Source organism: Gordionus sp. m RMFG-2023, chromosome 4 (genome assembly GCF_954871325.1).
Source record: "Gordionus sp. m RMFG-2023 chromosome 4, tfGorSpeb1-WG-v2, whole genome shotgun sequence".
Taxonomy (NCBI): domain Eukaryota; kingdom Metazoa; phylum Nematomorpha; class Gordioida; order Chordodea; family Parachordodidae; genus Gordionus; species Gordionus sp. m RMFG-2023.
In genome coordinates, this window is record NC_088778.1 from 15,007,413 (window position 1) to 15,079,501 (window position 72,089).

Genomic DNA, 72,089 nt, shown 5'->3' on the forward strand with positions numbered 1-72,089 from the left:
ACCACTCATCTATTTTAGATATCGGCAGAATGACAGAAATATGCGCCTTCTGCAATGCTAAAATGTGGAATGGTGAAAAATGATCGATATCTCAAATAAAAAAAATTCAATTTTCTACATGTTGCATGAATGGAAAGGTATTATCGAAATTTTACGTTTATTTACCAGGGAGCATTGTTTATCATCCTACTTTTTAACAAATATAATAGCATTTAATTCTGCACTATTATTCACTAAGAGTTAATATAAATAATACTTTATCCAAATCTCGCTCCTCTAATTATACCTTCAAATTAATGGACAGCTTCACCATCGCATTGGTTCCCTCTTACCAACATTAATAGGGGACACTCCTAAATTTGCCGAAATATATATAATAATAAAAATGAGATACAAAACAGGCATAATCAGGTTCCTTTTTTAGATCGTTTTCTTTTAATGGAATTGCAGGAAATTATTCACAACTATAACCCCTTTGCTTCTCAATTTATGAGAGTAGCTTCTATAATCGCTAATGACTCCTAACATATCTTTAAACCTAAAATCTACTTCAAGTTTTGACATATGCTATCGCAATAATCCTACCTAATCGGAAATAGCGCTATTATTACCTGGTGACGGCAGTGATCATATGGCCCATAGATACATTATCCTAAGAACTATAGCTGGTCTTTTAAGACGTATTAAAGAGCTCAACCTTTCATACGAGCCCTTGCAATATATTCTTTTTCCCTGAGGCGATATTGGATACCACCCATCTATTCAATATAGAAGCTCAAATTATAGATCCTGCAAAAGTAGGCTCAGCCCGTACCCTGCCCAAACCCGGCCCAGCCAAAACTAATATTTTTTAAGAAAATTCGGGCCTGGTAGGGTCGGGCCTTAGAAATTTTTTAAGATATATCTAAATTTACCAATTCTATGTTGAATTTTTTATGTAAAATAAAAATATGTGATTTTATTTATAGAAAGTAGACGCCAAATAAAATATATCGTTTATTTTGAGTAATTATAAAGTTAATTTCTATATTTAAATAATTCGGACTTCGGATTCGGGCCGGACCGGGCAAAACTTTATAAAAAAAATTTCATGCCGGGCTGTGCTGGGCTTGAAAAATTAGACCCGATTCACTAGCTCAAATAATAAAAATGTTACCTGTAGAGAGTATTTTGCTTATCGCTTTATGGTCAGGCAGGATGATGATAATATTATTTTAGGATCCAAACGTCTTTTGCACCAATATATCGTGGACAGTTATGCCAAACAGGAAACGCTTTGATTAAATTCTATACGTAATATTCAGTTCAAATGACATGCAGAACTCTATCAAAGCATTCAGGTTGCTATTTTAGAGGAGGATACTAATGCTGACATTTTTGGCAGAAGAATCAATTTGTCTTCTTCTACCCGTGGCCCAAGACATATGCCAAAATTTTAACAGATACACAAATTAATATTAATCCTCATCATTTTTTAAAAAAATTAGCCTAAATTTATAAGGATTAACATGAAAAACAAATTTTTTAAAAAATATATAAATAAATGCAATTATGTTTTATTAATATTGAAGGTCATATTTGTAATTTAAATAAAAAGCCATTTTTGTTTCTTAACAAATTTCTGAAAAACAACAATAAGCCAATGGAATAAACAACAATTTATTTTCTAGATATCTATATTATAATTTTCCGATGTCCTCACTACGTCATCGTGACGTCATGTCATCGCTACGTCATGTCATTGCTACGTCATGTCATCGGTACGTATTTATTTATATTTTTTTTATTTGTTGATTTTATTTATTTTTTTTTTCTATACAACCAGATGATCCTATAACTTAAGTTTTCTATGCAACTGTAGGATACCATATTAAAACCTTAAATATTCTTATATTTTATCATTACAAAATTTTACATTGGATGTCAAAGTAATACAATAAATATATCTATTTACAAAATATTACAAATTATTAATATTTTATATAGAAATTCAATTTAACTTCTACATCAGAGATTTTTTCTCCATAACAATTTTTGGAGTTATCTCCAATAATACGAGGTAATATTTGTTATTTCTTATAATAATATTAGGGCAGACCTGATTTTGTCATGATTCTTTGTGTATTTTCCATTTTATATTTTAACACTCTTTTTTTAGAATATTATATTTTCATGTAGGTTTTAATATTGTCGCAGAACAGTAATAACTCTTAATTGGTAAATTAAAGATTTCCCATTCATTATTTATAAATTTAATATCTCCAGGCTTGGGAAAATTTTTTCAAAATTATTAAGGGTTGGATGGGTTTAATTATAAATCTCCAGGCTTGGGAAAATTTTTTTAAAATTATTATGGGTTAGACTAGGCTTAAAAATTATTTCTCAAAATTAATATGCTTGGTTTTCAAAATTATTAGGGATTGAGGTGGGCTTGAGAAATTTTTTTTAAAATTATTAAGATCTTGGATGCTTGGAATTTTTTCCAATAGTACAAAAAATGTATAAAAATTATTAAGCATTATTACTCAAGAAGCTGCCATTAGTGAAAATAATTATAAATGTACACAATATTTTCATTATAACATTATATTACTACAATATTCATGAGTATTGGATATTAATACATTAAATATATCTTTTTTACAAAATATTACAAATTTTTTCATCATTAATATTTTATACATTTAATCAATAAAATACCAACAGTCTTAATCTATTTTTAAATAGTATTTATTTATAAAAGCATTTTATAAATTTATAAAATCAAAATATAATTATAACCTTGATCATAGTACAAAAAAAGTATAAAAATCATTAAGCATTATAAAAAATAAATTGTTAGAATTTACTTAGTATGATATTATTTTATAATTTAAACAAATTTATATTATTTAAGCATCCTATGTATTTTCAAAGCTATCCATTTTGTCGGGCCGCACAATATGCCCTTTTATCCCTGATGAATATTTTGTCTAACTATCTGAAAAATATACAATAACAATTTTTAAGGATCCTACTTTTTTAAAAGCTTATCATTTTGTCGGACCCACCATTGCTCTATCATCCTTGCTGATTATTTTGTATAACGCACAAAAAAATATATATAGTGTTGTAATTGTTGAAAAAAAGAAGAAATAAATTTAATATAATACATAAAACGTCAGTTACTTTCTGACAGGGTAATTAAGTTTTCCTTGGGGGAAGAAGAAGAGATGATGATCACGGTTATTTCATTGTTAGGAAAAACCCCTAGTTGGAGATTGGGAGATATTGGATTAATGGTAGAAGATGTCAGCTGTGGACCTTTGGGAGATGAAGAATTGGATAATTATGATTTATTATATTATATTTTTCTACATATTATATATTAGATTGTTGTTGTTTTTAAATGAATAAATTTAGGTCGTCTTATTATGATGTATGGTTTGTTATATATAGTACATTATTTTTATTATAAATAATTATATATATGTTTTTATATCTATTCCAAAAAATCGATTACTTTTTTATAATTTAATTAAATTTATATTATTTTAAGCATCCTACGTATTTTTAAGGCTATCCATTTTATCGGGCCGCACAATATGCCCTGTTATCTCTGATGAATATTTTGTCTAACTAACTGAAAATTATACAAAGTACATTATTAATATTTAACTAAATTAATATAACAATTTTTAAGGATCCTACTTTTTTAAAAGCTTATTATTTTGTCGGATCCACAATTGCCAAATTATCCCTGCTGATTATTTTGTATAACGCACAAAAAAATATACATAGTACATTATTTTTATTATAAATAATATTATATAACTATTCCAAAAATTCATTATTTGTTTATAATTTAAATAAATTTATATTATTTTAAGCATCCTACGTATTTTTAAGGCTATCCATTTTGTCTAGCCGCACAATATGCCCTTTTATTTCTGATGAATATTTTGTCTAATTTTTATACAAATTTTAATATTTAACTAAATTAATATAACAATTTTTAAGGATCATACTTTAAAAGCTTACCATTTTGTCGGATCCACTATTCCTCTATTATCCCTGCTGAATCGTTAGTATAATGCTCAAAAAAATATACATAGTACATTATTTTTATTAAAAATAATTTTATATAGGATTTTATATCTATTCCAAAAAATCAATATATATTACAATATTTATTTTTATTCAATTAAATTATATATTTATTCTTAAGGATCCTACCTTTTTAAACAATACTCCTTTTTATTCTTTCAATAAAAAATACTAAACGGAGTTTTCTATTTTTAGGATTTTATATTTATTCCAAAAAAATTACATATTACGGTATTTATATATTATTTAAATTATTCTATACCTATTCTCAAGGATCCTATTTTTTTTAAGTTTGCCAATTGATCTCTCCGAATGGTATTTTATTTTAATCCTACCTTATGAAATTAACTTGAGAATTTTTTTTTTACTTTAGAAAACTATCCCCATCTTATTTCCTCTTTATAATTGTTCAAATATTGATATATCAGCCATTAATAATACAAATGCAAAATAAACCAAAATTAAACGTATATTGGGATTTTTAATGTTAAATGTTAGTCTAATGTTATTATTTTTATAAAGTAATATATTTTACTCGTAGACTATTGGTAAATCAGAGATTTCCCCTTCATTAATTATAAATTTAATAACTCTGGGCTTGGTTTTAAAATTATTAGGGATTGAGGTGGGCTTGAGAAAATCTTTTTAAATATTAAGATCTTGGATATTTTTCCAGATATTGTAGGCTTGAACCTATATTGGGATTTTTTAATGTTAAATGTTAGTCTTATGTTAATATTTTTATAAAGATATATATTTTAACTCAAAGAATAGTTTTCAGTAACATACAAAATGTATACTGATTATGCTATGCCGACAACATATGTATCCCTACTAAAGATATCACTAACATTCATTATTTTAACAACAGTCTCAAATAATATGGGAAAAATCAAAATTTAAAAAATACTAAAATTCTCTTTTCCTTTTAATTTTTTTTATTATCTTCCCCTTTCTCATCATTTCCCTTTCCTATCTTCACTTTTTAATTTTCTTTATCTTTACCTTCCTTTACCTTTTAATTTCCATATTTTCTTTCCATTTTCTTTTCTCTTATTTCCCTACCTCAGGCTACACACTCCAGCCGAAAGCTGGGTTTATCAAAAAATAAATATCATTCAATTCTTAATTCAACCCGGTTTATACAAATAAGAATGAACATTACTTAGTATGATATTATTTTATAATTTAGACAATTTTATAGTATACCATTTTGTCTGATCCACCATTGCTTTATTATCCCTGCTGAACCCTGTTTTTTCACATGGACAGCTATATGTAGCTATGTCTCGAGTTTGTTCTCCTCATAAATTAAAGATTATAACCAATGATAAAACAAGAACTACAACCAATGTGGTATATCATGAGGTTATATCCGATTATTCCCGGTTTATACGAATAAGAATGAACATTACTTAGTATGATATTATTTTATAATTTAAACAATTTTATATTATTTAAGCATCCTTTTGTCGGGCCGCACAATATGCCCTTTTATATCTGATGAATATTTCTAATTGAAAATTATACAAAGTACATTTTTAAAATTTAACTAAATTAATATAACAATTTTTAAGGATCCTATTTTTTTAAAAGCTTACCATTTTGTCGGATCCACCATTGCTTGATTAGCCCTGCTGATTATTTTGTATAACGCACAAAAAATATACATAGTACATTATTTTTATTATAAATAATTTTATATATGATTTTATATGTATTCCAAAAAATCTTCGTTTTATTTCAATAATAATGTTTATTTATATTTTTGCCTGATTTCTTTATTTGTCTAGGCTAACCCAATTTTAATCCCTCACATTGCTACAAAACTTGATGAATCTATTAAAGATAAGCTAAGAAAATAATGACGAATAAACAAACGCCTTGCCAGTTCTAGAGTTACTGATAGCCAAAATAATAAAAAACTATGCTTGAAATTAACACCTCTGGAGGTTTATTTTTTTTATCTTATATTTTATATATATATAATTTGCATATAAGTTTCATTAGTGTTTAATGGCACTTTTATTTAAATAGATAGCATTTATTTTTTATTTAAAATAAAATATAGACAAATAATTTGAGAAATGCAAGACATACATTAAATTTATCCGAAAAGCTACAATAACCCTATATAATAAACAAAATTTATTTTTTTATAATTGATCATATTACCAAAAAGTATAAGAGTCGGTTATTTTTATTTTATTTGTCATGATTCTCTAATAAGTGGTTTGCCCAGGCCTTCCCAATTTCCCTTAATACGGAATTCACATGTTTTTTTTACATCTTAAACTTATTGGTAAATCATATAATTCCCCTTCATGTGATGATAAATCAATTAAAAATTTAACTATCTCCTAGGTGGGAAAAAATTTTCATAATTATATTGGATACGACTGGGCTTGAAACCTCAAAATTTATATTAGCTTGCACCTGACATGGAAATATCTTTAACAAATTATTAAGGGTTGAGCTGGGCTGGATAAACTTTTATAATTATATGCTTCCTAATATTGTGAGGGATCTGGCATGACATCTATCGTAAAAAAATGAATAAAAATTTCATTCCCCGTCATTTTTGACGGGCTTTCTACTAGTAATTTTAATTGACCATAGTATAAAATATATTGACTAATATTAAATAGGACTAAAAATCAACATCAATTTTTTTACAGGATAAAATATTACATATTATTGCAAACATTAATCATTCAGCATTATAAAAAATCAATTTTATCTGTAGAATTGTTGCAGTGGACGCAATTTCAATCCATATTTTTCTTCATGACTTAATTTTTTTGAGTTATCTCCAATAAAATGAGATAAGATTTGTTATAAAATATTAGGACAGACCTGATTTTGTCATGATTTTCTATTAAGAGGGGGTGTCCAGGGGTTTTCCAGTTTCCCTTATTATGTATTCACGTGTTGTTTTGTATGTATACTAGAAACTAACCCGTAGAATGGTGAATCAGAGATTTCCCCTTCATTTTTAAATTAATTAGAAATCCGGGAAAAATTTTCAAAATTATTATGAGTTAGGCTGGGTTTGGAAAATATTCATCAAAAATAATATGGGTTTGGACCTGGCTTGGGAAAATCTTTTACAAATTATTATTGGACCAAGGTTGAGAAAAAATTTACAAAACTATTTTGGGCTGGGGTGAAAAATATTTTTCATAATTATTAAGATCTTGGAGCTTGGAAATATTTTAATATATAATATGGGCTAGACTTTAAAATTTTATTTTAATTCTGAACTACCAAAATTATTATGTTCTTGGACCGGGCTTGAATAAATTTTTTCAAAATATTGTAGGCTTGGACCTGGCTTGTTAATATTAAATATTAGCCATAGGTAATAAATAATATTTTAACAAAGAATTTTAATATGGGTCTCAAGTAAAAGCTAATGTAAATATATTTTGACTCAAAATATCATTCTTAATCTTAAATGTTGGACTTGGCTTGAAGGGGGGAGGGGTAAAAAGAATAAAAATAGGATATAGTTTTTATAAAAAAGGTAACATCTATCGTTAAAGAACACAGATTCTCATTTCCCGTCTACCAGTTAAAATTATTTTATAACCTTAATTAAATAACTAAAATCATTTATTAGTTGAAAATTAACAAATTTTAATTAGCCGAGTTCGAAATTACTAATCCATTTTAAATATAATTACTATGCCTTTTTAAAAATATTTAAAAGGTCCAAACAAATATAAAAAAATTCTTTATAAAATATAGACATATAGCTGATAATCTATTATATGGAATTGGTTACAAAATATTAAGTAAAATGCCACTTTTACAGACAGTGATAAAATATATTACAGTTAATATTTTAATAAACTTTACTAATCAATGTTTTTGATAATAAGTATAAGTAACATTTTGCATTTAAATCTTTAACGCCATCTATTTATTTTAAATAGAAATATAAAATTAAAAAATTAACATCTTATTATTCATCCCACAATGTCGTGTTGTTAAACGGCACGTTTTGAGCCGATTTGTCAAAACGGCTAACTTAATATTTTAGCCAGAAAAATATTGCCTAAATCTTGAAATTTCCATAATATATGTCTAACTTCTATAAGCAAAATCTTCAGGCTTGCGTAATATTTCTCTGGATGAAATATTAAGCTAGCCATTTTTAAAAGCGGTTCAAAACGAACCATTTAACAACACTACCACAGTGGATATAATCCTTATTAGATGCCATTTTTTCCTTTAATTTTTAACGTGTTTTTAGGATAGCTATTTTATCTTTTGAAAAACAGTTTTGAGTCAAATTTTTAATAGGTTAATATTTTGATATTATTATAAACTACTATTATTTTAAGACATAATATACCATGGTGCGACAATAATATATAAAATCTTAATCTTTTTCATCATATCCCTCTGATCCTTATTTTCTAGATACTAAATAATTCATTTCTAATATGGCATCCTTATCGTGTTAATAATTCAAGGCTTCAATATATTTACATAATTATTTCTTCTAAAGATTTTTAGTGTTTTTGGTTTAACAATTTATCTAAGTAATAAATTCTGATATGAGTTTAAATCGTGAGTGTCATGTATGACTGTAAATTAACCAGCATCTATTATTTGTGTGGGTAGTATAATTTAAGATTATTACTCCTGCTACTAAGAGCATTTAATTGCATACTTTGGATGAGCAATAATGGTCAACTGTCTAGTCGTTTATATATCATTAAAAATAGAAGATAATATTTAAAAAAATTAATATCTAACAATAATTTTATCGATTACTTATCTAGATTCCATAATTACATCTAAGAAGACGCCATAGGTGTAGCCAGAATTTTCCTAAGGGGGGAGGGGGAATTAAAAAATTTATAGGGGCTTCGCCCCTAGACCCCATTTGGGGCGGGTTTTCGGCCCGCTTTTGCCCGGCCTTCGTTAGTCTATATATTGTCATAAAATATTCTTACAGGATAGTAGGTTAATTTTAATAAAAAAAATAATCCTGGAACAAATATGAAACATATTTTTATTAGTTTATATAAAATATAATAAATTAATTGTATATACTTTAATATAAAAGCATGGTAATAATTTATTCCAAACAAATATAAGAAATTTACTTATAAAAAGTAAGTAGACATATAGTTGATATTCCTCTATTATATAGAATTGGTTACAAAATACTAGGTAAAATTCCACTTTTACAGACATATTTGACAGTTAGAGAATATTACAGCTAATATTTAACATTAATCTTCATATTTTTCATCCCATAATGTCTTTAAAAGATATTTTCTGATGTCCATATCAACATTTTATAGTTTTTTGTAAAATATATAAAACGCTATATTGGTAAAAATAACTTGATTGTCATATGATATTTGGTAAAAATTACTTGATTATCATATGATAATTGATAAAATTAGATATATTATAAATCTACGACCAGAGTTGTTAAAAGATCGAATCAAAAGATCGACGATCCTGGATTCGATAGCAAATTTGTCAATTTTACGAGATTTATGATTCTGACTTAAATTGAGGATCGAGATCATTTTGTTTAAAATTCGATCCCGATCTTTTTAAAAATTAATTTTTTACTTAAAAAGCAATAAATAAAATAAAAATTTTGAAAATTAAATTAAAATATTATTTTTAAAAAAAATATCTATCTTCATATTTTATCAACTTCCATTACCATTTATTTTATAGATATATTTATTCATTTCCTAAATTTTACGAGATTTAGAGCTCTTACAAGTTATTTAATATAAATTTATAATAATAAATTAATATTTATTTTAATAGGTAAATGTAAATGTCCATTATAGATTTAGAAGATTCTATTGAGAAGATATTTAATAGCTCCCAACAAGACAAGATGGAATTCTTATTACCAATCCATGAAATTAATAGATAAGATGCTTTCTGAAAAGTTTTCAGAAGTAGAACAAGTATGTGATCAAATTGGATTTGCAATGTTTAGGCAAGAGGAATGTTTTTTTGTTAAAGAGTATGCAACAGTAATACAATGATATTCTCTAAATAAATTTAAATTTTATAGGTTATAGGTTATGGAACCTTTGGCGATCTTGTTAAAAATCTTGGAACGGGAGGATAATATGGAGCAGGGATATCTAACTTCCGTTCTATCGATATTGATAGCTAAATTAACGAAATTTAGCTGCCTGCGGTATTGTCAGCCCCTTGTAGATAGTGTTCTTAGAGGTATTGATAACAGGTAATATTTTTTTATGCAATTATTTTATATTAACAGATATCTGCAAAATATATTAAAAAATTGCAAAGATCTGGCAAATTTAGTAAAATATTTTTAACAGGCCAGTTCTACTAAACCTCTGATATCTAGTAAAATTTTAATGGGCCTTTGAAGACATTAAAAATTTATTAGATTATTTGAATTTTAAGCTAATATTTTGATTAATATTCTTTGTAAATAAATTACAATGTTAATTTCTTTGTATATTAAGTATTAAGTTTACATTTAATCAATATTTATGATATTACCCAAATATAAATAAATACCATACAGATGATGTGCCAGACTTGACTGTAAAATTTAAAAGGGTTAAGTTTTGCAGATACTTGATTTGATTTATATGAATAAAATGAACACTTATTTAATAATAAACTAATTATCTTTTCATAATATAGATTTCCTTCACTGTATGAAGACAGTAACATTTTAGCAGCCATGATTCACCCTAAATTTAAACTTAATTGGCCTTATATTAATCTGCCACAAAATATGATGGTAAAAGAAAGATTAGTTGCCCATTTGGAAAATATGCAGGAACAACCATATGCGGATATCTCAAATGAATGTATGGATGACATTGATGCTTTTTTTGGGAAAAATACTGTACAAAATGCTTGTTCAGTTAATGATGATTCCATGAATATTTTTTATACTTATATTAATTTAAAAAAAATATTTATTGAATATTGTTTAGTAAAGCTAAACATGTTCTAAATGAAAGACGCGGATGTTTAAATGATGATAATTTAGAAAAAATTTTATTATTAAAATCTAATTTTAATTATAAATAAATATATTATAATTGTTATAATTATTATTCAATTACAATAAATTTCTACCATATTTAATTTATTTTTATATTAGTTAATTTTGCATCGGTTATATTATATTATTATTCAATTACAATAAATTTATAACATATATTAGTTAATTTTGCATCGGTCAGAAATTTCCTTCAGAAATTTAAATAGAAAAAAAGGTCGATCCTGGATTTCGATCCTCTTTTTTTGAAAAGATCGTGATTCGATCGTTTTAAAAAGATCGGTTAACAAGCCTGTCTACCACATATAATATTCCACTGTTTATATTGTGCTTTAATTTTTTTATTTAATTTATGATATAATTTTATCAATAGTTTTATTATTATTTACTTTTATTAAGATAAATAAATTAAAATTACTTACTTCCCTTTTGTCTTACGACTTATCTTTGGCTTATATTCCATTTCTTAAAAAACATTTTTGGTTTACTTTTTTTATATATAAATGCTTTTTTCCAATAATGTATAAATTATGATGAATAGTTTTATAAAAAAATATCAACTTTTACATTCTTTCTTTCAAATTATTGTTTAAGATATTTACATACATTTTTGGGGGTCAGGGAGTGAGGGGAGGACTATGGGGGATATTTTTTGTTAGCCTAAAATGATATTCACAAAAAGTGATAAATTTCTGAAGGGGGGGAGGGAATTTCCCCTTGCCCCTCCCCCTGGCTACGCTTATAGAAGACGTTCTAACCCCCATATAGTTTTATGATTTGGATTAGTCGTTTCGTTTATACTCTCTTCTTCAAGAATTATTGATAGGCCTGGAAATTTTTCTTTATGTCTATTCTATAAAACATTGTCTAAAATGGTAAGAATGTTATATTAATTTTATGTTAAGAATTATATTGCCTTGTGTGGTTTCTAAAAACCCTTATCAATTGAGACAGTGTATGAATTAATTAACTATCTTGTAATTCTTGAGACGTGTTACATGTATGTAATATTTCAATTTAAAGTTTTTTATTTATTATTGTCTTATGCGTTATTATAAATGTACATTTTAATGTACTGTTTAAGGTCTTATGTTTTATTTGGACTTGTTATTATATTATAAATAATATTTTATTTCATTTTATAATAATTTTTATTTTATAAATCATGGTTAAAGGCTTTACTTTAATCGTATATGTTATATGTTTTATTTTGAGTTTAAAGATTAATTATTTTAATCAGAGATGAAATATATATATATTTCAGAAATAGATTAATTATTTTAATCAGAGATGAAATATATATATATTTCAGAAATAGATTATAAAATTATATTTTCGAATTACCTCATTGTTAATAATATAAAAGAATTCTGTGTTGATCATAAATAGTTAATAATAAAACATACATTCTCAATCAATACTACCGATTTTCAAGTTCTTATATTATCAAGCACTACTAACGACTACTAGCTATTTCTTTTAGACGTAAATTTTTTTTTTTATATATCCGTATTCTAAAATATTTAATATTGTAATAAATGGATAATTTTTTTTTATTAAAAAATATTATATTTAGAAAAGTCTTATATCGTTTTGCATTCATTATTTATGCATAATAAATGACAAAATATGAAAATCAGAATAATTGTTCAGAGTTTGCAAATAAATAAAAAAATTATGATATATTAATATAAAACCCGACCGAAGGCCCGCAAAATATGGTAGTCCCCAAAAGGCTAGTGACGCACTTGGACTTATAATAAAGTATTAAATAAATTTTTATAGCCATATATTTCGCGCCATTTTATAATTTAATTCGTATGCTAACTTCATTTCATTTATTAAAAATACATGTTTTTATAATTTTTGCTAGTGGATTTGTATGGTATCAATATATTTTTATCGATTTTTAAATTCGATGGCAACCTTCATGTAATAAACTTGCCTCCAGATAATGGTTAGGAAAATGGGCCTTATCATGCCTTTAATTATTCAGAACTGAATTTATGACTTGTAAAATTAATTGCATCTATGATTATGATTACTATTGATATCATATTCAATCATGGTTGATAATGAACAATATGATATATGGAAAAAACAAGATGCACAAGAGCTAAATATCAACGATTTCAAACATGGACATGGCCATTTTTTTATTAAAAAATCTTTTCATAAACCAACATACTGTCATCATTGTACAGAAATGCTTTGGGGTCTAATAGGACAAGGATATATATGTGAAGGTAAATTTTTTAGAACAATATAATTATTACATTAAAACCATTTTATTTATCTTCAAATAGCAATTTTATAGTTAGCTAAAATATGTTGTGGATATTGTTAAAACTTACTATTTTTTTAAATATTCAATTGAAATATACTCATAAATTATAATTATATAAATAAATTTATACTTTATAATATGTTATTCCTACTTTAATCTACTTGGAAAAATCTTGTGAATAAAAATAAATATATTTTATATAACCTTTTAATATCTATCTATCATTATCTTACATTTAGTAATGTAAAGGATAATTTATTTTTTTAAAATACAACAGATTTAAATGAATTATTAGTAAATTAATAATATTAAGAGAGATAGTGATCTCAATATATAGAAAAATCTTTAATTATTAAATAATTGGTTTTTTGAAGGATCAATATTAATTATTAATTTATTAATAATAATTTTAAAATAGAATTGAAAATATCATAACAAAACAAAAAATTTTGTAGGCTGGGTCAAAAAACCTTTTCTAAAATTTCCAATAGGGCTATTCCATGCAAACCTTTGATTACTACTTTTTAAAAAAATAATGCACAACTATGAAGTTACTTTTCAAAAAAAACTAGGAATATGATATTTAATGTAAAAAAATGATATTTTGAATTTAAGCATTAAAAAAATATCAAATAAATGCAATTATTTTTTATACATTTAACAATATATACAAAATATTTTTAATTTCTTTTTTATACAACAAGAATATAAAAAAATGACAATATTTAAGATAAGTCAGAATTATGTATTGTACTCAATTAGAACAGATTTTGATTGAGATCCTTTAAAATAACCTGTGAGGTGCCTGTAATTAGTCTAAGCCTTTTTAATTTATTTCACTTTTGTGTCCTGAATAAAATACCCCACCACCTAGAAAAAGTAATGGTTGAGCACAGTCATTTTATAACATTATACACATCTGTTTTTCTCTGTGATATGTTAATATTTTCCCAATTTATTCTATGTTAATTTTCTTAGTATCATAATAAGGTCATATTGAAATAATTATAGAGATTTTTCCTTAAATTTAAACAATAATTTCTAAATTAATTTCTTATAGGCGTTTATAATATTAAAAATATTATTTCATGATCAATCGAATATATAAAAAATGTTTTTATTTAAAAACTAATAAAATACAAGCAAAAAAGAAAATTGATTTATTAAATCATGATTTTGATTCAAAAAAATCATTGATTTGAATCATGCCATGAATGATAGCCATGGATATAATAAAATTATGACACAATAGTAATTAAGGATTCAATTTTTTTATTCTTTTCAGATTGTGATGAATTTCTTCAAGGAGCCAAAACAGATGTAATTAAATTTTCATTTCTTAAAAAAGAGATCAAAAAAGCAATAAAAAGTTTTTAAAAAAGGGTAAAATAGTGAAACACAAGAGGGACAACTTTTGTTATTATTTTATTAAATAAATATAAAAAAAATGCATTAAAAAATTATTTACTAGCCATTTACAAAGGTTGAATAATTTGGTATTGTAAAAAAAACAAAGTATCAATAATGCGGGGCATAAATAACCTAAAGTAGTATATGTTGGTGGTCCTGACATGATTTAATGACATATTATCTTAATTATACATATTGTGAGTAATGTTATTAAGAGTTTGAGACTACAAAAGAAAAACTTGTTTTCACGAAAATTATTTGTCGTTGGGTATTAATATATTATAAATACAAAAAAATAGTTATTTTTTAATGACAGGCTGGGGACTATCAAGGGAGGCGACGGGTTGGTTGTTCGATTCCCTGCAGGCCCCTTTTTCCCAAATTCAAACTTTTCTGCTACAGGGTTAGATATTAGTTATTGGTCAGGGCATTCGGGGTAAAGTAGGAACTTGAAAAGGGAGGCTTACTAGCATGCCAAACAATTAGAATTCCCAAACTGTAAATATCATCACTCATATGCTACATTCTATTTTTGTATTAATTTTTTTGCAGAAATAAACTTTAATATTTATTTAAGTTGAAAGCAATAATTTTTATCAAAGACCTGCAGGCCGGACGAAAAAGGTATAATTTTTATAGTCCGGGCCTGACTTTGAAAAAATTAAAAATCCGGATGCGGTATAAAAGTAGTAAAAAATTAAAAACCGGGTTGATCTTTTTAGCAATAAATTTTAATTATTTTATTAATCAGTTAGAAAATCATATGATGGAACGTTTAATATTAATTTACTGCTGGATCATTCAGCATCAACCGAAATCAAAAACGTTTTAACCCTCTTCTATTTTAACGAAATTTGATAAGGAAAGTAAAATCAATGTAAGGCAGTTGAAATTTTACTTTTAACCATCTATATTCTTGTAAGATATTAGGGATCAAAGCCAGAAAAATCGTATGTTTTTATTATTATCTGCCATCATTTAATTGATTTGCTATGATTTTAAATAACAAATTTTATGACAAATAGTGGAGATATTTTATTTTTAGAAAATTTCATTTTATTCATTGTACAAGATCTAAAAACGATTTTTTAAAATATTGGAAGCTAAAAAATTGATAATTTTTTTAAATAATATCACTATAAACCTCCTTTATATTTATTTTAAAAAATTGTCATGGGATCGGCATGGCTTCATTATCAAGATCGAAAATAAATTTTAAGGGGGAATAAATAATTTACCACCAATGGGCATATTGGTAAAGCTTGTATATTATGATAGTTTTAATGTTTTATTGATAAAAGTTATGTAAAGTTAATTATATAAAATTGTAATATTTTCCATGCTAAAATTTTCTAAAAGAATCGGCATCATTCAAATTTAATCTACTTTAAACATTCTTGGAAGTTATAACTTAGAATTAATTATCATCTTTTGATGTTCACATAAATTAATTTTTATAAAAATTTTGATTTTATTAATTTTTTCATGGACGAAAAAATTTCTTGTTAGATTTCATCTTTTTAGGCTTTTCAATAACAATTAGAGTGATGTTGTTAAACGGCTCGTTTTGAGCCGATTTTTAAAAACGGCTAACTCAATATTTTCGCCAGAAAAATATTGACTAAGCCTCGAAATTTCGATACTATGAGTCTAGACCTTTGCTCCTTCTATGAGCAAAATTTTCAGGCTTGCATAATATTTTTCTGGATAAAAAACCAGTTAGCCGTTTTTAAAAATCGGCTCAAAACGAGTCGTTTAACAACGCTAAACCAGAGTAAGAGGCAAAAAATATTCATTTAAAAAAATTTGCACATGGTAATAATATTTTTTCTTTTGATAATTTAAAGATATATACAATATCTTTTGCAGGAAGCCATGTGCTATGATAAATTTAAAATATCCAGACAAAAATTTAAGAAATATGCTGCTTTAGATGATCTCCCTCATCACAAATATGTGATAACTTTCGTAAAGGCATAAGTCGTACGATAAGCTAGATCCAAATTTTAAGCATAATGAGGGGAGGCCGACTCTTGAATCAATAAAAACTTCAATAAGAGAAATGACAAGGTCCAATTTAAAAAATTGACAAATAAAAGAAGCGATTGAAGATATATTCTTAAATATAAAGAAAATCTTCCACGTTTATCAAAATATAATAAATATAAAATGCTAATCAAAGTACCAATGGCAAGACAAGCCAAAATTCTGCAGCTCTGGGCCTGGGGAAGCTGTTGATTAATTACAATTCAACTTGACAAAATTTAATATTGAAACGAAGTCATAACAGTACAATGATGCCCAAAAGATTGCATAATATTAGTGCATCTTCACATACAATGTTTTGTAATACAAAATATTATTAATGGTATTGTTATGTGTACCAAACTCGAATGAAGAAATAAAAAAAACAAATATTTTTAAATATTATTTTTCAGAACGTTCCAAAACTAATCCCCGTTCCCGATCCTTTCATGTTTCATAATTTTGCCCAAGTTTTGTTTCCGGAACATTTCGTTCTATGTCCCTGCTTAAAAGTATTTTTTTCAAAAATAAAAAATAATGTAAGTTTTAATTTATGTTTTCTTATATAAATTCTTTCTCGCAAGGTGGCGCATTTGCAAAAATAGATCATTATATAAAAATTGATAAAAATTTAATGTAATATTGGGTTTATTATCGTTATAATATTTTTTGACAATAATGAATTACCTTGGTGTCACCCACCCCTATGGGTAAAAAACAAGTTATCAGCCTTGGCATGGATATCGGCGCATTGATTGTGGACGATGGTCATTCTCATTAATAACTGTTTTTATTTTTATTGATATATTTTATATATAAAACCTGGTATCGAATATTTGATGAGAAATTATTAATGGAATAAATAATTTGTATACTAAATTATTCGAATTTATTAAAGCCCGAAATACCACCTCAATATTTTACTGGAAGTTACCTTATTTATTTTTTATCCAAATAATAATTCCTAAAAAAAGTATATAAATGAATATAAGAATTAAATTTCTCGTAAACTTATTTTTTTGTGCTCCTTTAAAATAAAAATGTTTTTAAATGATATAATATTTATATCTATAATCTTTAGAGATTATCATTTTATACTTTAATTTAATTATATTTTTTTATGTTTAACATTATTATTTTTCTTAAATATAAAATAATTAATAATATTGGAAAGCGTAAAAACTATCCAGCTATTTTTTAAAAAATCTATTAATTTTTGATAATAATTTTTGAAATTAGTAGTACACAGTGGCGCCACTGGCCCCTATCTTTTTTTGATTTGTGGGGTTGCTCAAAATAAAAGGTTTTGCTCAATTAGAAATGCTCTGATCTTTCTTCTAGCGACTTCAGTGGAAATAGTTATACAAGCAATTAAGAATAAAATCTTTCCGGAAATATATGAATTATCCTAACTTTTTTTTTGCTAACCATTAAACTTACGTGTTTCATGCTTAATTATCTCAATAATCCCCTTTCCTCCCAGCTAACCTTATAAAATTATTTGAGTGTTGAAAGACAGGTCCATACATATGTTTTAAAGATAAATTTATATTTTTAACAAAAAATATTAAAAATTTGCATTATTTAATATTTCTTTTTTTACAATTTATTAAGCCAAACTCTTATGGCCTTTGGTTTATTTACTGCCTAAAAAAACTACCAATCACAATATAGTTTTCAAATAATCACCGTATGTGTAACGAAGGGGGTGGAGGCATGGAAATCCCCCTGCCCTTTTTAAAATGTGTCTTTACACAAAATATATACAATATACTACTATAAAAAATAATTTAAAAGAAAAATAAATAAAAGTTGATAATTTTTTTAAATAAAAATGGTAACCCTAAATTATTTTAAAAAATGTAGCATGGCCAAAGGTGTACAATAAGTGGATCTTAAGATCTGCAATAAAATTTATGGAGAAAAATTCCACCAAATAGTTTCACCCCCCCTCCCCCCACCCATCAAAAGCCACCCATGATTTAATCTTTTTTAAAAATTTTCATTGAATTTACCAAGATTTATAAGAATCCTAATTTTAAATTACAAAATAAGTATGCAACTTCGTCGTTCATGATAGATGCCTGAAAACTGTCGTTTCGCCATGTTCAACTATAGCTACTAGTCTCATAAAAGTAATTCCTATCTATTTTTATTCAAAATCAAACAGTTTAAGTAAATTATCACAAGAAAAATATGGAATTTTACTGTTTTACTAAAGAGTAAAGGGCACTATTCAAATATTTATATAAGTTTTAAAAAATAATTGTTTTGTTATATTCCGACTTTTATAATCAAATCAAACTTTGAAATGTACAATAACATGATAAAATAATTTTATTATATTTAATATTGTAAGATTTCGTTTAAAATTACTTTTTTTATTTATCATTATCGATTTTTTTTCGGACTTTTGTTTACACAAAAAAGAATTTAACAAATTACTAATATTATTTAAAAAAATAATAAGTTAAATGGCTTTTAATTTTTATCTAATAATAATGTTTGATTCCCATTATCTTATCTTTGAGATTGAGATGTTCAATTGATAATAAAATCAAATTTATTTAGTTTATAAGAACATTTAAATAGGAATTGCATATTATTAAATTACTAAAATTTGAAGATATAACGATAAGTTTATCAAAAGACCTGGCCCAGGACTTTCATTTTTTAATGAAATTTTTGGCCCACAACATATATAGACCCATCACAAACGTTGTAATAAGAAGAAGAAAATTTCCAAGCCCGACCCATCCCTAAAAATATGCACTCATTATCAAATAAATTTAATTTATTGATATTGCGAATATATAGAAACCAGCAGTCCTGGACCAAGGTCCGCAAAATGAAAGAAAATAATAAACATGGACGGTGACTAGAAATTTTATTTTACAAAATCTGTGGGTGAGCTCATTTCTTCAAAAAAAATTAAATTATATATTTGGAAAATTATATAATGCGTTTCATTTTATACATATTTTAATTTTTTTTCAAAAAATTTACAAAATATAATGCCGCAATTATTCGACTAAATTTTAAAAATTCTGGACAGGGCCATTTAATAAATCAAAAATAAAAATATGCTTCGGGCCACAAAATTTACATAAAAATAGCTAAAGTTAAAATCGAAAATAAAATTTGTTCCACGTCTCAAATTTAATCTAAATTAAATTTAATGTCTTGTTCGATTCGATCAAAAAATGTGTTCCCGATTAGGGCCCTGCAAGTCGGGTCAGACTCGGGCCTAAATTATATTTAAAGCTGGGCCTAATAAAAGTTTAAAAATCGGGTCCTGCTCAGGGGTTTAAAAAATAAATAAATTAGCTATAATTTTTCTCTCTCTCTTCATTTAAGATAATGGGAACTTTCGGGGATTTAGGACAAGACAATATAAATCTTTATTTTTTTCTCAAAAGCTGGCCTGATTCGGAATAATTAAATTAAGATTCACAATTGAGACTTCTAAAACTGGCTAATCAAAAGTGGTAAGCTTTTGGTCGTCAACGTGGGGCCTCGAACTCTTAAATATACACCCACCAAACCTGAATCATATTCTTTTGTGACCAATCCGTCTTTAAATAAATCGGGTTCATTTGTCATGGAGCTAAACTGACCCCGAGAAATTTCCATTTCTAGAGTTCAAAGCCTTGAGTTAACGTATTATAAAATGATTTTCATTTTTTATGGGAATTGAACGGGTAGCAAGTTATAGTTAGTGGTCAAGATAAGAAATAGGTCACTTTTGGAGTTTTTGCAATGGTAATAATAGAAAATATAACCAATATTTTATAATAGTACAAATATAAATTACGACCAAAAAAATAGATATAATAAAGAATATGATGAATTGACGTCATTCGTGACCCTTTATTGCGCTATTTTTAGTATCATTTTTCATTTATGTTTTTAACTTATAAATTACGAAAACTGGCTTAAATTTAAAAAAAATATATAATTATTTTTATATACTGTTGAAGTGTCTAATTTGAACCCCCTTATAATTTAAACAACTCCTTAATTTGAACAACTTTTCTTAAAATTGGCTCCTATCTTATTATTCCACTTGAGCAGAAGCGTTTAACGTTGTGTTGTTCTAACGCTTTGTTTAAATCGAAAAGCTATATTTTTAAATGTTAAGAACACTAAGTAGTTCAAAAAAACACAATTTGCACATTACCATTTAGAATACATTATTTGAAATAAAACAAACCTAAATCCTCCAATTTGTAGGCATTATTATTTGAAAAAAAATTCTCACGGCAAGGAAATAACCAAATTAGACTAGTTATATATTATTATTGATCCTTTTTTTAAAAGAAAAATTACATTTTTATTAAACATTTTATAAATATTTTGTGGTTTTTAATTGAAATTTTAATCGATTCGATTTTAAATGGTTTGACGTATGATCACTTTTCAATCCTTTTTCTCAATAAGATTGTTAGAGAATTTTAGTTAATGTAAATGAACTTTTCTTGTATTTTCCTATATGCTTTTTTTATTATAATATATATTTTTTGGTTTCTTTTTCATAGAAAATTATTAAGCTTGTTAATTATATTCGTTTTATACATACAAGGTAAGTGATGTGCTTTCTTTTTTCGAATAACTGCAGTTACATTAATTTGATTGCTCTTTTTTTATGCGCTGATTGCGGAATAATTTATTTATTATTTTAAAAAAATCAGTATTTAGATGACATTTGGATTAAAAAGTTATTAAAACGTTTTTAAAAAAACTTAAAATATGAGTGACTAGCTTTGAACCACAACCAGCTGTCATATAACCATATTGAAAAATAATTTTAATTTGGTATAAAAAATTATAATCTTAAACCTTCCCCATTGTATTTTGGTCAAATCAAAATAGGTCAGATCAATTTTAATCTGCTTGATTTCACTGAAGGAAAACTCCGCATGTATCACTGTGCCCAGGGCTGCCTCTTTTACTTTTCATTAGCTTTAATGTAATCTATTTTTAATTTAATTGACCTATTCATCGAGGCGGATGTCATTGTACCTAACCAACTTGGATGTTAAAAAAAATATTGATTATTTGTTTATATTATGAGATTTTTTCAGATATGTCATGGTTTATTTAGCCCAAAAACTTAATATTTTTATATATAATATTTTTGAATATTATCAAAGAATCCAGTTGCTCATTGTTGGTCCGAGCCGGGTCATTTTAAACGCAAATTTTGTAACGTTTGTCGCAAAAGATTAGATGATTCTTGGGCCATCAGATGCGAAAGTATGATTTATTTATTTTTTAAATTCTACCATACATTACACATGATCAATTATTTGCGATTCACTAATTCTTTCATATTTTCTAAATAATATACTACATTTGAGCAAAATTTGGTTGTAATGATGCTTAGGTCAAGACAAGTTGCACTGTATATTTAATTATTATTGTTATTACCCGGAGAACTTCAGGGCATTCATAGTCAAATCGATGCTATCACCAGAGACATAAAATTAAAAAAATAAACCTAAAAATATTTTTATAAACAAAATTGAGCCAGAAATTCGGGCTGGGAATTTTGTTTTTATAAAAAACTGGACTGAGTTTGAAATTTTTCAAATTCGGGCCTAACATTTTGACCTCTGCCGATCTCTGTTAATTTCTATATAAAATCTTTAGTTGATTTTAAAATAGAGATAAACAACTATTTTCAAATATTATAAAATGTGAACGTAAAACGTTAATAAACCTATCTAATTCGAGCTAAAGCTGGAAGTTGATTTATTGAAAATATGATTCTCATTATGATAATTAAGAAGAATTCATGCCGGGCATACATAATCTAAGAAAATTTAAAAAAAAAGATGTATTCAGCTTTAAGGGCTCACAATTAAAACAGGTTTTTTAAAACAAACTAAAATGTATAAACTAGTATCTTATATTATCATTCATTTCTTCAACACATCATCAATATAAGTACTAGATAAAAATCGATATACATATCCCCAACACATTTTTGGAGAATTTATTCTTTTTCTTAAAAAAAAAATATGTGAAAATTGGAATTTTTTTTATCTCTTTGGTAATACGCCAAAACATTTTAAATTTTATTGGGTATCCCTATATAAGTATAGAATATAATATAATAATATTGTTTTCGATTTTCTTTATTATTTTTTCATTTATCTAAAATAAAGAAGAAAGAGTAAATTTTTTTAATCTTTTAAACCCCATAGATAGATAAATGCTAAAAGCTTCTATATTTATTATCAAATTTTTTTATTCTTCTCTCATTTTTATATATATTTTTTTAATTTTGTTATAATTTTATAATACCCTACACTGAATAATATATTTTTTTATTATTATAATTTACTGACTTTAAAATAAAATGATTGTAAATATATTTTTTTAAACGAATTCGGGATTTGATTTGTTTTTAAATTTTAGGGGTTTTTTTAAAAAAATATATATAAATAGAGACAAAAAGAGAATCGGTTAATTTATATTGATTTTTTTTTTGGGGGGGGGGGATTTCTCTTTATCATTCATGTAATAATTATGATTAGGGTTAGTTACTTCCGTTGGGGAGGAGTAAAATGATATTCAGCATCTGCATTCCGCCATGCCTTTGAATTTTTAATGGTCAAATATCATTGGCAGATTTAACCCTCGATACATAAGGAGGAATAAAGTTGTCCTGATGGATAAGTTTGAGATTTATTTCTCCTAACTTAATTGCTTTTTGAAAGCTTAAAAGTTATTTTTTATTCATAATATTTACTATTCAAGACATTAATCTACTTTTAAAATGATAACGGGGTATTTTTATCCATCCCGATTTTAAAAATTCAAATAATATTTATGCCTCTATTTTTATTAATAGCAAATTACTATAACAAATAAAAATATTGATAAATCGACAAATGTTCCGAATTCAGTGCTTTTAAACAAACCCGATTAAATGAGCATTATGTTAACCGAACTTATTTCTAGATTCCCTTTGAAGCCCATGGTTCGGTTTCATTGTAATTGTTTTATATATTATGATGGCTTTTATGATCACTTTCCTATATTATATATCCATGAGGTTTAAAATTTTAATTGATATATATAAACTGATTGGAATTTTAAGAAATTTGAATAGCATTTCTTATTCCAAAGCAAACCTACACCCCCTTTGCATATCTTACCTTGAGCCGAACTGGGATCTGGGTTAAAAACTTTTTCAGAACTCCGGATTTTTTTTTGCGTTCGAGTTTGGCCAATTCATTTCATCACTCATAAATATTGTATTATATTGTGGCTTATATTTATCACAAGTTTGCGAATACTATGCTCATTTGGAATGCCAAGACTTTGTTGTTAGCGACTGCAAAGACTGTGCATTATACACTTCCAATGGCTTTGTAATTATAATTTATTATTATTTTTTATTTTAAATTATGTATAAATATTCTATAGTTATTAATATTTATGATGTTAATATGCTTAAATATTTTTCATGGAATGATCCCGTCAAATCAATAACTCTTCAGAAATTTTACATTATAAAAAAAATCTAATTCAAAATTTTCTCCTATAAATTATTTAACAAGAGTCCATCTTTGGACTAATTATTTTCCATAGTGCTGGAATTATAAAGTATAATACTTTTTTTTTATTGTTCTCTGGACTGTGTACCTCATTTAAAGCTATTACTTTATATTTGTTCATTTCCAATTAAGATCATTAGAATATAAATCGTATTGCTCAACCCAATAATGCTTAAAAGAAATGTATAACCGACCCTTTTAATAAAGTATGCCAAGTCTACAGCTTTGACTATAAAAAAAATAGCACCACTATACATTCCTAAATGATAAAATGTGTCTTGGAAGTAAAAAATTTGCGAGTTGCATATAATAAAAACGAAATTAATATTAGAATAAAGAATGTGAGGGTTCTATAAACACTTGAAATTATAATAATAAATACTCAGTTAGGTATATTTAATTCGGAGGTTAATCCAGTCTTGTTACATGGCGATAACATTTGGTCCAGATATTTTATATAAATAACCTATATATTAGCATAAAAAGATTCATTAAAAAAAATCTAAATAATAATAAAAAAAATTCTATCAAAAAATTTCTAAAAATCAAGGCCAATTATATAATTTTTTTTGTTTCTACTTCGTATTCTGTTTGCCCCCTCATTTAAGGAGATTAAGTTTTTTTGCCCATATTATAATCAATAATACCTTATAAACCTTACTAATATTTGTGTATAGTAGGTTGTTAAACATTGGTTTAGGGTAGCAATAGAGATTAGGGTGAGATTAAGGGTAATCTGGCCGTTACAACTTTAATTTAAAATCTGATTCATAATTTTTTAAAATACACATGAATGATTGGTTTATTTCATGATAGTTTCCTCACTACATCTCCCCCTCCTCTCCTTTTAAAATTTATATTCCTAGGCAAATTTTCATATTATAGTTACAATTAAACAATTTGTTAAACCTGATATTTTTTTTAAAAAATGGAATCTTCTTCGACCAAACCAACCTTTTTAATATCTCTAAACTCGAATCTGCCCGACTAAAATTTTTAATAAACAAATTTCTTTTTATGCTTTATTAGGACTTAATATTTTTCTATAATGTTTTATCTATAATTTAAAAAATGACTGAAAAGTTATCAATTTGTGGAATTACCCCATGCCGTTATATTTAATATTATTAATTTTATACCGAATCTAATATATCTAAATTTGATATTCATTATTATTGATTTTGATTGGAACCAACTTGATTTCAAATACAAGACGAGAAATGAGTTAGACTTTAATATACATTAACGTGTTTTTTATATATTAGAAATGCCAAATCCAATATCATCATTGGAGAGAGGGCAACCTGCCATCTAACTCGAAATGCTCTATCTGTAAAAAGACTTGTTGGTCGTCCGAATGTTTATCCGGAATGAGATGCGATTGGTGTGGTATCAATGTAAATTATAATACTTGTTTTAAACTGTATCTTGAATCATTTATAAGCGATATTTAATTTAATAGTATATAATGTTTTTTTAATAATAAAATTTATATGAATATTAGTTGTCCTTCTCCGATTGTACAATTCGGAATTAGCTTTTGAAGTCGGAGCCACATTTTATTACACTTTTATAAATTCCTTATTTTAAATTCGTGTTTTAATTTTTATAAAGGCTCACGCTACATGCTACAAAAAACTTCCGAAAATATGCGACTTCGGATTATTCAAACCCATAATGCTTCCACCTCAATCTATTTCGATACCTAGAGTCGATTTACCTAGAGAAATAATTCTAGGGATAAATTCGAAATTCGTTCCTATAAGTTTAGCGATTTTTGTATTTTGTTTGCCAAAAATAGGATTAATTTAAATGTAAATGAAACGGGATAAATTGATTTATAATTTTATTTTTAAAGAATAAGTTAATTTTGCTTATTGCTTATTGTCTGTTTAAAGTTTCTTTGCAAACATTTTCATTTTATTATATTTAAGATATAGAGGAGATCGGGGTAAAGGGATTGACTGGTTAACAATATTAACGCGAATAACTTCTTAACCCTTGAATATAAAGACTTGAAATTTGGTAAGAAGTTGTATTTTTATATCTAATTTCTTACCTATCTTCATCTCTTGGAAAACTTTCCTTGTTTAACATATTTTGCTAAAAAACATAAAAAATCACCCCCTAGTTTTTAGGAAAATATATTAAGGCTCAAAATTTAAAGTTTTTTATACATGTTCCTTAAAGTTATAGCTATAAAATAAAATTTATCGGAAGTCTATAGTTTAACTAGAAGTCACGCAATAACGATTTTACCTTAGGGTAAAGTTGCTATAAGTAAAACGGTTAAAATTTTCCGTCTGATTTAAGCTGTAAAAAGATAATTTTTAAATGTTAAATCTACACCATATAAAAGATATTTTTGTGTAAAAGGAACATTAGTAAATAGTTTGTTGGGATAAAATTTTATGAATAAAGAATAATTGAATGTACGATGTGCCTAAAATGCACATTCAAAACGTGCTATATTTGTTATAAATTTTTACATTCCGGTATTGTATTAATTAATATATACTAAAAGTATGAATAGCTGTAAAAATTGCAATATTTTGTTCAATTAAACAATATAGTTATATTCAATTTTATTTTAACCACTTTATCCCTATGCCTAGCCATACCCTGGGTATGGGGTAAAATAGCGAAAATGGTATATTTCACATAATTAACACAGCTCCGAAAGTAAGAGCTACACTTTTTTTTATTTTATAGAGGATTTGACTTAAATATATAATATGTTCTGTTTTGTTAATGTTTCAAATTATTATGGTAAAAATGCCAAATACCAATCGTTTTACACCGGTCTCCCCTACACCGTGTAATCAAAATTTTTAGACTCAACTGACAATAAGGTTATCGGGAAAAGGATTTCCAAATCATGTATGAATCCTGTCAATTAATACGCTTTTCAAATTCAATATTATTATTTTGTTAACTTTATATTAAAACTGATAATATATATCAACATTAAAGATCGTCAAATTATCGAAGAACAGTCATCCTCTAGTAGTGAATACAAAACGAGCAAGGAAGAAAATGAATCCAGTAGTACTGGAAAGAAGGACAAAGAGAAAGATGAAGGTATATTATATACTAAGAGTGTTCATAATACCAATAAACAAACTCCGGCAATTTTTAATTTTGTAAATTTTGAAAAAGAACAATAATTTAAAAAATACGCGAACGTTGTATAGTAACCCACAGGCTGGGGAAACGGAACCTAACCATAAAAAGTTTTAAATGCTGCTTAGGATTCCGACGAATAAAATGATTAAATATTGGTTTTAATCATGTTCTCAATAAGATTTTGGTATAAAGGCCTAGGTGTTTTCTCAAAAATTACGACTATTTTTTTTAGATGATTGTTAATCATAAGGAATTTTATTGGGCTGGAATCTTAAATAATTTATTTGCATCCTTGAAAAATAACCTGAATATAGATAATTACATAGCCGTTCGGGTATACGACGGAAATGTTTCTTACAAGCGACAACATAATTACAAGAATATCATAGTTCATAAAGGGGAAAGTGTGGAAGAGATCATAGCCTCTTCCTTGCGTACATTCCACGTTTCCGATAATCCCAAAAATTATTACGCCTCGCTCATTACTAATCAGTCTTCTTGCTCCTTAGTTAAAAACGGTTTAAAATTATAATAAAATATATTATATTTTTACTCGATCGATATTTTTAAGTCATTTTGTAGAAATTTTTATTAAATAAACATGCGAATATTTTTTTTAAATTGTCAGTGTACAAATAAAATAAAAAGGAAAAGAATTATGAAACATTATAAATAGTGTTTAAAAAAATAAAATGTAGTACAATATCATTAAAAGAGTTTTAATTAGGGATGGAAAAAGACCAAAACGAAAAAAAATATTTTAAAAACCACAGAAAAAATTGGAAAAAGTAGTGAAAAAAAACAATAGCGTGGGAACAATGGAATTTTTTTAAAAATATTATAAAATAAGGGTTGGGTGAGAATGTTCAATAAATCTTGGAAATTATTTTTAAAAATTAGCGATTATTTTTATAACTAAATAACAAATATACCTGTTAATTTAATTCTTAATTTTTTTCTCTTTGAATTAAAATATGCCGCGAAACAAATCATCATGTGTACGACAACTTTTTATTACTGGAGAAAAGGCGAAATACTGAAAATCATTGTTCGAAAGATTTCTTCTTCAAATAGCAGCAGATAAAATAATATAAACTGTAAGAATGATAAAGCCTGAGCAGAAACTGTGATATTTTACTTCTATCATGATCCTGCCCCCACCTCCTACAATCTTATTCACAAAATTTAATAAAACCAACTTATATTTCAATGCTAAATTTATTGTATTTTAAAATTTCATTTAGACGATTGTAAAAATATAAAATTTGCAAAAATATTAATATTGTAGTAATATAAAAAAATTGAAGGAAACGAATAAAGCAAATTGTAACAGGGTTTTTTATCCCTAGTTTTAATACCTTGACCATATAAGTTTCGATTTCAAAAATGTTCTTACAAAGACCTCTATAATAGCAAGATATACATTTTAAAAATAAATATTTATTCATATATAAATTGAATCTATTAGACATGTTCAATGACGATATATTAAGAGATCCCGACCATTTTTCCCAACTCAAACTCAATTCCACCCTTTCAAAATACGGTGTTTCACTTTCCGGTTCTAACAACAAACCCAGCATTATTTTGAGATCCCGGTTAAAAGACGAAACCAATGGCTACCTGCCCGTTTATCCTGGCCTGCTAAGGTTATTCCTTTCTACTATGTGCACTTTTGACTTGATTGTTAGAAATATGAATAATGTTTTTGTCGTTTCATTTATTTATTTTAAAACACAAAATGTTAGCTGGCAGGTTTATTGGAATGATTCATGGCATCGCTGAGGATTGCCCAGAAAAATATTTTAGACATACCTAGAGCCCTCCCCTTCCCAATTACGCTGCGGTCTCCATGACTATAATATAAAAAGATTCAATTACAAAATGATTACTCAATACAGTTTCGTGCAGACCAACCCGTGCAGATTTTTTATCGGGCGTGAGCCCAGCCCGTAAAATATATTTTTAACAAGTTGTCTGGCACATCACTTAATAATTTTTTAGTGATATAGATTTGCCTAATTTTCAGCGTGTCCACTATATGTTGACTAAGAGGGTGGGTACTCCCTGAGCACTTTTTCTCCTCCCCTAACTAGCCACTTTTTAAAAAATATAATAATTTAAAATCAGCAAGATTATTTATCTCAGAGATATTAGATAATAACTTCACTTCATACTTAAAATATTAATCCTCAATAATTATAGAAAATTAAGAAAATTTTTATACGAGATTTGCATCTAGATTGGCGTTTAACCATGAGAAAATTTAATTCATTAGTATCAAATTGTTTTTGATGATATTTTTGCTAAAGATGGAGCCAGCAGTTAGTGATCTGCATCGGCCCTAATTTTACAAACCCGGCCCAAAATTTTTTTTTAAAAAGTTTTACCTGTTATTTAAATATAGAAATTAATTTTTATAATTACTCAAAATAAAAGACATGTTATACATCTAGTTTTTTTAAATAAAATCAAATATTTTTATTTTACATAAATAATTTAATATAAAATTTAGAAATATTTAACAAAATTTTCAAGGCCCAACCCGGCCTGAACCCATTTTTTTTTTTAAAAATTAGCGCAGATCTCTACCAGCAGTGTAACTACCTTTTTTAGGGTCTTATTGCAAAATTCTTCTTTGGGCTTAATTATTTTTTCATGTTTGGTCTTATTGCAAAATTCTTCTTTGGGCTTAATTATTTTTTCATGTTTTATTGATTAATGAAATATGACACATTACATAGAAATATAACTTTATATCATCAAATTATATAAAAGTAATTGCACAATTATATAAAGAAGTTGATTTATTATTGACTATTATATCTATAATATAGACCTTGCAAAATCTTGTGTTGTTTCAAATTTTTTATTTCTTTTATAAAGTGTCAAACGCTGATTAAAAAAATCGGATAAACTGTTTAAATCTTAGTTATACCTATTTATTCACAAGATTTTTTGATATATTAGTGTTTCTTAATGCATTGACAATATTTATTATGCTTTTAAATCGATCATTGATTTGGGATTATATCAATATAGATAATATATATTGAATTTTATCTATTTTTCTTAACATAGCAAGATTTCACTTTAACAAAGTTCGTTAAAAATTATTTTATCTGTCCAGCCTTTTTTATTTGAATTACTCCATATTCTTCTAACATTCAACTTCAATTTTAAATTTCAAAATCTTATTTTTTTTTGTATAATTAACTAAAGGCTTTCTTCAATTAATATAATAAGATTGTAGATATTTTGCTATAATAGTGCTTTTTCTAATATATCTTGAAAATTAAGATGAAATTTTTCAGTTTATTCTAATAGCGTTTGCTTTCTCTCTTATTTCTTTTGACTATAATATAATTTGTTATTCATTGGTATATAATTATGTTAAACTGAAAATATCGGTTATCTCTAGATAACCATCTTGTTGGGTATAAATTCATTAATGTTTTAAGTGAATATTTTCATTAAGGTTAACACTTTTCAGCTTAACGAATATATTTATTGAATGGTGTTTTAAAATTTCAGTTTTCTATTTGTAACATCATTTAAACCTATCTTAAGATGTTGGCAACACACTGTATATATACTACATTCTATTTCTTTATTTCATGTTTGCATCTCGGAGTATATTCCGCTCATATCAACATTCATCATATCCTCATTCTATATCAATAATATCCAAATTTAAAAAAGTTTCTAAAATATTCGATGTTTTTGATTCTGTATTCCGTTCAGTAATTTGATATAATCTCAAGAAAAATCCATTGATTTCTCAAATGATTTATTTACTTTATAATTGATAATATTTTGTTAAAAGATACTTTTTAAATGGAAATAGATACAGATACATCGTCTAAAAGTTACAGAAACAGATACATTGCCTAAAAAGTTATATTGATTCAGATACACTTTCCAAAATGTATCTATACAGATACAATTTTTATTGTCTCTTATATAAGCTTTGCATAAATCTAAATTAGGATTTTATTGTAAAAATGCATGAAATGAGCTAAAAAAAAATTAATGACTCGTTATCACATTTATCAAAATATAACTAAAATAATGAAAATTTTGGTCATTTAAGGCGACCTCGTTTATCTTGTAAAGACATTTTCAGCTACATTAAGTCTTTCTACCAGGGCGCTTGAAGAGATTGAGGTGTTATATGTTATGAATGATAATTTTATATCAGGATATTCGTTAAAAATCTCGACATTCATTTTTGGAAAAATTATTTAAAATTTGTGCAAAATTTAAATCATTATTATCAATCATATCTGCTGCTGTTGGGTACTGAAAAAAATCGGATATTAAATTTTTTTTTCACAGGTTATTTGTTTGCAATCAGCTGAAGACCTTGATAATTTATCAACTAATCTTTGTATTAATTGTTTTCATTAATATTGTTTGATTTTTTCTCTTAGAATTTAAAATTACAACTGTTGAAATTTTCGTATTTTTTTGGTAGATATCGCAAACATTTTACTATCAGAGTTTTGTTTTCTTTATTTTGAGATTATTTTAAAATATGCTCTATAAATTGGTCGTGGAAAAACAATGCCTGAATTTGTTGATGCTTCATTGATTATTACTTCTTCCTCTTCATCACTATTAATATAAATCTAAAATAAAATTTTAAAATTAGTATAATAAAATAAAATTAACCAATTCCATTGAAAATAAAAATGGCAGATTCTTTGAGTTGCATTGTAATATCAAAATTTGTCTGGGTTATTTATAAACTCGGACATAATATTTAATGAATATATATTATATATTTTTGTAATATATATATTTAAATTATATTCTCATATGAAATAAAATAAATTTTGCGTTCAAATATTTTTATTTATAATATAAAAAAGCGTTAAATAAAAGTTTATCAAAATGTATCTTAAAAGTATCTAAGAAGAGATACAGATACCTCTAAAATAGTATCTAGATACAGATAATTTAATCAAAAATTTATCTAAATACTTTAACAACTCTTTTGTATTATCCTGATTTTTATCTAATATAATTGTATTGCATGAAAAAGATTATCTAACTAACAATTATTATCTTTTTATTAATAAAATTGGAAATTCTGAAAATAAGTTTATTTTGTATTTTTGAGCTTAAATATTTTTTTTTGTTTAAAATATTCTGAAGAATTTGATAATAATTACTTAATAGGAAATATAATAGCGATTCATTGTGTTTTTGGAAAGTAGAATCAGCATGATATTGTTATAATCACAACTATAATCCAATATAGTATATTTTTCCATTTATTTAGGGATTATCCTTAGTTTATTCATTGTAGTGTTGATTGGTTTACAATTTTCCACCTATCATATGTCAAACAGAATTGAAGATGGGTGTGGGTAATATCATTTTCAAAATTTTTTATTTGCATTTTTTCTTTTGAAGTTCTATAATATTCAAAACCCTCCCTCGCCGCGGGGTATGCTGTCCTTATGTTACGCCACTATTTATAAATGTTTTTAAGTAGGTTAAGTGAGTTTCTAATTTTATCTCAAAATTAGACATTCACAGTTTGATCATTTTATGAATAACTTCAAATATGAACAAGAAAAAAATACATTTGTTGATTAGAATTGACCTACGGGAGCCAAAAAACATTCCAGTGTCGTGCAATACGACCGTTTATCAAATCATCCAAGAAGCTCTCCCTACATTTGGGCTGCAAGGAGAAAATTCAAGAGATTATCGCCTCGTCGAAATGATTTTAGAAAAGGAAGGTAATTACATTTGTTAAATCTTCGAATTTTGTGAGATCGTATATCTATTTGATTGAAGGAAAGGACAACGATGCTCAGTTGTGAGATTTATTTCTAGAATCCTACATCTCGACTGGGAAAAATCTTGTTAAAAATTAATCCGTTCCTAAAATCCAAATTTTAAAATTTGATTCAGGTTGAGAGATAATGGAGAGACTAAGTTTAATCCTATTTAGATCAGAGCTAATATTTTTACAAGAGTGGAAAATTTTATTACCAATTTTTATATTATTAGTCGTTCAGAGGGTCATGTCCGACGACGAAAAACCTTGGAACATAATGCAGAACATTTCAAAAGTATATTTTTTATCTTTTTTTAAACCAAAAATAATTATTCATTGGAACAGAACAGAGTGTGGAAATAAAAAATCGTTGATTTAAATCAAATTTTTTTTATATTTAAACTAAACATTCATCACTTACAGACCTCTTGATATTTTACTACTAATACCTTTTTGATTTCGAAACTTGTTTAATAGTTTAATAAGTGAAAATTTATTGGCTCTTCCTTAAAAATTATTTTAACCCACTAACTCGATTGGTGAACTAATCTTGAACTCAAAGTGTAAACTTGAGTCTTTATCACAAAATGAAATATGTAATATGGGATATGTCTATTTGACTATGCAATTCAGATTTTTTTAATTTTCAACTAAATATAATTATCCAAATTCTTCACCTACAAAAGTCACTTGATACTTTACTATAAAAACTTGAAAAATATTATTTAGACATATTTTCGAAGTTTAATAATTGAAAACTATTTGATGGCCTTTCCTATGCTTAAACAATATTATAATATTTCAATTTATTTGACCTTATATTTTAACACTAACAATACTCAAATATATAACTACTATTTCTTTTTAAATTTAAATTTTTACAATAACACATTAAATGTTTACCAATTATCATTAAAATATTTAAATGAAAAAATTTTTCCCCTTTTTCTAGTTCAAGCATGTTTTAAAATTTAGAGTAGACTGGGCCTAAGGAGGAAAACATTTTTTCTAAAGAAGCTGAAGAATTAGCCACACCAAATAATTGATTGATTGGATTATTACCAACAAATTCTATTTTAGGATCCCTGCCACTTGATGATGCATTATTTAAATGGAAGGCGAAAACATTATTTTACTAAACTTTTCTAATTTTGATTGGTATTTAATAATTAATAACAGATGTGCCCGTCATTATTCGACTAAATCTGATATGTTTAATGATTTCTTTGCAATACATCCAAGGATTTCCTGATTGAAATTAGTATCTTTAAAAATCCTTTGAGGCCGATATTTCATAACTCTTCACTAAATTATTTTGTCAATATTTTTTTCGTTTTCTTTACAAATGTTATATAGTAATAGCCATGACTTAAATATGCTTGGAAACTATTTGTTAATGTATTTTGTCTACTCACTAGGTTCTTTTACAGTAGCAAACTGATTATTTTAAAATATAATATTTGTTTCTTCACACTTTTTACCTCTAAAATACATCTGTGATTTAAAATATTTCCAAAATTAGTATGCTATTATTATTCCTCGTTCAAATTTTGTGCATTATTCATAACTATCTTGTAATCATGCAACAAAAATTATTGTATTTTATAATGAGACCAGTCTTTTCAAATTGTTAAATTTAGTTTTCCTATATTTATTAAATGTTTAAAGTTTATTTTATCATGTGTGTTAAATAAAAATAGGAAGGCATTCCCTCTTTAATATGAATAAGATATCATATAAATAAGATGATATAAAATTTTTTATTCAATCCCCAGTTTAAAGCTTTGGTTATATAAAATACAACCTTTAAAAAATCATATTTAAATCAAATAAATTCGATTTTTTACTTTTGAAATAAATCAATGATTTAAATACACCATGAGTGGATCCTTAAGTTGAAAACATAAATATTTTAAACAGAATTTTTAATTTTGGCAGAAATTCATTTTATTGTTATTTTTTAAATTATAATTTTGAATATAATAATTATCTCATTTTCATGGTGATTTTTTTGTGAAGGAATCACTTTATAAGATGAGAATGACGCGATTTTATCTCCAAGAAAAAGAAGACCCTCACGGTAAAACGATATCCTTATTTATTGGAAATCTACCACCCAGTTTGTCGCAAAGGCAATACGAAACCATACTAGCAAATCTTTTGGAAAAATGTAAATGTCAAAAAATAATATAAGAATTTCTTTAATAAATCAGTTCTTTGTCGATAGCTCTTATAATTATTTAAGCTAACTCAAAGAAATGTTTCACGCTCACATAGGGAATAATAGACATGACAAAAACTTAATGACACCTGAAAGTGTTATTTTTGTGGTAATTGTAGGCCAAGGTAATAAATGAGTGATCTTTTACAAATGAACCTTTAATATTAGACTGGTTGAAAACATGCATTACTAAAAAAAATATGATATTGGTACAACAAAATAAAAAATTGTACCCAAAACTACTTTTTTGCTAAAATAAATATCTGGAAATTATCATATCCCAACGATATATAAATATGGAAAATAATCATTCGCCACTTTCCTTTTCTTATTGTTTTTTACAGAAGTATTTGACTTCTTTTTTAGAATTTATCACGATTTATCGATTTTTTTTTACAATTCAAAAGCGCTTAAATACAACAATATCGGGCCATTTTACTACGAATACGGTTGCCTTGTAATAACTTACGATTCCCCCGATATATCCGTCAAGGCATTTAAAACACTTAAATCCGCCACTTATGACGATAAAAGCTTGATCGTTTTACTCCTACCTAATATTCACGTTTATTTGAATTTAGACAATTTACCAATTTTTTTAAACAATATTATTGCTAGATCATCCAAAATACATAAAAATTTAATATCGACAATAACATTTAAATCTACAACAATTTAGCCATCAAATATCCCTTCAAACGTGGCCCCACTACTCGTATTTGTCAACGTTAAAAGCGGAGGATGCCAAGGGCTAGGACTCATATCTTCCTTTCGTAAACTTTTAAATCCTCACCAAGTTTTTGACTTGGAAAATGACGGACCTCTACCTGGGTTTTTATATTATTGTTTTTACCTTGATAATTGGTCTGATAAAGATTAGAGCCCTGCATTAAATTTATGTTTTCTAGTCCGATCCGATCTTTAAAAAAAAAATTTTCGCCCACCCAACAAATCGAGAATATTTTTTTTTAAGATATGAGTCCACGAAATTTTATTTTAGAATAGGCCACATCCGATTTTTTTTATAGGCTGTATATGCTGTGGTGTTTACTGCGATTAGAAAAATTTTAAAATAATTTTGCGTAAATTGAAAAGGTAATAAATGGATTATTGCTTAAATCTAATTTTAGCCATTTCTTTTTTTGGGTAGTAAAATAAGAATAAAAAAAAATGAAATGAGAAGGGAAGGGAAAACACTACTAATGACATTTATAAATTTTACATAATATTTTATTCAAAACACATCAACATACAAAATCTTCGTGGCTCAAGCCTATACGTTTTCCGTAACGTGGCCCGTTACAAGATATTGATATGCGGAGGTGACGGCACGGTTGGTTGGGTCCTTTCCTGCTTGGATAACGTGGGCCAGGACTCTAAATGCGAAAATCCGCCTTGCGCGGTTATACCTCTGGGCACTGGTATATTTGCTCATCATTTTCAATCAAATTGCATTTTATTTCGATGATGTGGAAATATAGTATATATTTAATATCCCCTTTATTATCCATACAGACTTGATTAATTAGGCGCTTTTGATTACTAGTTATTTTTCAAAAATATTTTTTCTCTTTTAACTAGTTTTTTTGATTTAATATATTATATTATTTTAACTTTTATATAAAATAAACCATTACTTAAGAATAATTAATTTATGTATTATTCTAATATTAGGTAATGATTTAGCCAGAGTTTTAAATTGGGGCCCTGGTTATACGGGAGGTGAGGATGCTCATAGTCTGTTAAGAGATGTCATAGAGGCCGAGGAAGTCAGATTAGATAGGTTACATAATTATTTTTTTAAAATAACAAAACTAAAATTTTATTTATTTATTTTATTATTTTTTCTACAATGCTAATATGGTGTAAAAATTTAAAAAGATAGCGATACAAAATTACTTTATTTTAAATTTATTTATTATAAAATATAACTAACTGACTATTAACCTAATAAATTCTATATATATACTTTTCAAAAGTAAATAACAATCAATGTAACTATTAGATTAATATTATGTTAAGTGAAAGAAATAATGTAACAAGTCCGTTGGTTAATATAATTTAAAATAAATTTCGAATGTATTAACATTCCCCCTTCTGTTCTTTCTTCAATCTTTCTGTGTTTCTCGCAGTCGTCGTGGAACTCGCTTCCAATCCTTTGTTGTTTTTGTACGTTCTCCTATCTCTTCTATCCTCGATCCCGTTCTGTTTAAATCGTTATCATTAATTCGTCGTTTAGTATGGAATAATTTGGCAAATAAGAATAATGGAATTATAATATAGAATGTATTAGTAGAATATTGAATTGAATAATTATTGAATAAGAATGATAAAATTGGAATAATAGAATAATTGATATGTGATTCTCATTTTAGTTTAGCGTTTATGTTTATATTTTTTTTACATTTTGCGTTTTAGTTTGGCGTTTAAATTTATTTTTATATTTTGCGTTTATATAACTTTCATTTATGTATATCGATTTTTATTTATATATATATTAATATTTTCAATCCATAAGGTTAAAATATGCAAATAAATATTATGCACATTTCCCTCTCTTTAAAAAAAATTTTGAATTTAAGACCCATGTTTTTTAATTTAAAAAGTGTTTTAATTTAAAAAGTGTTTTAAAATAATAATTCTTTATAAGATTGCTTTTAGTAAAAAATAATTTCTTAAGCCTCAAATATTTAGAAAATGATCTCCTCGTCACATATTTAAATATTTTTCTAAAATGAAGACGTTTAGTTTTTACATAACTTCTCTTTATGATATTTTTATTTGTCTTCTAAGTTTTAAGTTTCAAATTTTTTTTTATCACATTTAGTATTACTTATAAGAGTTTTTTTAATTTTATAATTTTCTTTAATATTTGAATCGTTAACTATTTTAATCACAAATATTTCTTTAAATTCAATCATATGATTTATGTCTTTTAATTTATAAGACTTTATACAGTCATCATATCAACATTGTAAAGAAATTACATTAAAATTTTTAGTTACAATTTTTAAATTTTTATATATTTTAGTACGAAATATGTCCGTTATATTTTTAATTTCACAAAAAATTTCCCTGTTAAGCCTCTATTAACGTCTTTCCAATTTTGATAAGAGTCTGAATCATAATCAGACTCAAATAAATGTGGTATTATGTTTAAATCGACTAACTTATTTGTCTCAGTAATTTTATTGCAAGATTTATTTTGAGTTTTGTTTTGATAATTATTGTAACTATAAGTTTTAGATCGTAAATTATTATATTTTTGATTTCACTTTGGATAATACATTTCTATTTTGATCTTTAAGTTATTTTATTATTTTTATATTATTGTATAACACATTTTTTTTTATCTCTAACTCATCTTTTGGTTATAACTTCATCAAAAGTAATGTTAGTATCTATGTCTTCTGCCTCACATACAGTTTTTATCATCTCATTAATTTTATCTAAATCTTGTATTTTATAAATTTTTCGTCCTTAGATTAACTTGCTTTATAGAATTCTAGGACTTTACTATTTTTGGATATAAATTTTTTTTTTTTATTCAGCCTCTGAACTTTATAGATTTATCATTGTTTTAATATTAAATTTATCATTTATCGGTTCGTTTATACACTTTATTTATTTTTATAATATATGAATTTCTCTTTGCTTAAAATAACAGTGTCCTTTTTATTATATATATGTATATATATTATTTTTTTAAACGAGTTCATCGACCATGTACTTTGAACTATTTTTATTATAGTCTTTAAAGGTTAAGAAGATGTTTATTTCGTTAAATTTTATTTTTTTATTTACCTGTTTTAAGTATTTTTTTTTAACAATGACCTATGACGATTAAAAAAAGATATCCCGATGGCCATGACATTGCCTTAAATATTAACTAACTTGATAAATCAAATAAATAATTGACTAAAAGAATGATAATAAGAATATCATAAAAATATAAATATATGTTTTTACCTTTTTTTTATTTGAGAAGCCAGCATGTTCAATATATATTTTTTTTAGATAGGATTTGCAGACTGATTTATTGGATTTTATAGTTTTTTTAAATTTAGATTTAATATTTTACATCTTTCTTATAATTTATTATTTGGTTCCTAACTATAAGTAGTGTCGGATCCCACCATTGCCACCATGCTAATATGATGTAAAAATTAAAAAAAGATATCGATACAAAATTACTTTATTTTAAATTTATTTATTATAAAATATAACTAACTAACTATTAACCTAATAAATTCTATATATATGAAAGAAAAAATATAACAAGTCCGTAGGTTAATATAATTTAAAATAAATTTCGAATGTATTAACAAACAACAATATCGCTATTTTTAGTGTTGCATAAAAACGCGTTCCTTAAAAATATTCGTTTAAAAAGTAAGCGCGTACCTTTTAATTTAAAAGTGATCGTATTCATTATTTTGACGTGTGAGTTCGCTTTTTACGTTCATTCAAATAAAAAAAATTAAAATTTTAAATATTATTTCTGAATTTAAAATAATCTTTATGTTAATATGAAATAATTATATTTTTATAAAATTAATATATTTTAATAAGTAAAGATGTTATTTTAATTAAAAAATTTTTTTTTAAATTTCCTTTTTTTTCAGCACACTTTTCTTTCTGGCTAATGTCTATTTTACTCCAATATAATCTATATTTGATTTTTTAGTTTATAAATTATTTTATAGTTTGATATATCTAATAGTTCGGACTCAGGTATTTTTGCAATAAGTATTTCGATTTTAATTCCTTAAAACATACATAAAAAATTGCACAAAAATATTGTAATAGTTGGAGCCATTTCATTTTGAAATTGAGGATAACATGCATTTGGACTATTTTTATTAGTTAACCACTTGTAGATGCATTAATAAGTTGAGTAATAGCGAATTCGACTCTATCTTCAGGCGCTTGCCGGAGAAAAGGCTTTTTAAATTATATTGGTTTCTTCCAAATTTGAATTACTATCTTTTTAAGAAAAACCCCACCAAAAACTTGGTTTAGCCGATTTTTTAGCCAGCTAAAAAATGACTAAAAATATAGTTAACCAACTAATAGATAAGATTGATAAAAGTTAAATTATCATACCAAATCATTTATGCTTATATTTTACTTTTTAAATTTAAGCATATGAAGATCAGTATATTATTTATTCCATACATCCGGTATTTAAACTCAAATGACTTTAGATAAGGCTTTTATAGAATGAATGATTAAATAAACTAGCATCATATTTAATGAAACCTGTAGAAATTCTTTGAAACTAATAAAATTATGAATTATTTTAAGAAATAAAACCTTTTTTATACAATAACACTCAGGATCGATGGAAAGCGTTTTTAGCATATAAATTCAGCTTTAATAACTACGAAACGTTTGCTTATCGGATAATTTCAAAATCAATTCTTATTAAAAATTTAATTAACAAATATTATATTTTAAATTTTATTTTGTCTTATATTTTAACACATTATATTCTATTACAAGATAAAATATATTTATTTATCTTAGATATTAAATGTATTTTTTAGTAAAAAATTTTTACATGTGAATGAACGCGTTCCTTTTTCCCCAAATGAATTTTGAACGCGAGCGTATTCAATTTTTGCTAATGAACGAAGAACACGAGCGAATTCTTTTTTTTGAATGTTTAGCACACTACTATTTTTTATTGAATATTTCAAGGATGGACATGTTACGGCAAAAAATATAGCTGACATAATCTGCAGACTACTTAAATAGGTAGTTGCACCTTAGCTAGCTGTTGCTGCACATCCTTGGAAATAATATACATTATTTTAAATATTTATAAAATTCTCTGATAGTAACACTTCTTTTAAAAAAAAATTGAATTTTTAATTTATTTTAAAGATGGACTTTAGTGTTCCACCCCGATGATAAATATACCGATGACTCCAAATATATAAATTGTTTAAACAACACCCAAAACACAGAAGATAATACTCAAATATACATCATGAATAATTATTGCGGCATAGGTCTTGACGCTGACATCTCTTTAGATTTTCACATGGCCAGAACCGAGAATCCTAGCAAATTTAGTAGTCGGTAAAACCTTATATTACTTTTTATTGTCAAATATAAACTATCAGGTGTAGTGTTGTTAAACGGCTCGTTTTGAGCCGATTTTTAAAAACGGCTAACACAATATTTTAGCCAGAAAAATGTTACCTTAAACCTCAAAATTTCGCTAATTGATGTCCAAACCTTTGTTCCTTCTACAAATGAAATCTTCAGGCTTGCTTGATATTATTGTGGATGAAATATTGAATAAGCCGTTTTAAAAAATCGGCTCAAAACGAGCCGTTTAACAACATTAATCAGGTGACTCAAAATTTCAACGCTAAAAGCGAACTTTAGAATTCCGAGAATCATTCTAAATTTTAAAATTTCTAGGATTAGGGCCCATATATATGCATTAGTAAAGGTTTATATTTTTAATACCATTGTTAAAGTAATGTTTTGCTTTAAGCTCTGTAAAACTAGTTTAAAAATTCGCAATAATAAAAAAACTTTCAGAAGTTTTTAAATTTTGATCAAATCGCATGATTTTCTAGGATTAAGTTTAAGACATGTTTTTATTTTTATATTAAAAATAGTTTCACTTTTCTTTTACAAAATAATATATATATTTAAGGCTGCATAATAAAAGTGTTTATCTAAAAATGGGCTTACGGAAAATGATGAAGAAAAAGATTAGTCGGGACTTGCAAAGGGATATTAAATTAGAAGTCGATGGCAAGGAAATCGATATTCCCGCCGTAGAGGGTCTAGTCATTTTGAATATTTTAAGGTTTAGAAAAGTATTAACGTGTTAATTTTTTTTTACTGAATTATAATTTTACGTAGGGGCATTTCCGGTATCACTCTTTGGAGGACGATTCTATATTATTGATATTAAATTGAAATCGACCGATAGATACATACTTAAATTTTTTTAACTCTTTCATCTAGAGTAAACCATCATCTATGAATGATTAATGTCATTTAAAATAATACTAATATCAAATTTTAAATAACCTATACATTTATCATTATTGTAAAGGTATGTAACTATTTATCATTTATTTATATAGTTAAAATCGTAATTTTTTTTTGCTCCAAAAATCTTTCTATCGTATAGAAAGTAAAGAGAATCCCAATATCATTAATATAAATTGTTAAATTATTTAATTAGCTTTCAAATCATAAACATCCTTACAACAAAAAATTATATATTTTATTATTTTTTAACATATTTTTAATTATTTAGTTTTTACAAATATATTTTTTAAATATTAATCAATCAAAAAAATTTTAAATTAAGAGATCATATCCGAAAATCTAATTATAGCGACCTATAACCGATATTTCTAAAAGAGATAAAAATTGGTCCTATCCGATCAGTAAAAAAATATCGATACATCCCAATTCTAAGCAGTCTATTTATTGCGGCTTCGGGAATATTTAATTGAAATACTCATTTAAAAATAATTTTTTTTACTGAGATGTTTCTTAGGGACTGTCAGGGGTGTATACAATTAACCACTACAAAAAAAATAATAAAGAATAAATTATTTAATTTAAATTCAGCATAGGACCAATTTTTGTTTAGATTCTTATTAGTTTTTTCTCTCTTAATCTTTAAGCATTTATATATATAAAATTTATATAAAATGAATAATAGCTGGGGTTCGGGGGCCAATTTGTGGGGAGCCGAACGTGAAGATCAATTTCAAAAACCTACTCATTACGATGGTATGCTTGAAATTGTGGGAGTCAGTGGCGTAGTTCATATGGGTCAAATACAAAGCGGACTCAGGAGCGGAATTCGGATAGCACAAGGAGGACATGTTTATTAAAAAAAATTTATTTCTATTACATTCTTTTTTACTCTGATGTAAGTTTTTTAGGGTGAAGATGACATTGGGAAAATATTGCGTGATGACAATGAGTGTCTCTTTCATTTTAATATTTATTAATTCTAACATTTTAACTTTTCAGGTTCTGCTTATATTTTAAGTATATTCTTTTAATGAATATACTTTTATTTTCCACTTAATGAAATGATTGCGAAACAGTGAGTTATAGTATATTTATCATTTCATGAAATATATTTTGTAATTGTTTTATATTATATACAAAATATTATCTATTTTTCTTGTTTTATTTTCATGCGCAAATAATTAGATAAGAATCACGATTATAAATGAAATACCGATTCAAGTAGACGGAGAACCATGGCTTCAGCAACCTGGTCAATGCGTCGTGTTAAAATCCGCCTTGAAGGTTTATTAATATCTTATTAGTAATATAATTTTCTAATAGAAAAAAATGCCAATCTTCTTATTCATAAAGCTTATTTGGACAAATATTTAAACTGTTTAGACAATTTGAAAATATTTTTGGAACTAATTTTTTTATCTACTTCTAATTTCACTAATATTTAGCAAGGAGCTCGGATTATCGATAACCCGCACAAATTAGAAACTTAAATCTACATATTTTTATTTATTGTTATTACAGGCTTAAATTCTAACTCCATTTCAATCAATTTAATTTGAGTACTATTTTAAATAGCAATATTACTTCAGAAGGACTATTTTATTACAAAAGTAATAGTTAAAATTTTTGAGGAATTTTTTAAATATAAAATGGCGGATTGAGCTATTAGGGATATGAATCTGACCCTAACTATTTAAGCCAAATTAATACTAAATAACCAAGCAACATATCGTTCACACATATTCAAAAGGCTGCCATGCTTCGTAAAGTGAAGCATCACAAATCCTCATACCCAACTATGACTCAACCTCAGCTCGCTATCACCTTCAACAATCCCAAAATGAAACGTTGCAATACGGACCCGCCAGCCACCACGCTTAGCAGCCCCTCATCTCCTCCCCACTTGCTTCGAAATATCGACAATACCAGGGAACTCATACCTTCCGACCAAAATAATGACAATAATGATCAAAACGACGTCATTCCTTATGTTTCTACCGTTTGAAAAACACGCGCTAATTTTACTTTTCTTTATTTAATAGTAAGTTATCAAAAGAACACACGATTTTTACAACCATAATTAAAATATTTGAAAGAATATTTTTGTCAAATAAAACTATGTTAGCCCAACTTTAGATTTAACTTATGAAATGATAGGAGCATTTTAAAAATATTGAAGAATTTTTAAAGTTTTATCTATAACATTACTTCAATTTTATAAATATATATTTTTTAATTTTAAAATAAATATCAGATGCTCCAATTACCAAATATTTGAAAATGATTAGTATATTCACTCTCAAACATTTCCCACAACAATCCAAGATAGGATATTGCTTTTTTTATATTCCCGAGAATATAAAATATTTTACAAATGTTTATTTACTAAATTATTCTCATAATTCCTAAGATATATTAAGGGGCAATAATTGTATCACTTTCTTTAAAATTATATTACCTTATATATCTATCATATATTTTTATGACGAGAAACAGCTTCATATATAATATATTCAATTTTACACAATTTCGGTGCCAATAAAAAAATTTCCTTTATGTAATTCTGACGAAGTGACTAGAATCGACTTCGAAAAAGACAACATAATTATAATAATATAAATTTCACAGTCTTAGTTTACAAAATAACCAAATTAATTTATTTTCAAATCGTTTTTTAAATTGTCATAATTTTAATATTTTTTTTTAAAAAAAATCTATTCGTATAATAATATATATATGGTATTAATATATATAGTTATAAAAAAAAATTTAATTTTTAAAACAAAAAATTATAGAATTTGTTTATAAAATAATTTGACGCCAAATCTATATTTAATTTTTAAAATAATCGCTTATTAAGTTGGGTATTTATTATTTATTTATATTAAAAATATATTGTAATTATAGACAAAAATGACATAATTTACTCTTTACGCATTTTGCCCACTTTATTAGCTCCTGATTTTTTTAAAGAATATATTTTAAATGGCGCATAATATACTTTCTTGGATGACTTGTTTTTTTTAAACATTTTTTTAGTCATTTATTTAAATTTAATTATAAATTTTAAATCATGAATTTTATATTATATATTATTACTAAATAGTGAATTTGAATTATAAATATTTAATAACATTTTTTTGATTATGTTGGAAGCTAAAAAAAATTTACATGTAATAAAAATATATATACTTATAATGTACAGTTTAATCTCCGTTTATAATATTTTCCCGCTTTTAGTATTTTAATTTCGAAACCTTATGAGCAAGTGGATTATTCTGTATATGTATTTATTCTTAAACCCCTAATATTTATTATTTAGTGAAAAAGCTTGAAGATGATTGTTTATTTATTTCTATTCATTTACTTTATTATAAAAGTTTTATTTATAATAGATAAACTTGGAAAATGCTCTAAAAAAAATTTCCCCCATATTTCATTTTTATTTTATACAAAAAAAACAAGAAAGGCAAAAGGTGCGTTATGTTGATATTATAAACCAAATAAATGTATAATCTTAACCAATAAAATGAACTATTTTATAAGAAGTTAAGTCAATTCTTTATTATACATTATTCATTTTTTTTAAACTTTGCTTGATTTTTCTTAAGTTAATAGAATTATTGGAGTAAATGAGAGGTACTTTAACGCAATCCTTTTTACTAAACCAATTCATGGGGGATCCATAAAATTTTTCTACATTGTGTTGTGGGTTGTTTAATTTTTCGCATAATTTGCACCAATAGTTAATCTTGGCAGACTCATACTTTTCTTTCCAATTAAAGTATTTAATGTATTCTTCAGGATTACTATCTAACCATAAAATGTGATGAGCCAAATCTTTTACTGTGTGGAAATCGAACACATTAACGAATACTTTCTTATCTTTAAATGGCATTAGTTCATCATAATTAACGCCTCCATAGACTATGGGCAAAATATCTAGACCTAATATTTTATAAAATTTTTCTGTAACATAATCTTTGCATAAAGAATTCTCGAAGGAAAGGTAAAATTTATAATTATTTTGTATCATGTTTAAACATTTGCTATCTTCGGTAATTTTACAGGTATCGTTACCGCACACACCGTAAATATCAACCGTAATGTATTTGTTGAGTTCTTTTGCTATACTCTGTCTGTGACTAGACGGGTGACAATTGCTCACAAACCAAGCTATTTTTCCTCCTGGACTTAAAGCCTTCTGCCTAATACGATGCATGTCATATTTATTTTCATATCTTCCAAGAATGTTTTCATACAAACCTTTTAAGTTTTGCCCCTTATGTTTTGTTTTTACGATTCCCCAGGGTATCGAAATATCAGAATCCGATTTATAAGTCATTGTCCAATTAAAAATGTCTTTCAATAGAATAGGGGGTATATTTAAATGAGTTGGAGGTTCTCTGGACAAAAATATCCACCTCTGTGATAAATCTCTTCCGATTTTAGGATACGCGAAATTCTTAAACGAATTTTTGGGGTTAAATATCAAAGCGTGTGCAAGAGGTACTAAATACAATTTATTGCGTATTAAATAACAATTTCTGATGGGGCATTCTTCAAAATTTTGCTCTCCATAATTTATACCTAATCTTTCAGGTCCTAAATATCTCGTCCAATGCATAATTAATTTCAGTCTTTTGGTATTTCCTAAATCATATTTTATCAGTTGTAATGTTCGCATACATTCTTTTTTATTATAGTCGTGATAATGTTGTAATTTATTGCACATATTATTAAATACCTTCCTATTTTGATTCCAAAATTTTTTATAACTAGAGTTGGAATTCCCGATTATCGATTTTGCTGTGTGTCGAATACTAATAATTTGAGGTATTTTCGCGTATAAAACTTGTCTATTTTGTTTAACCATTTGGGGCATATCCTTGCTGCAACTTTTATTAAGTGAATTCCGACACAGATATTTATTTAATCCCTCTTTCCTGAATACATTATTATAATAATTGGGGATTACATTCATATTTAACTGACCATTTTTGTAAGATGTGAATAGATTTACTAGTAAATAAAGCACTGTAAATATCAAGATTGTATTGTAATTTATATATTTGATCATATCAATCGTCAAAATAATTTACCTGTTTAATAAAATTTGGCTGTGACATGGATGCCGCAAATCTTTTTTTATACAAATAAATATAACCAATTAGCTCATATTTGACAAAATTTTAAAATATTTATTAAAGTGATTTTTAGCATTTTATGGTTGTAAAAGTGTTAAATAAGGATTCGGTATTTTTAATGACTTTTTTTATATGGGATTTATATAAATAAAAATACGGGTTATTATGATTTTAAATAGAATTTATTATTATATATTTAAAATAAAATATACTCTTTATTGCATTTCATAAAAAACGCTTCAAGATATATACAATTCACATCACTAATTTATGACCTTTTATAATTTTATAAAATAGATTACGTAATTATTTAAAATCTTAAGTTGTAAAAAGGAATCCTTTGAACTCTAACGATAAACTTAGAAATTTAATTGATATTTTTCTGTTTTAAGAATATGTTTGATGTTTAGTGATTTATTTTAATCTTGTTTGATTTTTTACGATCATATACGTATAAGCGATATGCTTTAACCCAATAATAATGAGATTTTTTTTATATTCGTTCGAAAATTTCAAGTCGAATTAAAAATTAATTAATTATTTTATTCGTTTTTCAAATAAAGATATCGAGAGAGAAAGTATACAAAAAAACATGACGAAATTTTTGAAGATAGATTTTATGTTTTACTAAGTATATTGTAGGTTATATTTTAGTAGGAAATAATAAAAAGTGAGATAAATTATTATAAACAATTATTTTTTTAACACATGATTGAACTTGATTAATAACATTTGATTAATAAATTACCAAACATTTATTAGTTTATCTAATATCTGAGACTTGCGGGAGCAGCCGTAAAATGGTATAATTTTAACAATCCGGCCTGGGCAAAGCTAATCCTTAGTATATCAACCGAACCCAATATTCCCATTTGCTAAAATTGTTAATAAAATTTAGATTTATTTTTTGAGCGAAATTTTATTAATGTGTCCATAACATAAATAAATTTATCCAAAATGTTTATAAGGAATCTGGTCAAAAATGATGATTTTTAGTCTCACTACTTCCCAAAATGGTTTATTTTTGTTCAAATAACATATTTTTTATTGAAACACTAATATATTTCTATCAGATCCGGCATTCTGCTGTGATATTGAATGATATAGTGAAAATATTACATAAAAATCTTTACTGCAGAATTTTATTTTTAATACGATACGCTATTTTCTAATTGAAATTATTCACTTCTTAAATTTATTTATCTAAAAAACTAGCGATATAAATATTTGTATCTTTTTGTTAGTCACATCTAATGAATATTTTCTTTAGGAGGATAGCGGTTATAGATGTTAACCTCAATTTACCCCTAAGATGAGCTAGATATCATCAATCTTTCAAATTTTTAGACGCTTCTTTAGCCATACATACTGAAAAATAGGCCGAGAATGCAAATTAAAAGTATTTAGTATCCAAAAAAAGTGGCAAAATGACTTACAAAAATATTATTCCTAAAATTCTAAGTATATCTCGATTCGCTGCTCGAGAATGTAATTCTCAAACCTCCTTAATTCTGTTGTTTCCTAGTTCTATTATTCGAATATATAAGCAGTGGATCAAATAAAAGGGAAGAACTATCAACCTGGTGCGAAATAAATGTCATTTGGACACATGTAATAGACATACTCTTGGAATCTAAAAATATATCGAATTAAAAATAAAGCACCTGTACACTCATGCAATAAGACGCATAAAAGATAAACAAAATTTGAAATGAAAATTCAAGTATATACTCCCCATATTGTAAAGATATTTAAATAAGTTTTATGTTAATAATGTTAATGTGAAGTAAAAAGTGCATTATTTCATATAAATATTATATTGGACCTGGTTGGTAAGTTATGTTAATTTTTTATCTGGTAAGATAAAAGTTAAGAAAATAACAATTAGTTGAAAAATGTTGAAAATTTAATAGACTCCGGTTAACATTAATTACTGCTTATATTTTCAATTTACAAAATAACCAAAATGGTTTAAACTAATAAACTAATAAAATTTTAAAAATCAGGATTTAGAAATCCAGCTTGGGTTAAAAATAGAAAAACTGGGCTGAGCTTGAAAAGAAATTAAATATCTCTCAGGCTTTCAATTTTTTAAAAATTCGGTTCGGGTTTAAAATTTTAACATTTCCTGGCTCTTTCTAATATAGTAGATATTTTTATATATTAATGTCTCATATTCGTCTTGTTCTGATTTAAATTTCTTTTAATTTGATGTAGTGTTGGCAATAGGGCTGATAACAATATCATTACTTTCAGTTTTCCATACCAATATAAAAATGTAACAGATATTGTATTGGTGTTTAAAATTAATACCCCTCAGTACCAACAACATTAGCAGATAAATCAATTCACTAGTCATGAATATCTTATATTTTTAGATTTAACATTGAAAATGTGTCTTTGTATGTCTAATCTGGCCTAATGGGCAGATCAGACGGGGCAATGGCCATGTGTTACCATAACTAATTTTGGCTATCTTCATATTTTGTGATTGCATTTAAAAGTAAATTTTAATTTAAATAAGATAAATAATAAGTATAAAATAAATTATGCTTAATATTACCTAATCAGTTATTTAAGCTAATTATTTATATTATACTATAATATATTTTGCCTAATCCTAATTCTAAGCTATTTACTTGCCAATATTATTTTAAAAGGATAGCTAGCTGGTTATTTTGTTATTTTTTTAGTGCTTAGGTAAATTGAGTGTTTTAAAGGGCCGTAAAATTTATTTTCGTCCTGGGCCGTCAAAAGTCTTAGCACAGCCCTTGTGCACCAAGTTATAAATTTTGTTATAAACTTCCCGTAAATTATATTAATACAAAAATTATGTAAATGCATTCGTATACAATAGTTATTTATGATATCATAATTGAAGTCAAAAAGATAGATTATCAAAGCTTAAATAATGCTGACTCTGGTAATTTATCTAGTCACCAATGATAATCATTCAACTTACACTCTTTTTTAACTGATTTTTATTCTTCTATATGTTATATGGATATTATACTCCAATAAAGAAAAATGACCAAAAAATCATAATTCATTAATGTAATGTAACGCCGATGCAAGTAACCTCGTTACCAACAGCGTTATTTTTTGAGGAAAAGTAACGCCATTCGTTATTGTCTCAAAATTTAACGAGTACACGTTTCTTTTTTTTGAGTAGCATCGCAAAACGTTACTCGTTACATTAAATGATGTCTTAAAAAATGTGGAAAAATATATTTTATCTTTTTTATATATTTTTTTAAATTTTATAAATAATTTAAGCGGAGTTTTTTAATTCAGATCAACTACGAAAATTCTTCAGTTTTATTTTCTCTATTACATTTTTTGTTGTTGAATTTTATATAGCCAATATTCTTAATATAATTAATATTGAGTTAATCAAGGTTTAATAAATTTTTCAATAATATAATTTCTTTTTAAGAATAAATATGTCATTAGTATATATTTCTTCAGATGATGTTGAATTAACCTGCCCTGGCCCTAGTATGAAACATTTTCCCCAATAAAGAGAGCATTAAGTCTACACTTTGTAAGTGTAAATTATGCCCAAATTCATATATTTCAACCCTAATGCCCAACAGCTCAAATCTAAAAAAACATATGAAGGTAAAAATATGAATTCAGATTAAATTTTGATAAAGATAAAAATAAATTTGATGAGAATCTGGATGAAGGTTCTTGTGAAGATGATCTAATAAATTTTTTTGAAAATAAACATCATTCATTAAATATATTTAATAAATTTTTCCAATTAAAATTTTCATTTATTAAATATAATACAACCTCCTCATTATCGAGCACAACATCTGTGTTGAGCAATATGCGCTGTTGTTTATCTGATCAAAATTTCGAAAATCATATGTTGTTAAAAATGAATAAAATGTATATTTTAATTTTTATTATTTATTATTTATAAGAAAAAAAATAAATAAAAAGTAAATTTATACAAAATATTTGGTATTTTTTAAGTAACGAGTAAGGCGTTACTTTTTTTGAATAGCGAGTAATGCGTTCCTTTTTTCACAAGGTAACGAGTAATGGTAAGTTTTTTTCAAACGTAACGAATAACTGGTAACGTGTCTCTTTTTTGAACTAACGTTTACAGAGTAATGTCAATCAAAAAAGAAAACGTACCTAAGACTTTGGGATAGTCCCGATCAAAAAGAAAGAAAATGTCCCGATTAAATAAGGAATCCGATCAAAAAGAAAAATTTCCATTCAAAAAGAAAGTTATTTATTATATTTTTCATTGTCTTTAACATGATGAAATATTATTGTTTGGCATTTATCTTTACTTTTTTGTTATTTTTAGTTTTTTTTTCTCTTACTTTTTTACCATTTCATTTGGTTTTATGCCATCAATAATCTACTTTGCATCTTTTCTCTATATTATTTATTTATTTGTCTGCTTAGCCCTATGATCTTTGATTCCAATTTCTTTATTTTCACTGTCATCTTTTCCTTTTTCTATTCTCTATTTTTTTGTCATTCTTTCTCTTTTTTAATCTCCATTTCATTGATTGCTGAAAATAAATTCATAATTAGGCCCGGCATCTTTAATTTTTTATTTACAAATCAGACCAGGATATTTAAAAAAATATATATTATTCGGCTAGTTCTGGACGGGGTAGGTGTCTGGGCTATATATAATAATTCACTTATCATTTGGTATTGAAATTAAAATTTATTAAATTTTAAAATATGTAATTACCAAACGGTTATACTTTATTTCCCGCTATTGTAATAAGATAAGGTAAAAAGAGGGGAAAATGGTTAAGAATAAAGATAATAGAAAATTAGAGAAAGATGACAGGGTAAATAAAAAAATTATTTTAAAAAAGACAAAAAAGAATAATAAAAACTAAGAAAATTAAGAAATGATGAAAAAAATTGATTAATATAAAATTTAAGAGAGATCGCAAAAAGTAAGAAAAAATTAATAAGGAAAATTAAAAATAACCAAAAAATAAAGAAAAATGACATTTTAAAATTTTTTAAAAAATATACAAAAAATAAGATAAAAATAAGATAACAAAGATTTTTCTTTTTTGAATGAGAAAATTTAGTGTTGTTAATCGACTGAGTCGAGTCGACTTAGTCGAAAACTGAGTCAAGTTTTGGGTCGAAAAAATAGACCCAAACTGACTTGAGTTATGAACTCGAATCGTGAACTCAAGTCGTGAACCTAAGTCGACTCAAGTCGTGTACTCAAGTCGACTCGAGTAGTGAACTCAAGTCTATATACTTGAGTCGACTAGAGGACGAATATTTTTATAAACTTGAGTCGTCGACTAGAAAACGAATATTTTTATAAACTTGAGTCGTCGACTAGAGGACGAATATTTTTAAAAACTTGAGTCTTCTGAAGTCAAAATATAATATGTAAATTCAACTTATACTTTTTATTCTTTATTAATTAATAAAGTTTTACAAACATTTTTTATCTCATGAATATGGGTTAAGTTTATAAAAATATTCGTCCTCTAGTCGACGACTTAAGTTTATAAAAATATTCGTCCTCTAGTCGAAAACTCAAGTTTATAAAAATATTCGTCCTCTAGTCGACTTGAGTTCACTACTTGAGTTCACGACTCGAGTCGACTTGAGTTCACGACTCAAGTTCACGACTCGAGTTCACGACTAACGACTTCAGACTCTGAGTCGGAGTCTGGTGAACTCGACTTTTTAACAACACTAAGAAAATTACTCTTTATTGTAGAACTTTGATTTTTTTGATCAAACCTTTTCCTTTTTTGATTGACATTCTTTTTCTTAACGGGCTACTTTTTTTATGATAGAACCTTCCTTTTTTGATCCCACTTTTTTTCTTTTTTGATTGACACTTCTTCTTTTTTGATCGGAACTTTTCAAAATCCTGTAAATCAATATACTAATAGGAATACTATGCAATATAGGGAAAGCATAGGCGTAGTCAGGATTTTCCTAAGAGGGATAGAGGTGCTTTATTAGATAGGTTTTTCCCCATAAATTTCTTTGGAGGTCTTAAGGCACACTTATTGTAGGCCTTTTGCTATATTAGATCTTTATAAAAATATTTTTGGGTTTTCACTTTTTCTTATAAAAATATCTTTTTTCTAACAATATTGAATTATATTTGTTATATTACAAAGTTACTGATTTTTTCACATTCTTCTTTATAGTGATACATTGTACACATTTTTGAGGGAGAGAAGGGTGGGTAGTATGTAAGAGAAAATCATATTAATTTAAAATAATATTTACGAGAACAGGTAAATTTCGAAGAGGAAAATTTCCCCTTACCTCTTCTTGGTTAGACTTATGAGGGAAAATATTATTTAAACCAGTGGCGTAGCCAACCATAGGGAGCCCCCCCCCCCTTAACGGATCTTCAACCATGCCCGGTTTTCGGCCAGATTTATTCTAAAATTCATATTTCTTTCTACTTTTCCTTATTTATCAACTTCTTAGCAATATTATCTATTCTAGATAAAAACATAAAATTTGATATTTCATAATTTTTATTGGTAAGCGGAAAATAATTCCCCGGAAAAAAAATCCCGGAAATTAATTCCCTGGAAAAAAAATCCCCGGAAAATAAATTCCCCGGAAAAAAATCCCCAGGAAAATAATTCCCCGGAAAAAAATTCCCCACAAAATAATTCCCAGGTAAATAATTCTCCGGAAAAAAAATCCACGGAATAAAATTCCCCTGGAAAATAATTCCCCGGAAAAAATTTCCCCACTATACATTGAATTGCTAATGCATTGCTAAACTGCATTGCTAAAAAGCAATCAATCAAAATTAATTATAAATCAATCAAAAATTTATTACGCATATTTTTTTAATGATAATTTTTTAAACTTTTTTTAAAATATATTTAAATCATTTTTTTATTATAAATGAAGAATACTGATTAAATGATATAGTATATAATTTTATTTTTATTTAATATTATTAGTAAGAAATTTATTTTTCTAGCTTATTAAAACAAATATACATTTTATTTAATTTTAAAAATTAACAAATATATATCCGTAAGAGGGCGTTATATGTTTGAATATGTATCATTTTAGGAAACCGGAATGATGATTGGATAGCACTTTTCTCTTCATTTTTGTTTTATACGTGTATATTTACGTGCTAAGCATTATTCTAAAAAATATTTTGAAAATAATTTGATTTGACCGATTGCCGAGTTCAAAACCGACCACTTATTAAATATTTGATTGATCAAATTTGCTATTAAGATAAATTGAAAAATGTTGATTTTTGTTTTATGTATCTATAAATACGTATAAAACATAATTCCAAAAAATATTTTAAAAATAGAATGACCAAATACTGCATTGCTGGCGTTATCCATTGAAAAATCTTCATTTTTGTATTATACGCGTATATATATACGTGCTAAGCATTATCCTAAAAAATATTTTGAAAATAATTTGATTTGACTGATTGCCGAGCTCAAAACCCCACTTACTAAATATTCGATTGATAAAATTTACTAGTAATATGATTCGAAAAATGTTCATTTTTTGTTTTATATATCTATAATTACGAGTAAAACATATACGAGTCGGTTATCCGCCAAACCACGATATTTTTAAAATATTTTTTGGGATTATGTTTTATATGTATTTATAGATATATAAAACAAAAATGAACAATTTTCAAATTATATTACTAGTAAATTTGAATCTAGGAAAATAATTCCCCGGAAAAAAAATCCCGTGACCCGGATCTGCTCTGCAGTATTTAATTAAATAGAAATGTTTTTTAAAGTCAAATTTCTTCGAGGATTTGAGATTTTAAATAATAAAACGAAAGTTAAATAAATCTAGTTCACCTTTACACACTTTTATCAACTTTTAGGTATTTATTGAAAAATTATTTTTACACAAATTTTAATCATTTTTTTAGAAATATGATAAAAGGCTTTTCACAGTTTACTGACTCTTAAATAGCGCCCCTTTTTGTTTTTACAAGGATAAGCTATTAAATAATATAATTTTATAAATTTTGTGGCTAAATAGGAAATTAGCAATTCAATCTGATACCCTCTATTTGATAAAAATTATTTTACTGAAGTATTTACCTACTTTAAGAATTTAACTGACTGAATACAAAATCACTATAAAACTTGCAAAATTATATTTTTTACTGCCCAATTTTAATTAAATACTGCCAAAAGTAATGAAAAATGCTGACCACTTTAATCAAAATACATCCAGAGGTGATTATCAGCAGTGAGTATTATATTTTTCTAATCTAACAATTATTATTTTGCTTATGAATTTTTTTCAAAAGTTACAGAAAAGAAATAATTATAATTTTATTAAATGATATATAGAATAATAAATTATATTATTCAAAAGAAACAATTCTAGAACGTATATGTTCTCCAATTGAAGAGAGAAAATTGGGCAAGTCCCTTCTCTCTTCTAAATAATCAATGCATAAATTTTTTAAAATAGTTTGTTTCGTTGCATAAATACGATTTTTTTGGGAGGGTATGTCCCAATATTCCATTGGCCGATTTTTCCCATATCAACCGCTATTTCCATCCTTATTTTTTTGAGTAGTTCCCATATCTTCGGTTTTTTGTTGCCTACAATATGCTTAAATCGGTTATTCCATCCTTCACATACATTGTTTGTTCGATTTTCCCCAGCAATCGTAACATTGAACACATTCCATGTTTCTGGTGGGAACAATGGCTCTACTTGCCTTTGAGAGTTTTTCCCATGTCTCAATTCTCCATTCACATAATTTTTATCAAAATAAAACAATAATTCTTTGTTTTCATCCGATACAATGGTTTTTAAATACTCCATACCTCGTTTGACATCGTGTATAGGTAAGAATGCTAATCCATCGATCATAGCTGCAAATAAGCATAACATTGGATCATTCCGATATGATGATTCTAACCCCAATTCCTGAATCTTTCTATGAGTTGATTGAGTTAGATGATAAAAACATCCTTGGATGTTGATATCTCTACCTAAAAGTTGAAAAAATATAGATTAAAATTATTGTATAGGTTTTATTTAATATTTATGTCTTTATCAATTTTTATTAATTGTACTGTGTGACAAGAAAAATGGGAGAAAAAATAAATAAAAACAAGTTTTGGTGCAGAATTTGACATTGAGTTCGAATTCGTTTTCTAAGTTTTCCCTTCACGTCAAGTTTTAAAAATATTATCGTATAAAGGCAACTTTTCGAAATCTCAAAAATGGTAATACGGATATATTTTAAAAAGTATCAAATGAAAATCCCTGAAAATTGGTGATAGTGTTAGATTTATATTTCCTTATAAATTTATTAATTTTTATAATTTTTTATCGATTGCTTTTTGAGAAAAATGGTAAAGAATTTCGTTTTGGGGGTCTTAAGTTTTCAATTTAAATTCCCGGCAAGAATCGTATAAATATGTTGGCGGACTACTGCTGGAGTATCTTTTTTGAAAATAAATCATCAACTTCATATTCGCGGAAATATATTTAGATTTACCATTAAATGTTTTTAAATTCGATAAATTTTATGTTATTGTTTAATTTGTTTTAAATTCAATAAATTTATTGTATATTACAAGTTAAATCCTATATAATAATGAAGGAGGGGGTGAGACAACGGACCGATAAAAGGTTTATTAAAAGTAAAATATGAGATAGGTTAGCTTAGCATAATATATTTATTTAAATATGAGAAATGTAACTATTTCATTTAAAATAAATTGTTTGGGAATCGTACCTTGTGCAGTGTAGCGAAGAGAACGAAAGCTACAATAAATATATTAAATGTAAGCTATATTAAAAAAGAATCTAGAAAAATAATTCCCCGGAAAAAAAATCTCCGTTTTTAAGATAATTAAAATTACAAAATTAGGAGAAAAAATTCCCTATAAATAAATCAACGAAATAATAATTCTCAAATAAAATATTTAAAAATTTTGATAAAATTAATTCTGAAGAATTATTAGGATTATGTTTTATACGTATTTATAGATATATAAAACGAAAATCAACATTTTTCAAATTATATTCTTAATAAATTTGGTCAATCGAATATTTAGTGAGTGGTCGGTTTTGAGCTCGGCAATCGGTCAAATCAAATTATTTTCAAAATATTTTTTAGAATAATGCTTAGCACGTAAATATACACGTATAAAACAAAAATGAAGTGATTTTGATAAATAACGCCAGCAATATTTACTTTAAAAAATTTCCATTGTTTTACTATTCTAAACCTACTCATTAAACATCAAAGAAACCTAAAAAAATTTTTTAATTTTTAGGTTTTTCATATGTATATATATACCCAAATATAAAAAAAGTGCTATCCAATCATCATTCCGGTTTCCTAAAATGATACATATTAAAACATATAACGCCCTCTTACGGATATATATTTGTTAATTTTTAAAATTAAATAAAATGTATATTTGTTTTAATAAGCTAGAAAAATAAATTTCTTATTAATAATATTAAATAAAAATAAAATTATATACTATATCATTTAATCAGTATTCTTCATTTATAATAAAAAAATGATTTAAATATATTTTAAAAAAAGTTTAAAAAATTATCATTAAAAAAATATACGTAATAAATTTTTGATTGATTTATAATTGATAATGATTGATTGTCTTTTAGCAATGCAGTTTAGCAATGCATTAGCAATTCAATGTATAGTGGGGAAATTTTTTCCGGGGAATTATTTTCCAGGGGAATTTTATTCCGGGGATTTTTTTTCCGGAGAATTATTTACCTGGGAATTATTTTCTGGGGAATTTTTTTCCGGTGAATTATTTTCCGGGTATTCGGGGAATTAATTTCCGGGAATTTATTTTCCGGGGATTTTTTTTCCGGGGAATTAATTTCCGGGGATTTTTTTTCCGGGATTTTTTTTCAGGGGAATTATTTTCCGGGATTCACTATATGGTGTTTTATGGTAAGCGGAAAATAATTCCCCGGAAAAAAATCCCCTGGAAAATAATTTTCCAGAAAAAATATCCCCTGGAAGATAATTCCCCGGAAAAAAAAATCCTTGGAAAATAATTACCCGGAAAAATATTCCCCTGGAAAAAAATTCCAATAGAAAATAATTCCCATAGAAAATATTTCCCCGGAAATAAATTCCCCATTTTTTAGATTTTAAATTAAATATGGGAGAAAATTAATCCCGGAAAAAAAACCGGAAAAAATTCCCCGAATAATTTTTTAAAATTATTAAAAAATAATCTCTCCGCTAAAATAACGAAAATATTTCTAAAAAATATATTAGTATTTTCTGAACGTTGAGAGTATTTCTTTTTTAATTTTAAAAGGACAATCTTTAAATGAGAATTGATAAATCGGTTGGTAGCTATATAATTTAGTAGATAGCATAAAAAGTATAGATTTGACGATAGATTTTTATGGAAATATATGAAAATTATGAAAGAGGTTTTACAATTAAAAATTGAAAAGAAAAATGTGAAAGCAAATTTTTCCCTAGGAAGAGAAAGGTTATTTCCATAATCCACTTTTCGTCTAGACTTGAATAGATATTATGAAAACAGGTAATTAAACCACATTATTTTTACCATGAAGAGGGGGGGGTTATTTCTAACACGCCACTAAGGTTAAAATATATATAACATTAAAATGAATATTATGACACTATTCTGTTCCGTTCGTTTATATCAGTTTGAATCCCGGACAAAAATAACATAATGGAAATTTTTATGTTAAATACTATTGATTTTAAAAATTATCTGATTATAAATTTTCAAAAAAAGTATTGATCCTAATCACTAATTACAAAAGCTTATTTAATTCAAAGACTATCTCAAGTAATTGAACGCTACCAAAAAATATACTATTTATTCTAAATAATATTTGTTTATTTTTATAAATATAATTATTATAATTTTTAATATATTTATAATTCATCAAAAAAAACACAAGAGGGACTATAATCTTAAAATAGAAAATTTTTTTATTTGAAAGTTTCCAACTCCGGAAATGTTATTACATAATCCCAGTTAGTTCCCTGATATTATTATTATTTATAACGTTGAAAGGAAAGTTATGCTCAAGAATAAATAAATTTATATATTTGGGTGGTACATACGCGTACGCAGGAATTTGGTCTGGAGGGGGGGGGGATAATAAAATTATTTAAGAAATATTATTGTTTTTTAAAAATATTAAGCATAAATTTATTAGGACTAATAACTATATTTCTAATACACAATTTTAAATTAATGTGAATTATAAAAAAATTATATGTAAAGAATCACTTAAATGACCCAAAATAGGAATTTGAATTTTTTGAGCTTTAAAATTTATATATAAAGTATAAAAAATTTAAATGTTAGAAATATAAATTAATACACAAAAAGCTTAGGGAATAATTGTATTTTGTATGTTATATATTTACAATGTAAAATCCAATCTTCGTTGGGATTGAGATATCAATTATCTCATCCTTTGTTGTCAAATGCCTATGAATATTCAAAAGATCCAAACCTTTCAATCTACTTTCAAAAGTTGTACTTCTTGGTATGTTTTTCAGAGACCTGCAGGCCCGGCCCCCGGGCCGGACCGTATGGCCGGGCCCGAAATTTTTAAAAAAAACACCCGGGCTGAGCCTGAATTTTTTAAAAAACATCTAGGCCGGGCCTGAAAATTTTTTTTAAAAAAATATCCGGGCCGGACTATATATTTTAAAACGAGCCTATATTTGAAATCGTTATTATTAGCTATAAAAATCAAAAATAAATATAATTTATTTTAAAAAAATCCGGGTCGTGCCCTGCAAATGGTACTTCTGCAGGGCTCTGTTATTCTTCTTAAAAAAGAGAGTGTTCTCTCATTAGTTTACTATTGGGAAAGTTGCTAATATATATAAACCCTTTTAATACATTGGGAATATAATCTAAAATGTTTTTGAAATAATGCAGAGCATCCATAGCATTTTTTGGGACTGTATCAACCATAGTTAATCTTATAAACATAGTTATTCAGCTAATAAGGCATCATAAGATACTTTAACATCTTCATTATAAAAATCCAACGAATATTTTTTTTCTATCACCATCTGAAAAAGGTTGGGAAGGCATTTATGGAAATAATATTTGCAGATTGGTAAGTGCTGCATAATGAATTAAAAACCATTCATTTAGTTGGTTTATAAATGTATTTGTATCTAAGATATACTCTTCTAATGATCCTATATTAATGTTTTAACTATGAGCTTTCCTTGCTGCAAGTCGAGTGAGACAAATATTAAACACGTATAGTTCTGCTTTTGACTTAACAATAACATTTAAAAATGAAATTCTTCATAAACATTAGCCCTAATTTCCTTGAATTCTAATAAAATGCTCTCCGCTATTCTCATCTTCTTAATCAAGTCATCATGTTTTTGAAAAGTAATACATAAAATAGTTGTACATTCTAATGAAATAAAAAATTTGGAATAAGCATTGAATCCAATAATTTTCTTGCTTCTAAGGAAAAATTTCTTTCAGGCCATTGTGATATGTCAGTAATAGCAAATAATCGGCTCTTCTAACTCCATAAAAGCTGTTACTGTTGATGGCGGATACTCTATCTCGTAGGACAAGGTTGCAATTTCTTTCTCCCTGTTGGACAATTTCAGAATAATTATTATTTGACTGGAAATTTAAAAATGGTAGATAAATATTACACCACTAAAAATTTGAAAATAATAAGATAATATTATGCCCGAAAACTTGAAATCGAAATTAATTGATAAACTTAGTTATGAATGTGATAATAAATGTAATTAAATATATATTTAATATGAGATAGGAATAAATATTAACAAATATAAATTAATATGTACTGTGTAAATTTAATTCAAAACATTTCCATATTTATTAATTTATTTGAAAATAAAATTATTTGACTTGTAAAAAGTTGTTAAAATAACATATTTATATATTCTTATCAATTTTTACAAGTTAAAATTTTTATTTACAAAGGAATTAAAAAATATGGAAATGTTTAAACTAAATCTGCACAACACTCTAAACAAAAATATTTTTGAAAAATATATCCGGCATCTGCATTTTTTGGCTTGGGGGGGGGGGGGGGGGATTTTTCCCCCTGCCCCCCCGCTGCGTACGCCAATGGGGTTGTATATTCTATGTAATTTTGAAACAAACGATTTTCATTTAGTTTTTTTATTTCTTTTTATAAAATTTTCTTTTACTATTTTAAACATTTTTCATAATTTTAATAAATTTTTTATGTTTATTATTCCGTATAATAAGCATTCTAAAATTTTTCATGAGGGCTATTCCTACAATTATCATAAAACTACGAAAAATTTTAAAAGATACAAATGTACATTATATAATGCTGAAAAATGCCCAGTTATTTTGAAATATTACAATGAAAATGACTATACATTGGAAAATACGCCTTATATTTATCCTATAAACCCACATGAATATCAAATTGAAAATGCTATAAGCACGATGAAACGAAAAGCCTCTGAAACAAATCAAAATACTTGCCAAATATACGCAGAAGAAATGTCTAAATTGTCTCCCGAATCCAGAAAAAGACTTCCGAATGAAGATAGTATCAAGACGACACTTAGAAATCACAAAATAAAAAGGTTTCCTCCTATTCCGGCCACATTGAAAGAATTAAGCATTTTAAATTAAATCATATTAATGTCTATAAATAACTTTTTAATTGAAAATATCTTTTAATATTAGAGGATTGGGCTACAACCGGATCTCCCACGAATGAGAGATTTTTTTCATGATAATGGCGGAGATTCTAATGAACGAATAATTATATTTGCCACCGATTATATGCTTAAAATGTTAGCCGAAACGAAAACTTGGTATATAGGGGAATTTTAAATTGGCTCCTCATTTATTTTTGCAGCAATATGTAATTAGAATACCCTTTAAAACACTGTTTATTACAGCGGCATATTTTTTGTTACAAGAAAAACATACAACGTATGAAGAAATTTTTAACGAAAAAGCCCAAGAACGGAATTTAGTCATAGATCCGATAACAATTTATAGATTTTGAAAAAGTTGTAATCAATGCCGTCGAAAATATTCTAGGTTTCTTTTTACGATTTAATTACATCTATATACTATCGAGATTGTTAGGACCTTGATTTTAAAATGTATTTTGGACCGTCGACCTTGAACGGGTCAAAAAATGATATGAATTTATGCCGGGCCAAAATAAAAATTGGAGCTGGCCATTTTCATTACTTAACTTATAATAATATTTAGCTTAATATTACAGAGACTATGTAATTTTTGTTATAAATCCGGACCAAAATAAAAAATCTGAGCTGGCCATAATATTTTGCATAATATCAGAGAGACTAGGTATCAAATTCGTTTATTTTATAAATATTGCTTTGTTTAATTTTCATTAAACCTGGGTTCGGAATAAGTCCATTACATTATACATATATTTATTAATATTAATTACTAATTTAAGTTTTTGTTAGGTTTAATATTAATCATAAGTACTATTTTATTTTGAAAATTTTTAATTGGAAATATTTTACAGGAATTTTTGACGATTTTCTCAAAAAATATTTTTGGGATTTTTTTTCCGGGGATATTTTTTTCTATATTGTTAATTTTATAAAAATAATTTAATATTTTATAAGATTTAAAAAGTGGGGAATTTTTTCCGGGGAATTATTTTCTATGGGAATTTTTTTCCGGGGATTTTTTTTCTGGAGATATTTCGGGGAATTTTTTTCCAGGGAATTATTTTCCAGGGAATTTTTTTTCCGGGGAGTAATTTTCTGGGGAATTCTTTTCCCGGGGATTTTTTTTCCAGGGAATTTATTTCGGATTTATTTTCCGGGGATTTTTTTTCCGGGGAATTATTTTCCTAGATTCGTGTTTTATACATTCTTCTAATATTTCCTATAAATGCTTAAGAAATAAATAATATTTAAATCATATTTTATTTTTATTTATAATTTAAAGTTGATCAATTAATGTGAATGGTTGAATCTTAACAAAGAAATCAAATTCTTAATATAAATGAAAGATCAATTATTTTTATATATTATTATAGTATATATCATATATTGTATAAATTAAGGGTATATTCTTTTAACAATAATCATCAGTATGAGATGAGATTATAAATGTTTTTTAATTTTATATATCAAAATATGAATTTTATAAATATAAAAATAAATTAATTGAAACTATTGAAATAATAAAGGAGATTTGTAAATGAATGCACACAATCTTAGTAGTGTTAGAGCAATCCTTATCATTTACCAACTATTATATTAGTTTTCAACGTTCAACTATACCCTCAAATGCTTCAAGAAAACCAGTAATCGAATCTTAGAGGAATCTTATGGAAGAGTATATTTTTCCAATTTTATAAATTTTAACCCATCAACATATTTTAAATCTCAGTGTTACAGTTTTAAAATTTTCGACAAGGGTACGCTATTACTTGATCTAGGAGGCACGCTAAAATGAGCAATAAAGATGAATTTTAATAAAATTTTCAAAAAACACTGCGGATTTAAGATATCCAGTAAGGTATAAACTATCCCCTCTACATCTTTCGATTCTAATTCAATTATTAGTAATTTAAAAGTTGGATCATTATAAGTGGACATCAAAGCCGATTTTACATAAAAGCAAGGCGGGCTTATTTGACAACATAGTAGATTCATCTACCAGAATAGTAATTTTTTTTCGATTATAAATTGCAATATTATTTTAATATTTATATTTGCAATTCCTTAGCAATGAATAATTAACAGGCAGACAATCTAGAATGCAACATATGAATTGAGCTCTTGTAATAACAATTCCAAATCTACAAACGGGAGATTTTATTTTGCAAGATTGCTATCCTAGCTGTTGTAAATTATTTAAAATATCATCGCAAATGGATATCGAAATCGATAATTGAGTCAATGATAATATTAATGAAGTGAAGAGTAGCCCCTGGTGGCCCTTCAGTGGCAATTTAACTTTTCGTAATCTCATACCTCATGGGTATCGCCATCTAGGTGCTTTGGGTGATAAAGCACTCCCTGCTAGAGCACCGCACTTTTCAATAGCACCGATTGAAAATGGATTAGCCCCTTTTTCAAATAAATTAACACCAATATAATTAAAACCCATCAAATAAATATTATTTTCCTTGTGGCAAGCATAGTCATTTTATTATTACCGTTTTTTCCTTCTAATTAAGCAAAGAACAAAATGGGGAAAAATCAAATGATATTACATAATATAAAAAAAATTTAGATTATTTTATAATTTAATTTTAATTTATCATATGATCCTACATATCAAAATGAAATAAACCATCATTGAATAAAACCAAATACATAGAATACGTTAAGGTTATTTAAATATTATATTCATTTTTGCGTGGATTTTTTAATATAAAATGTTGCACTTATTTTTCAATTAATTTAATATTCATTTTGAATTGGTCTCCTTTTAATTCTAAAAATTAGGTATTTCTTCCGTGGACTTTAGTTCCGTGATTGATTTGTATCATTTATTAAATTATTGATATGGTAAAATTATTTTTCAAATTTATTTTTTTTTAAAATTGGGTTATTTTATGATTTCTTAAGGCATTTCTACATTTGTGTCAGATATTATTTTGATCAGCGAATACATATATATATAAAATCTTGTAGTTTAAAGACCCTTAGAAAATCATTTATAAAGAGAGTAAATAAATTTATAGACATTTTTTAAAAACAAATAAGCACCTTTTATTCTTTTTAAAAAAGCTAACGACGCCCTTGACTGAGGTTAATATAATAAGATTTTATCGGAGAAATAGAATTATATCATGTAATTTTTTTTAGGAATATAATATCTTTATTTATATTAAAAAATAGCATAATTAAATTAAGTAAATTTGAAAAAAGGCAAAAATAAGAACTATATTTTTTTAAAAAATGCATATAAGAAGGGGGGAGGGCAAAAAGGTTCTCATTGAGATCCGAGGAAACAGATCGTTCCATCTCATCCTTAACATTTGGATGTAACTAATCTAATCAAGTTTTTAGATTGCGCCCCAACAATAATTTTGCCGGTGAACGTCTTGTTTAGTGGTGCTCACCCATTCTGTATGCTGTCAAAACTTCTCCCATAGCCTCCACTGGCTCCTTAATATCTTTCCTATTGACAAAATATCGACTCTTAAGTGTTTATATTGTACTTTCAGCTAACCCATTCATTTTGGCATGGTAAGGTGTTGAATGTATTAATTTAATATTTTTCTTTAAACAGAATCTTCGAAATTCTCCAGAAATAAACTAAGGGCCATTATCTGACACAATTTGTCTTGGCGTTCCAAAACGTGCGAACTATTTCCTTAGCGCTCTGATCATTGTTGTAGACGTGGTCTCTCTCACTTCAATCCATTTAAAATGTGCATCAACTCCAACTAACCATGAATACAAATCGATAGGTCTCGCAAAATCGAGATGAAAGTGTTCCCATGGCGTATTAGAGATGTTCCACGAATATAAAGTAACTTCTATTATATTCGGTTACTTTGACATGGCATACATGACGAACATGTTGTTCAATGTCTTTATCGCAATTAGGCCATCAACAATACATTCTAAAAATTGAATTCATTGTTGCATTTATTCCTGGATGGCCCCTGTGTATAATAGCTAATATTGATTTCCTCATCACGGTTGGAATTACCAACTTTCTATTCCATTCAATGACATCACGATCTACTGACAATTTATCCCGACGATTATTATAACAAACTAACTCTGCATCATTTTTTACATCAAACCCTCAATGTTTTTAATTACTTTATTTAGCAATCTATCTTTCCTTGTTTCTTTTTGGAGTTCAACTTGACCGAAATATATATCGAGTAAATTTATAGCTCTAGTTTTTAATGTTTAAGATTATGGTCTTTATTTGACTCCATGCTTGCTACTGGCCTGGCAGTTTAGATAATGTATCAAACACTATGTTTTCTTTTCCTAGACGATATTTAATTATTATATGCGGACATTTTCCATGCCCAGTGCGTCAATCGATTATTGGATATATTTGGTAGTTCATGTTTATCACCAAATAATTTTTCCAAAAATGTGATCTGTTAGTAATATAAATTTTAGTCCAAAAATAAAAGTATAAAATTTTTCCATTCCAAACAAAAGTGCTCTTGCCTCTTTTTCTATTGGTGCACAGTTTTTCTTTGATTCCAATAATTTTCATGAAGCAAATGCGATAGCTGCTAACCCTCCAAAACTAGTTTTAGAGGCGTCACATTCCATTATAATTGGTAAACTTGACAAATAAGGAATCAAGGTTTTATTTGTTGACAAAAGCTGCTTTATTTTTTTAAATATGCATCTTGTTCACTGTCAGACAAAACCCAGGAACTTTTAATGCTTGTTAATATATGCAGTGGGCGATGCCATGCAAATGTGGTGAAAATCTCTCGTGATAATTCACAAGTCCTAAAAAAGATCGCATTTGGTGTATATTCTAAGGAGTGGGTATCTTTCGAATAGCATATATTTTTTATTTTGCTAGTTACATGCCATTTTATCTATTAAAAAACGTAGAAAAGAAACTGAATCTTTTAAAAAACGTATTTTCGCCCATTTTGCCTTCATACCAGCCTGTTTTAATTTCATTAGTACTTTTTTCTCATTGTTCAAATGTTCAACATCCATCATTTTTTCCCGTTATAGTAATCTCGTCCAGGTTTACTCCTGTCATTTGGCAGTCCTGTAATAGATTATCCATACATCGTTGGAAAATAGTCGGCGCACAAGAAAGGCCGAAAGGCAATATCGAAAATAAATAATATGGGTTGATATAGTTAAAGTTAGGTATTCCATTGAGCTTTCTTTTATTGGTAGCTACAAATAAGCATCTATTAAATATTGACAATAAAGTTCTACCCTCCTTCTAATTTGGCCCATAGATCATCCACAATATTATGTAACCTTAAAATCCTCACAAATTCTGATTTCTCCATTTTTTTTGCGTACGTTTGCTGTTGGAATAGCCCACTTTAACAATCTTTATTTTCACCTCATTTAATTTATATAACTTAATATATACGAATCAACTTAAACTTAACTTAATATCTATTTAAACATTAAAACCAGAAGGAAACATATATTTTTAATTTTTATTACAAATTCAATAATTTTTCAAATTCATTTTTTTTGCAAGAATTTCATAAAAACAGATAATAATAATATCAAAACAAGAAAATTTTTCATCATTATTGGTGTTTAAATAAAAAAAATATTATAACTTTCTAAAATAAACGAAAATTAGTATAAAATAAACAAAAACTAGGAATAAATTAAACAGAAATTAGGACATGCCACCCTTATGGGAACGTGACATTCACCCAGAAATTTTACATAATATCTATTAAATATTTACACCATAATGTTATATGTTATCAATAATATATATTATAAACTATTTTGAATAATTAAACTAAGAGGATTTTTTACCGCACGGTGATTAGTATTGATATTAAGAGAATAATTGCTATGTTATCAGTGGATCCTACACTTTTTGAGGGATAGAAGCAGAATACCCCCCTAAAGTACCCCCCCCCCCCCATTGTAAATTATTTTTTGACACCAATAAATTTCAAAAATAATTTTTATTGCATCAATATTTATTATAATATAAATATAATGTAAAAAATATATATGCTTTAAAAATATTATTTTTAAATTAATAATTTAGATAAATTAGGGGAAGAGAAAGCAAAGAATTTATAATTTCATCAATATTTAATTGTTTAAATAAATTATTTTCCATTGATAAAATGGTTAAATTATTAAGAAATGGATCTTTCATGACACTACGAAGTCTTGTTTTAATTAGTTTAATTTTACTCATGACCCTTTCGGCAGTACATGATGTAGTAAGAATAGTTAATAAATATTTATATAAAATTGTTAAATTTGGGAAAGCAGAAAAATTTATAAGCAGACGATAAGGTAAAATAAATGAATAGTTTCTCCAGTCTTAATCATTCATCTCAAAATTATTATCATCATCAGAAGAAGCTAAATAATGTATTAGTAAAAATATTTTAATTAAATAAATTTACAATTCTCAGAATCTGACAAATCTTCTTTAACCTCTAGGTCACGAGTAATAATTACGTCCCCCGTTTTAGCCATTTTATAAATATTTCTAAACATCAACATTTCCTCAAAAACTTGACTTGTATTTAATTGATAAAATTCACAGATATCCTTGATATCATCTTTAACAATTGCCTTTTCCGCCATTCCCTTTGGGGTAAAAAATGATGTTTGACTCAAAAATTTTATCGATTCATCGTTAAATCTTTCACTAAACTGCATAATAATTAAATCAAGTGCAGCATAAAACACACTGATTTTAAAGCTAAAATAAAATATTATATTTAATGATGAAAGTATATATATACCTCTCCTTTTTGGATTGTAATGTTTGAAGTCTTGAACTTTCAAAATCAAAAGGTAAATTTCTCTTCTTCATAAAATCTTGGGCCTTTGAAAAGACATCCAAAAATTCAGTGTTATTATCTATTTTAAGATTATAAAATAATAAAAGATAATAATTTAAATTATACTTCTCATATTAATCAGGCAATCTTTTGCCAATTGAATTTGATTTATTGCAAACCCTATATCCTTCGAAATGGTTTGCAATTTTGTACAAGCCAAGCTAGTTATCAACAATATTTTATCCAAAACACATAGTGATAAAATAAAATCAAATTTTTCTATTCTATAGACTATAGCACTAGCCATAGTGGAAGTGGCAGGATCTTCAGAATCCTTTAAATTTGCCAAAGCTGCCCTCAAAGCATCATAAAGTAGGAAAAAATTTACAATCGCCTTATATGATGTTAGCCAGCTTCTATAAATATAAAATTAACATTATATATCGAAACAATTAAGATAATATTACCGAGTGGTATTCTTGATGCGTAAAAATCTATGTGATTTTGTCAGTAAATCACTCTGACATGTTTTGAGCACTTCATATCTTTTAACACCATTAAAAAATACGTAAATTTCGTCTAATATTCCCAAGACATTTCGCAGCTCTTTTACTGATTGGCATAATTGAACAACTATTAAATTTAATCGATGACAATAGCACCAAATAAAAGCTGCCTTTGGCGCCTCCGCTCTAATCAAAGCCTGCACTCCATTAATTCTTCCACTCATGTTTGAGGCGCCATCATAGCTTTGCCCCACTAGGAATTCGAGGGGTAGATTTATGGAGCCAGGCTTGGATATTATATTCTTTTTAATATCGAGGCCCGTTGTATTTCCCGTACAATAAATGTCTATCAGCCTTTCAACGGGCTTAGGTGTCTCGCTATTTTCAACATATCTCACTATCAAAGCTATTGCTTCTGATTTCGATACATCATATGTGCCATCAACTATAATTGAATAGCACCTGTTGAATTCAATCTCCTTTTGAATTTTTTTTATAACCATATTTTTCATGGTTTCAATAAGAATATTTATGTTATTATATGATAACAGATTTGAATATAATTTAGATTTTAATCCCTTAATTTTTTTCTCACTTCTTATTTAATAAAAAAAATTATTTTGCTATTTGTCCAATTTTGAGAAATATTCTTAAAAGCCACTATTTCAAAGCTTTTCTTTATATCGTGAAAATTAAGCCCACCATGTCTTTTTCTAATATGATCTGTCCATTTATCATCTCTTATATTATGATATGTACAATTTTTAATCAAGCATTTATATTTTTTTTGGTTAATATTTTTGGGCATATTTTGACAATGATCTAAAAATTATAAATGATTATATATAAGATTTAATATTTAAATTTTTACTATTCCCTTTGATAAAATTTTAATTTTGCGCCAAATCTTGAAAGTGGAAAAATAATTTTATGATAAGAAATATCGGATAACAAACTAATTTGCTAAACATCGACCATAAAAATTTTTAAAATAAAAATTTTAAAAAAAAAAGTACCCCTATAGAAATTTATAGAAGCAGTTGCTTCGGACCCCCCCCCCGTTGTAGGGGTCACTGTATGTTATCGTCTTTCGGTATCAATAAAATATTTGTCGCACTATCATCAATAAAGTTAGATAAGGTCATTGATCAGAGTATATTGTTTCCCAGGTGTATGGCTAAACTGTTATGTTACATTGACGTAATCGTTGGCTTGATCACTAGATTGTAAAGACGGTCATCAGCTAATAAGATTTTCCCAGATCATATTCATGTTAAGTAGTATTGACATTATAAGAATTATGGTTATGGTATCGTCGTTCGACGTCAATGAAATATTTGTTGAGCTATCATCAATAAAGTCAAGTGAAAAGGTCAATGATTATAGTATATTATTTCCAAGCTGTCTGGATAAGCGTTATGTTATATTGTAGTATTTGCTGGCCTGGCATGGACCGACTGACAATTGATATAAAATTAGGACAAGAATTTTTTTTTTTTAACTATTGCCGATTTATTTCCAGAATTATGAAATTTTCATGTTGTCATTCTTTAAGATCAAGTTGAATAATAATAATTTATTTAAAAAGAACAGAGTTTGGATGATATACTGATATATAAGACCATCTTATTTTATAAACTGATAAAATTATTTATAAAAAAATTTCTTTTTTTTTAAAAAAAAATCAATTATTTATTTAATAATTTACAATTAATACATTTGATGAAATGAAAAACTTTGGAACAAAAATTTTATACAACCAGGTCAACCATACAAATAAGAGAATATTTTAATCAACACTATTTCAATATTTTTACCCAACAATACACATTGATAAGATAAAAACAAAAATTATTTTTTTTATCACATATTAAAAAATTTCTCTTAATTTACATGGTTCAATAACAATGTCAAATGATAAATTCATTTATAATGTCCAACAACATTTTCTTTTGTTTTACCATTAAATCAAACAACACATGAGGTTTTACAATACTACTATACCAGTGTAGTTCTTTTATTTTTCTCAATTTTAAATGTCAAATTCCTTTATGGACAAAATATCTATGGGTATGACAATTAACCACATGCCTTTTGAATTATCAATTTCCCCCTGCCCCCCTGCTGCGTACGCCAATGGGGTTGTATATTCTATGTAATTTTGAAACAAACGATTTTCATTTAGTTTTTTTATTTCTTTTTATAAAATTTTCTTTTACTATTTTAAACATTTTTCATAATTTTAATAAATTTTTTATGTTTATTATTCCGTATAATAAGCATTCTAAAATTTTTCATGAGGGCTATTCCTACAATTATCATAAAACTACGAAAAATT

At 26.1% G+C, this 72,089-nt stretch overlaps 3 protein-coding genes across 3 annotated transcripts; 1 reads left to right on the forward strand and 2 right to left on the reverse strand.

The window, feature by feature from the left end:
- The first annotated feature begins 13,022 nt into the window (after nucleotides 1-13,022).
- On the forward strand, nucleotides 13,023-45,424 carry LOC135927802 (diacylglycerol kinase theta-like). The gene is made up of 22 exons (XM_065463994.1): nucleotides 13,023-13,374; nucleotides 18,906-18,985; nucleotides 22,004-22,106; nucleotides 24,147-24,232; nucleotides 25,684-25,815; nucleotides 26,033-26,183; nucleotides 27,392-27,499; nucleotides 27,859-28,062; nucleotides 29,013-29,193; nucleotides 33,152-33,297; nucleotides 33,572-33,633; nucleotides 35,358-35,508; nucleotides 35,967-36,124; nucleotides 36,239-36,390; nucleotides 36,832-36,980; nucleotides 37,234-37,342; nucleotides 41,449-41,646; nucleotides 42,236-42,391; nucleotides 43,265-43,430; nucleotides 43,768-43,866; nucleotides 44,333-44,623; nucleotides 44,837-45,424. Exons 1-21 carry the CDS (start codon nucleotides 13,194-13,196, stop codon nucleotides 44,585-44,587), a joined length of 3,027 nt encoding a protein of 1,008 aa, XP_065320066.1. The 5' UTR covers nucleotides 13,023-13,193; the 3' UTR covers nucleotides 44,588-44,623; nucleotides 44,837-45,424.
- A 723-nt stretch (nucleotides 45,425-46,147) lies between these two features.
- Nucleotides 46,148-47,566, reverse strand: LOC135928652 (alpha-(1,3)-fucosyltransferase C-like). Its single transcript, XM_065465108.1, has one exon. The coding sequence runs from the start codon at nucleotides 47,564-47,566 to the stop codon at nucleotides 46,148-46,150; it is 1,419 nt and encodes a 472-aa protein (XP_065321180.1).
- A 21,088-nt stretch (nucleotides 47,567-68,654) lies between these two features.
- On the reverse strand, nucleotides 68,655-70,263 carry LOC135928654 (zinc finger MYM-type protein 1-like). Its single transcript, XM_065465109.1, has 5 exons — nucleotides 69,713-70,263; nucleotides 69,372-69,661; nucleotides 69,207-69,324; nucleotides 68,862-69,163; nucleotides 68,655-68,817 (listed from the first exon to the last, which is right to left on the reverse strand). The coding sequence occupies exons 1-5, from the start codon at nucleotides 70,261-70,263 to the stop codon at nucleotides 68,777-68,779; spliced, it is 1,302 nt and encodes a 433-aa protein (XP_065321181.1). The 3' UTR covers nucleotides 68,655-68,776.
- Between the last annotated feature and the right edge of the window lie 1,826 nt (nucleotides 70,264-72,089).

Excerpts from the sequence above, each read along its gene's own strand:
- LOC135927802 (XM_065463994.1), top strand. The coding sequence starts at position 13,194 with ATGGTTGATAATGAACAATATGATATATGGAAAAAACAAGATGCACAA. Across the intron at positions 29,194-33,151 it reads GTTTATCCTGGCCTGCTAAG|AATTGACCTACGGGAGCCAA; the intron begins GTTATTCCTTTC and ends TTTGTTGATTAG. Across the intron at positions 37,343-41,448 it reads GAGGAAGTCAGATTAGATAG|ATGGACTTTAGTGTTCCACC; the intron begins GTTACATAATTA and ends TTTATTTTAAAG.
- LOC135928652 (XM_065465108.1), bottom strand. The coding sequence starts at position 47,566 with ATGAATGTAATCCCCAATTATTATAATAATGTATTCAGGAAAGAGGGA.
- LOC135928654 (XM_065465109.1), bottom strand. The coding sequence starts at position 70,263 with ATGAAAAATATGGTTATAAAAAAAATTCAAAAGGAGATTGAATTCAAC. Across the intron at positions 69,164-69,206 it reads TTACAATCCAAAAAGGAGAG|CTTTAAAATCAGTGTGTTTT; the intron begins GTATATATATAC and ends ATTTTATTTTAG. Across the intron at positions 68,818-68,861 it reads TTTGTCAGATTCTGAGAATT|CTTCTTCTGATGATGATAAT; the intron begins GTAAATTTATTT and ends TACATTATTTAG.